Raw genomic sequence first — 72,089 nt, 5'->3', positions numbered from 1 at the left:
TGAAACTTTGAGATAGACAAAGTCACCAATTTCAAATGACAAATCTCTTCTTCTTGTGTCCGCATAGCTTTTCTGTCGGGACTGTGCAACCTTTAGGTTTTGCCTTATTGTTTGCACTTGTTTTTCTGCCAGTTGCAAAACATCTGGTCCAAAGACTTGGCTTTCCCCCGTTTGATTCCAAAACAATGGTGTTCTGCACTTTCTGCCATACAATGCCTCAAACGGTGCCATCTTAAGACTCTTTTGGTAGCTATTATTATAGGAGAATTTGGCATAAGGTAACCTCTTATCCTAACTTGTCCCATACTACAGAGCACAAGCTCTTAGCATATCCTCTAAGATCTAATTTGTCCTCTCGGTCTGTCCATCTGTTTGAGGATGGTAAGCTGAGCTAAAGTTCAACTTTGTATCCATTGACTCATGCAATTTCTGCCAAAAATGTGATGTGAACTATGTACCCCTATCCAAAACAATCTTCTTTGGTACACCATATAAACATACAATCCTTTCCATATATAACTCTGCTAACTTTGCACTCGAATAAGTTACCTTGACCGGAATGAAATGGGCCACTTTTGTCAGACGGTCAACAATCACCCAGATAGAGTCAAATCCTCTCTGTGTACGGGGTAATCCAACTATAAAGTCCATTCCAACTTCTTCCCATTTCCACTCAGGTATCTTCATAGGCTGTAGTAAACCTACTAGCCTCTGATGTTCTGCTCTCACTCTTTGGCACGTATCACATATAGCCACATGTTCAGCTATATCTCTCTTTAGTCCATACCACCAGTATCTCTCTTTAAGATTAAGATACATTTTAGTACTTCCTGGGTGTATGGAATAGGCTGAGTCATGAGCTTCCCTCAAGATAGACTCCCTAATAGATTTTACTTCTGGCACACAAATCCTTTTACCGAACCATACTGTCCCTTGATCATCCATATGGAATCCTGGGGCTTTACCAATCACTATACGCTCTGCAATATCCTTGATCCTCTCATCACCCAACTGTCCTTCACGAATCTCTTGTTCCAGAGTGGATTCCACCTCTAACTCCATGGTGTTGGCCACAATACCCAAATTTAAGTATTTGAACTCCTCACACAACTCTTCAGGTAGTTGAGTTGTATAGGCCATGTTCACATAACTCCTTCTACTCAAGACATCTGCTACAACATTAGCCTTTCCTGGGTGATAGTGGATATCCAAATCATAATCCTTGATTAACTCGAGCCATCTACGCTGCCTCAAATTCAGATCTGACTGCGTGAATATATACTTCAGACTCTTATGGTCCGTATAAATCTCGCACTTATGACCAATCAAGTAGTGCCTCCAAATCTTAAGAGCATGCACCACAGCTACCAATTCCAGATCATGAGTCAGATAATTTAACTCATGTTTTCTCAGCTATCTAGATATGTAGGCAACAACTCTACCTTCTTGCATAAGAACACCTCCTAGACCTTGCCGTGAGGCATCACAATAGATAGAGAAACTTTTGGTGAGATCAGGTAAGATGAGCACTGGAGCAGAAGTCAGTCTCTTCTTCAACTCCTCAAAACTGTCCTGGCATTATTTAGTCCATACAAATTTGGCATTCTTCTCTAAGAACGCAGTCATGGGCTTGGCTAACTTAGAGAATCCCTCGATGAATCTCCTATAATACCCAGCCATACCCAGAAAACTCCGAATCTCACTAACATCTTTAGGTGGCTTCCAACTCAACACATCTCTAACCTTCTTGGGATCTACTGCTACTCCTCCATTAGAGATTATGTGACCAAGGAAAGATACTTCTTTTAGCCAGAACTTACATTTGCTGAACTTGGCATAAAGTTGATGTTCTCTAAGCTTTTGCAACACCAATCTCAAATGTCCTTCATGTTCTTCTTCATTCTTAGAATACACTAGTATGTCATCAATGAACACGATGACAAACTTATCAAGGTACTCCATGAATACTTTGTTCATCAGATACATGAAGTAGGCAGGTGCATTAGTCAGACCAAAAGACATGACTGTGAACTCATATAGTCCATAGTGGGTCACAAAGGCGGTCTTGGGGATGTCAGTACGCCTTATCCTCAACTAATGGTATCCAGATCGAAGATCAATCTTGGAAAACACACAAGCCCCTTTCAATTGGTCAAATAGGTCATCAATTCTATGTAATGGGTACTTATTCTTAATTGTGACATCATTAAGTGACCTGTAGTCTATGCACATCCTTTGTGTACCATCCTTCTTTTCTACAAACAGTACTGGTGCACCCCATGGTGATGAACTAGGTTGAACATAACCCTTATCTAACAATTCCCTTAGTTGTTTCTTAAGTTCTGGTAATTCATTCACTCCCATTCTATAGGGTCTCTTAGCTATGGGTGCAGTTCCAGGTAAAAGTTTAATTATAAACTTGATGTCTCGGTCAGGTGGCATACCTGGCAATTCCTCAGGAAAGACATCCGGGTACTCATTTGCTATCCTTATATCTTCTATGGTTGTGCCTTCCAACTGATTAACCCAGCAGATTTCTGCAGCAGACTGAGTTACCACAAACACCACTTCTTCTCCAGTTGAAGTGATAAGATTCACCGAGCTATTACCACAATTAATAACTGCTTTTTGCAACCTTAGCCAATCCATACCCAAGATGACATCGATACCAGTGGAATTTATGACTACAAGATTTGCTTGAAATTCTACCCCCCCCCCTTATGCTGAGACTAGCAGCTAAGCATATCCACTCTGCTTTCATTACCCCACCAGGTGAGCTTACTAACATGTGTTTCTTCATAACACTTACTAGAATACCATGCTTCTTTATGAATGTATATGTTATGAAGGAATGCGAAGCACCAGAATCAAAAAGTACTGTAGCTGAGTTTGAGTTGATCGGAAACGTACCGATCACCACATCCGGTGCCTCCTGAGCTGTTTTAGCAGTAACATGGTTCACCTTTCCCCAAACGTAGTACTACTGTGAGTTAGTCTTCTTGGGGCATCTATTGGAGTAATGTCCCGGCTCTCCACAATTGAAGCACTTATTGTCATTAACTGCATTTGGCGCTTTTGGTGTGCCATTCCTCTGCGGAGCATTGGGGGCATTATTCCTCACTAGTACATTGTTGGGTTGCTGCTGGCGCTGAGCTGGTGCCTTGTACTGCTATTGCTGCTGCTGTGCACGCTGCTGCTGCTGGTTGCGGTTGGAACCTGTCTGACCTTGATAGCGCTGCTGAGGTTGAGTTTGTTGAGGGTTGGTACGGAAGCGAGAGTTGCTCCCAGATTGCTGTCCTTGAAATTTCCTCTTCTTGTCCTCCATCTGGCGGCGCTTGTTCTCAATCACTAAAGCTTTGTCCACCAGCTGCTGGAAGTTAGCAAAGGTATGGGACAACAGCTGGTACTAGAGACCATCATTCAAGCCCTCCATAAATAGCTCCTGCCTCTTTCCATCCTCGTCTACCTCAGTAGGTGTATACCGTGACAATTGTATAAACTTGTCACGATATTCAGCAACAGTCATGCTCCCCTGCTTGAGAGCCAAGAACTCCTTCTTCTTCAGCTTCATCAGTCCTGCAGGCACGTGGTGAGTGCGAAAGGCACTGTGGAACTCAGCCTAAGTGATGGGATTAGCTTCGGTGCGGCCAAAGCGGAATGAGTCCCACCAATCCTGTGTAGCTCCCTGCAACTGTCCAGAAGCATATAAAACTTTCTCCCTATCATCACATTGGGCAATCTCCAGTTGCCTCTCAATGGCACATAGCCAATCATCAGCTTGGAGTGGATCGGCAGAGTGCTTGAATACAGGTGGGTGTCCTTTCAGAAACTCTCCCCTCATATCTCTGACATGAGGGGGTGCATTCCCATTCTCTTGCCCCATGTTCTGCATGTTCTGGGCCATCTGTTGAAGCAACTAGGTCTGCATCATCATCAGCTGCTCCATGGAGACTGGGGGTGGTGGTGGCATTTCCTCGCCTCCCTGGTTGTTCCTCCTGGTGTTCACCATCTGTAGAGGCATCATATAAGTCTCACATGTCCAAGCATATAACTCTTACAAGATACTGGTGTAACAAGAGTAGGTGTAGACAAGAGATATATGTAGGGTATGCAAGAAGATATTTATTCTGAACTTTTCCAGCGAGTTGGATAACAGCAGTGCTGTAAAATGAGCATATCTCATTCTGTGTTTATCATATGATTGCGTAGCATACCTTTCTGGAAAGCTTATGAAATTCTCTACAACTTTCATTTAGAACACTTTTTTAGATTCCGACGTTTACTTAGTCAAATACAGGCGATAAGAAGTACTGTTCCGAAATCCTGACAGCACAGAAACCTCAACTTACAACAGCTGTATCTCACAATTTATAATAGCGATTGAGGTGATTCCAGAGCCAAAAGAAAGATGTTGAAGTCTACTTATCTCCATAAAAATGTCATGACCTTTGAGTATCTAGATTACGAGATATGAACTGATAAAGACAGACTGTTCCGAATGATACAGAATGGACAGCATGATAAAATGAAACCCAACTATTTATTCATAACATCCTTAAACCTTAACCTTAACTAAATGACCGTGGACATGCCCACAAGTCATCACAATCATATCAAAGATCCAAATCAAATATTATTCATAATGATAAACATCCAACCATGCAACTAACACTTATCCAACCATTAAAAGAAAGAAACTAAATACTCTCTCGCATAGCTACGCGTGCTTATTACATATTTTTAAGACTCTCCTATGGGTACGGGTCGATGGTGGTGCTGGTGCTGGGGTCTCCAGACTCTCCTCTGGTCCTCGGGGGCGACTGAGCGGGTACTCCTGAATCTTCCACATCTGGATCTCCTAGCTGCTGCTTCAGTGTAGCGTTCTCACGAGCCAGCTGCATGTAGGCCCTCCCCATGACATCGAGCTCATCCAGGGCCTGATCCAAGTCAGTGTGGGTCTCGGCCAAGCACAACAGGGTAGGCCTCAGCCTTAGGTTCGCCTCTCCAAGTGGTGTAGCGATGTTGCACGTAGACTGTCCGCTCCGACGGCGGGGAAGATAGCGGTCATCCTCCCAGGCGATGTCGTCAAAGTGACGGTCGCGGTTGACCATCAACGCCTATCGAGCTGCATCCCTGATGACGGTCGCATGTGTGAGCCGTGTAGTGGTGGCGCGGTGGATGTAGCGCACCTGAGTCCCCTCTCGGATGTACACTTCTATCTCCCAGAAGCCGGTGTAGTCGGGGTGGGTCCAATGCTCCGTCCTGTACTGAACAGTGCCTCCGGGGTGGTAGCGATGCACAAGTGCGAGAAGCCTAGGGTGGTAGTAGTCATCACCCTCCAAGTCGTAGTGGATCTCCGCAGTCCATCCCTGAGCCAACGGTGCATTGTGATCATCATCATTGTCATCATCCCCGTCGTCTCCACAGTCTCCATCGTCTCCACCATCTCCATCGTCTCCACCATTACCATCATCACCTCCATCAGCATCAGAATCATCAGAACCATCTCCATCATTGGGGTCACCAGCTCCCTCCTGGCCACCTTGTTCCTGCATTTTCTTGGGATCTTCCTCAGACTCCTCTATCTCAATGGGTCCCTCGAACATGGGTCCCTCCTCTGTTTCTTCATCCATTGGATTCTCCAACAAGTCCTCCAGAGGTTCCCCCATGGGCACCTCCACAGGTGGTTCCTCCTCTTGGTTCCTTAGAGCCTCCACAAGGTGTGCTGGGACATGCTTGCCCAAAGTGAACCTGGTCCTCCTAGTGGGCATCAGGATGGTCCTCTTGCGCGGGGTCTGCTTGGTACGGGCCATCTACAAGAATGAAAAGGTTGAGTATTAGAACAAAATAATTTTGGCAACAGATAAAGAACAGAATATAAGCAAAAATTTTATAGCAAAGTAAAAGTAGTAAAATAAAGATAATGAAATCCTAAAAACGTCCATTTCTATCTAGGTTGTTCGTCCTATAGTCAGTTATAGCTCTGATACCAATTTGTCGCACCCAATTTTGCAAAGCAAAACCAAGTACTCATATATGTACGCCCATGATGTCCAAACACACACATATATCACAAATTGCAATAGTATCAAAGTAAAGTACTTATTACATCGCATATCTCATCATAAAGTTAAATACAAAGTTTGCTCAAAGGCAATATTATTACAAACACAGCGGAATAACTAGCCCAACTGCCATAGGGACTCCAACTGGTGAACGTCTCCCTAGTAGTCCTGGACATCCTCCGGAAACTCTTCATATCCATTATCTGTTACCCATCCGGGATTTTCATTGGATGTAAAGCAAGTGTAAGCTCACCATGCTTAGCAAGTATAACAAAGGGATCTATGAGGCTCCAATAGGCTTGACACTGTTTGACTGTGGTTCGCAATTTTAGTTGATCAATTTTTAGCAACCTGAATTACTACTTTAATGAACAGTCCCAATTCCCAAGTGGTATTAAGGTATCATCAAGCTTTATCTCATAACCCATCCATCCATCATCCACAATAACCACTAATCTCGAAGGATCCAGACCGCTTGTATCCGTGAGCACGGCTGTTATAACAGGTTAATTATTTCTGCAGAAATTGTACATCTTTACCTACCGAGCCGTTATTCCCAAAGTCGGGGTTCACGAGACCCACTACACCTCTTCCTAGGAAGTGTGGCAGAGTTTCACTATGAAACCCTTAGCTAGTTGCACTAACAGATCGTAGCTACAAGGAATGGCACACGTGGGCATCGCAGCACGGTGCACACCCTAACAGAAAAAGGAAAGATACCCTCTTACCCCTTATTGGAGCTACAGACAAGCTAGTACAAACTAGATAATAGGTTAAAGTCAGAGCCATTTGACACTCGGGGTTGTACGGTCCCTCTTGGGTTGCCGCTTCAGGATTAAGTCCTTATGGAGAGGCACTAGAGTACTCAACCCCGTACTCCAGCCCCCTATCTGTTGCTAAAAGGTTCCATTTTATCACATTGCATATAGTCTTTAAATATGTTTAACAATTACTTCATGTTAAGCGCTACAGCATCTATCCAAAATGCCTACCCAATAAACCCAGGTATCAAGGATATGTGGTACAATGAATCATCTAGGTAAAGTCCTTAAAGGCATTTCAAATTAAACATATGCATGAATGTAAGTGGTAGTAGTTCATAGGTAACAAGGGGCCTTTGGTACACTTGCCTTCCTCAAAGTCATCCTAGGAGTACTGCTGATCCTGCTAGGGGTCCTCAGTCACCTCAAATGGCTCACCCTCTAATCGTGATCCAATCATCAATCAAGCATCATTCCAATCATTACATGCATACAAGATAGAACTCTATTAGAACAGTACACCAAATAGTGAAAACATATGTTGAAAGGCTTACAAATCTGTTCTATGCATTTCTACGAACACATGAGCAAAAGAATCACTCAAATCAAACTTAAAACGTGAAAGTTATGCATGAAATAAGATGTAATGGCAATTCTCTAAATAAACTAACCTATTTTTGAATTAAAATAATTAAAAATCTGAATTTAAATGAAATTTGGACCAGGCATACTATTTCTGGAAATGTCAGGGTTCTAAACGAATAAAAACAGGACTGAATAAAAATTAATTTGAACTGGACTGGACTGCGGGTTGATTAGTGGAAAAAGTGGGGGCTTTTCTGCAAAACGTGCTCGGTTGACTGGGGGTTTGATCCGATGATTGACCGGGGCTGCTGACTCATTGACACGTGGCGGCTGTTCACTAGGCGCGGTGCACCACACGGGCGTGGGCGCGCTGACGCGGCACGGTGTGCCAGGTCCACGAGTCTACGGTGGACCGGCCACTTAAATCCAACCGGTATCTAATCCGGGCCATCCATGCTAGATCCAATGGCGTAGGGGTGAAGGCCGAGCGGTGGCTCGCCGGGGAAGAAGGAGAGGCCGGCGGCGCCATGGCCGATGCGACTGGAACTTGGGCTACGGCTTCCCAGGGCGCCAAAGCAAGATCTGAGGGCACGGGAAGATGGAGGGGCTCACCGTGAGTCGTCTGGAGGGGAACGCGGCGTCCGGGAAGGCTCCAAAGCTGGTCGTCGACGGTGGCCGTGAACTAGAGAGAGAAGAGGCGCGCGGGTGAGGATGTAGCCGGGCAAAACAATGCCAAAACGTGAATTGGGGAGTACCTACGGACGCAGGGAAGTCCGGCGGTGCTTTGGGTGGCCTTGGCGTCGGCGTTCGCGCTCGGGAGGGGGGTTTCACCGGCGGCGGTGGCTCACGGCAGTGGGCAAAGGATGGAGAAGGGCAGAGGGGAGGCTCAACCTTTATAGGTGGGCGGCTGCGGCGTGAAAGGAAGGGAAGCAGGGCGGGTTCGGCACCTTCCAAACGGGCACTGGTGGCCTTCCATCGGAGCCGCGCCATTGACGGGCAGAGAAAGGAAGGGTGTCGGGGAAGAAAGGAAGGGGGACGACGCGGCTGATAGGCGGGGCCAGCGTGCAGCGAGGGAGAAAGGAGCGGTGCCTGCGGGCGAAGTTGAGGCAGGCCGCGGCCGAGCTGGGCTGCGCTGGTGGGCGGCAAGCTGGGCCGCGCGGGGAGCGGGCCAATGCGTCAGCGCGGGGCAGCCGCCGGGTGGGCCACGCCAGGCAAAGCAGGCCAGGAAGGGGGAGGAAGAAGGCCAGGCTGGCTGGAGTTGGGCCAGAAGGTGACTTTCTTTTTTTTCCAAATCAAATGTTTATCCAATTCTATTTTCTCCATTTTCATTTTTAAGCCAAATTCAAATAAGTTTTGAATGCAAATTTCAAATCATCTAGCCCTACGCTCAATCAAAACCCATATGATTCGGCATGAATGCAACAAACAAGTTTCTAAACTTATAGTTTATTTTATTTATACAATATTTATTATTTGGCCTATGTTAGAAATACCTAGAAAATGTATAAATAGGGCAAGAATTTAATTGCTAATTGTAGTAGAATTTTGGGTGTTACATCCTTCATCATCACATGTGTGAGCTTTGCAACATCTCTAAGCCATTTTTACCTTCATGGCATATGTTGCTCACACACATGTACCTGTGGACTAATCACCTATGTATCTCACATAAACACAATTAGTCCACCTAGGTTGTCACTCAATTACCAAAACCACACAAGGACCTTTCAGCTATGGAATCTACGACCTCATCAATGCGAGGTAGGTCGAAGGGGTCTTTAGGGCAATGTTTGTTGAGATCATTGTAATCAACGCACATTCTCCATTCTTTATTCCTTTTTCATATAAGAACTGGGTTGGCTAACCACTCCGGATGATACACCTCTTTAATAAAACCTGTAGCTAAGAGCCGGGTTATTTCTACCCTAATGGCCTCTTTTTTGTCCTGCGTGAATCGTCAAAGCTTCTGCTTGATTGGCTTAGCTGTCGTGGAGATGTTTAAGGAGTGCTCGATCAACTCTTGATGGACACTGGGCATGTCCACAGGTTTCCACATGAACACATCGACATGCTCCCTTAGGAAGCTAACGAGCGCATCTTCCTATTTAGGTTCAAGACCGACCCCGATCCAAGCAGTCTTAGACTGGTCACCGAGGACAAGGGCCACTTCCTTCACCTCCTTAGACTTGGTTGATGCTCAGGCGACCTCCATGGTTGGGATCTCTAGGTCCTCTGGAGAGATCTATTGCGAAGTTGCGATGTAGTCCTACATGTGAATGGAGATGTCAGTTGCCTCGGCGAGCGAGAAGCTTTCCTTCTCACAGTTGTAGGCGACTTGGCGCGCAAGGCGAGGGCCCCCTGCTCCATCGGCATCTTCAGCACCAGGTACGTATAGTGTGGTACGGCCATGAACTTGGCAAGAGCTGGTCGGCTGAGGAAGGCATGGTACATTGTGTTGAAGTCGGCGACGAGGAAGTTGACGTAATCGACGAGGAAGTGCTTGGCGGTGCCAAACTGTTGTAACACCCTTGGTGTTACCGCTTAAACAACTTGCTAAACTATGTCATGAGCATCATGTTTATGTGTCAATGCATGTGATAAAGTGTGTAGATCAATTTCTGTAACTCAAAACAATCAAGAAAAATGCTAAACGAAAGTTGATTCAATAGTCATGTTATATCACTTAGAGTTTAAAACTAATTTTTATTAAGCAAAAATGCTATAGAACATGTGTGTGACACTTAAATAAAGTTGGAAGTACAAACTTGGTAGATGACAATAAAACTTTAACTTTTGAAAAATAGATGTTGTTAACTAGTGTTTTGGGAGCTCTAAAATCAAACTTGATGTTAAGGTAAGCTCTTTTTGTTAAGTCGGCAAACACTTGAATTTATGTTTAAAGTACCATTTTGGCGAATTATATTGAGCAAAATAGTTAAATAGTGCTTAAATATCTTGCTCCTATGGGTTGGTATAAAGTATGGACTATTGCGTGAAGTAGGTGTTGGTTAAGATCAATAAAGTTTAGACCTTTTAAAAATCATGACAAGAGTGCTAGTGATTGCTAGTTCTAACCAAGCCTTTAAATTTTCCAAGTCTGAAATGGCCTTAGGCAATGCCATTTTGGCATTTGAATTTCGACGAAAATGGTTAAGCACTAAAATCATGTTCTTGTATCATTGGTTGCTTCTAACCTAGCACTTGGGTGAGGTGTAGGTCATAGTTGAGTTGGATGTCAACTTGAACCCTTAAAATTTTCCCAAAACTCCTTAGAACGTGCAGTGAATCACGTTCTAGTGCCATGTTCGTGAACTAGAGTTCGGTGTGACGAGCCCATGCTAGCATGCTGCCATCTCCTCCTTGAGCTGCTCCTTGACCATGGTGATTGCTTCGCCTGGTAGTTGATACTACTGGCTTTAGATTAGGGAAATTAGTCGAACTGCATCCGGAGTCGTCAGCGGTCTTTGTGACACTTTAAAAAGCGTGTTGTCATCATTTCGGCAACTGGCTTCTATGGCCGCGGTCACCACGCGCACAGGCGCTGTGTGTGTTGGGCTCACGTTGTGGCCAGAGCTGTGGTCATGGGCCGGTCTTGGCTGGTTGTGGCTAGTCCTGTTGATGCATGTGTGCCGTCTCGTTTGACTGGCCGCCTATGCACGGTCGCTGCTGTGGGTGGTGCAGGTGCGCTGCTGGCCGTCGGTCCATGGTGTGGTTGTGGCTGCTGTGCATGGTCGATGTGGGGCTCGCTCTGCCCCTTGTTCTACCTATCACGTAGTCCATGTGTTGGAGCCCTACCGCCATGTCGAATCGGTGGCTCGACCACAGAAGCGATGGGACGCTCTACTACCCTGCCTTGTCTCGCTAGCCGCCATGAAGAGCCCGGCTTGGGTCCAGTCACTCTGAGTTAAGTGCGTCATGCTAATGCCTCATGTTTGCTGGTCACGTGCACGTGCTCATGTCATAGCAGGAGATCTGAGTTGGCCGTCTTAAGCCATCCACCCACGTGAGGGTGCTTCTCCATGACATGGCACGACCAGAGCTTGTCTAGCCGCCCTCCAATCCACTTAAGCTCTGGTCCTCTACAACCTAATTCTTTGAGCTAGTAGGTGGCTCTGGAAGCCCACTAAGAGCTTCATCTTTCCCATCCCTCGCCAAGGGCTATCGATGGCGAATTGAGCATTTTGCTGTCGTGGGCCATGGTCGCCACCGTGACCGGGAACTGGGAAGAGAGGTAGGATTGGAGCAATAGAAGTTCAATTGTTTGAGACCATAAACTCGCATTGACCCCCTCAACTTGGTGCTCATGCTATTTTGTCTAGGAGGCTCATCGTCGGTGCGGTGACGCACGGGTGCCAAGCTTGGCATGTCATCGTGAGGTGTAGGCGCACATGGCCAGTGCTGCGGGGGCCATCTCTGACTTCACCATCACCTCGACCATCTTCGTTGTAAGTTGCTGATGCTCAATCACCGCCCTTTTAGTTTGTTAGTGGCTCTAGCTCGCCAGAATGCTCGCGTTGTAGTGGTGGTTGGTCCGCCGCCATGAGCAGTGCGATAGAAGTTGTCGTTAGGCTCCCAACCATCACCTAGGAATGCGTGCTTAGCGGTAGGCAGAGGTCGGCTCCTTTATCCCCGTCGTAGCGAGCTTCATGTGCTCAACATAGCCGCCCATGCCGTGGGTCACCATGCTAGCGAATGCAGGGTAGAGCAGGGGTCTCCCCATGGTGAAGGTGGCTTTTTCTAGGATCCTTAGTGCAAAGCTCTTCTCTGGTGTAATAGTGTTTCGTAACGTCGCGCGATATTCTATGTAGCTAGGGGGTCTTCTGCAAATGTGCGGGTACGCGCGCGGGTTTCCCATCGTGGGCTGCTTGTTGGGCTGGCCTACTACGCGCACGGCCATTTCTGCACGAGCCGCCTGGGCTGTTGGACCGAATCGGTTGTCGTCGACTCTTTTTATTTCTAATTTAGCTTCTAAGGCAAATTTGTAAATTCAATATAAAATTGTGTAGTTAACCAAAAATTGTAAAACCAATTTTGTTAGGTTCCTAAAATCATGACCTATCAGCTAATGTATTTTGTTCACTTAGTTTCATAGAATTTTCAAGAGTGGCCTAATTAATTTGAAGCACTTAAAATGGGTAAAACATGAACTTGCAGGATTTATTGTGATGAATTGGTAGTAATACTCGCCCTAAAATTTTTACAGTAGATTTCTATCAATATTAGGTGCTCACTGCAATTTTTGTAGCTCCATAGGAATTAGATTGTTAAGGTAACTAAATGAGCCCTAGTATGAAAATATATATTTAATCAATCAAATGGCAAAAAAATAATTGGGGGTTTCAAGAACGAAAATATTTTTTGGAAACGAGCCTCACTTGACCACATGGATACATGGCTTAATATGTTAGTCATTAGGGCTAGCTCGTTAGCTTACGAGACGTAATCATATTTTAGAGTTGCGGTTGCCGTTGATTATTTACGTCCCTGCGTTGCATCAACGTATTTTATGATAGGAGTGATGTTGGATCGCGGAGACATCAGGAGTAGCGGAAGTAGATGGTGACTTGATGATCATGCCACCATGATGAACAACGAACTTGGTTATATTTTACCTAGGCAAGCCCCGGTGCATAACCCCTATTATTCCACACTTTTATCTTATGCTTGTGCATTAAGTTTTAAGGAGTTGAGTGAAAACCACTTGCATATATATCCTTATCCTATGAGTCCTACTAGTATGTTAGGATTATGTAGATTGCTATGCTATAGGATCCAGTAGAAGTTAAGTGATTGCCTGTCACTCGTGAGAGATAGGAAATATATTATTATTACTATTATCATGTTACTATCACATGGAATATATATGAATGATAATTGAAGACCGGGCGGGACCATACTTTGGATTTGGACTTAGACTTGGTTAGGTAATCGAGCGAGGCTCTGGTTGTGTTTGTCCCACCTGTGTGGATTGAGGACCATCCATTGCATTGGATTCTAGTCAAGTTATAGACTTATTATCCTGAGCACATACTTGTTTATGGGGGCGGGAAGGCTCGTTGCTCTCTTGTCATGGGTTCTGGCTCTTTTCGGACCGACTGGTTGGAGACGAGGATGGTGGAGGTCTAAGCACCACACTGAGTCCGGGACTCGGGTGTGGGGGCTTGGAGTCCAAGTTTGGACGGGGACCTAGACCCCTTGATAGGAGAGTGGTGGGTTGGTCCTGCTTGTGCTTAGGGTACAAGCGGGGCATGTTTTTTGGGGTATCCAGCTAGGCTACATTGATTCACGAATCACCGTGTAATACGATACAACTTGTCTACGATCTAGCACCGTAGTAAGAACTGGAACATGAAAGATGGTAAAATAGTTCTGATTGCTTACCGCCTGCTTTAAAGTAGCACATATGCTTACATAGAATGGTTAGTTAATGAACTAATGATGACTGCTAATGATATTGAATATAAGGATGCACGCTTAGTAATGCTTCCTGTAGATGCAATAAACCCACAAGCCAGATGGCCTTACATATCCTTGGAGTCTTTTCTTTCCTCCTGACGAGTAAGTCTTGTGGAGTATAATTGAGTACTTAGGGTTTGTTCTACCCTATTGTAGGTGACCGGAACATGTGGAGCTGACACTTGTGTGTGGAAACCTCCTGGTGGGCTCAGCGAGGATTTCCTTAACGTTGTGGACATAGAGTTTATTTGACACTTCCACCCAAAATGTTTTACAATGAAAAACTTAAAACCTATTATGATGTATATAATGTATCATCATGTTAATGTTTAAGTTTTCATTAAATGATTTTATTTCCGTTGAAACTCTGATAACATGGTTATATTCCGCTGTTATAAACAATAAATATTATACTCTGATGTTGCATGAAAAGTGATGTAAGAAATGGCTAAAATATTATAAGCTTTATTCTTCCATTTATGATCTTGTTGAAAAATGTATATTTTCAGGTTCTCCCATGGGGTGTGCTCGATGGAACTATTGAAATTAGCTCACTCTTGGGGTGTTTAGTATCTAATGGAAGACAAACACATCTAGAAGTGAGTTATTTTAGGCGGTTCTGCCACACTATACCGGCAGTGTAATCTATCCCAAGGGTAGGGACGCCTTCCCAGGAATGATTCCCTAGAATGGAGAGTCCATAGGGGTGAGGTACTCCTTATTGAGCCCTAGCTCCTCTAGAGATCCGGCGAAGAGGATGTTGAGGGCGCTCCCTCTGTTGATGAGGACCTTCTAGAAGCGCACATCCTTGATTATGGGATCTAGGACGAGTGAGAAACACCCTGGGTACAGGATGTTTGACCACTGATCGACCTTGGAAAAGGTGATCGGGTGCTCCGACCAGTCGAGGTACTTGGGATCAGCAACTAGGCCATCATATGTAGCAACCAACATGATGTGTCGGGCTACACGCTTCTGCTCGGCTTGTCTTTGGAGACAGTCTCCCACCAAAGATGGTGGCGACGGTCTTGGTGGGGTCCTGGTATGTGGGGCCTTGTTCTTGCCTTGTTCTCCGCCTTGCCCATCTTTGGTCTCATCATCGTCTCGCCATGGCTTCTTTGATGTTTCACCACCGAGCGTTGTCTTCTAGCCTTTGCATTCTCACATGGTGTGCTTGGCATCCTTGTGGATAGGGCACCGGCCATCCAGCAGCTTGTTGAAGTTAGCATCACAGGTGCGCTTGGCACGTGCGTTGATGGTGTTGATAGAGTTATCAGGCCGGCGACAGCGGCCTTGTCTACCTCTCGAGCTATCTAGGCTGTCGTCATGTTAGGGCTAACGGTCATCTTGGCGGTCGTCGTGGCGGTCCTGGTCATCATGGCGGCGGTCGCGGTCGTCGTAGCACCTATCTTCACGGTAGTCATCGTCGCGGCGTTGATGGTGAGCAGAGCAGGCAGCCCGTTCGACTTCTTCGACGTCGGCATATCCATTTGCTATTTGTATCAGTTCGCTGTTGGTTGTGGGCCTCTTGCGGTATAGCTTGCCACGGAGCTGCTCGTGCTAGAGCCCTTTGGTGAAAGCGACAATGGCCTCGACGTTAGAGATGTTGGGAGCAGAATTTCTTGTCTCCAAGAAGTGCCTAATGAAGTCGCGCAGGGACTCCCTGAGGATTGACGAAGCTTCTCTAGGTAATACTTGGTGCTGGGCTGCTCGCACGTGGCCATGTAATTATCAATGAAGACTTTCTTTAGGTCATTCCAAGATCAGATGGAGTTCTCCCACAGGCTAAGGAGCCAGTTGTTTATAGACTGGTTAAGCATGATGGGGAGATAGTTCACCATGATGTCTTCATCTCTGTCCGAGGCTCTCATGGCGATCTCGTATAGAGTTAGCCACTGAGCGAGGTTGGCCTTTTCATCATAGGTGTTAACACCAATAACCTTGAAACCCACAGGCCACCAGATGACTTAGAGCCTTTTCGTGAAGGGGCGAAGTCTTGATGTGCCGTCAGGGAGTGATGCTTGACGGGCAGCAAATCCCTCAGGTTTGACGTTGAATTACCGGCGACGCTCCATCTCTGCTTTGTAGCATGCGGACCTGCTGTTTTTGATGCGGCCGTGGATATCTACACCGACATTGATGTGGTCACGAAGGTAGCGAGGTAGGGGTTGATTGACCTCCTGGTAGTGGTTGCCACCTTGACCTCCCTAGGGGCGTGGAGGGCAGCTGTTGTGTCGTGAATGAGCTTCATAGTTGCCTCTAGATCCTCTATAGAGGTAGGGACCTCTAGCCTGAGGTTGGGGGCCCTCGGCACCATGATACTAGCCTCCTCTGTCATGGCAAGAGCAGCGGCTATGAGCTAACGCGGTGGAACAAGATGGGGCGTCGTTTTGGAACTCATTGACTTGGACTTGTGAGGCTATGATATGTGCTTGGACCTTCTCGACCTCTAGAGTGTGAGAGAGTTTGTCAAGCTCGTTGAAAGCGATGGCTAGATTGGCGCTTGGAGTCTGGTAGACTGGCTGGTCGCCCACCATATCAAATGCCTCCTCTAGATTATGTTGATGGCAGGGCGGGTCATGACCATCCTCGTTGGCCCTATGGGCTGCTTCTACATCTCGGCGATGTCGACGATTGGCGTTCTTCATTAGATGAGCTTCACGCTCTTCAGCGGTTTCACCATCCTTGGTGACACTATCGTGGCTGACGTGGAAAATCATACCCCCGAACCCTGAAGGGAAAGTAGGGCAGCTTGATACGGTCTTGGTTGAGCCCTTGGAATAACAGTCGGGGCTCTCGTTTAGAACATTGTGGAGAGATTCAGTTGGAGGAGGGGAATCATTCAAGAGCTGGCGAATAGCCACCATGTTGACCACGGGCGCGGGCTGATCAGAGTCAGTCGAGTCAATCATGTAGAGGTCGGTGACGTCGTTACGCTCGACGTGATCGACAAAAAGGTGGTGGATGGCGTTATGGTACGCAAATCCTGCATCCTCCAGCCCGAAGGGATAGGGCTTCGTCGGATTCTCCATCAGGGCCTTGTAGTCTGCCAAGCGTAGGCCGGTGGTGGGAAGTGGTCGGCGCCGCGCCGTGCACCCCTTTAGAGTGGCCATGATCACCAGATCGGAATCTGACCGTCTCGAACGGTGTGGCCAAGTGGGTCGCTCGGTTGGAGCGGCTTGGTGATCTTAGAGTGCAGGAAAATTGTCGCTCGCTCTAGATTGATCTAAAACTGAATCCACGAGGAGCTGACATTCCGCTAAGTGGTCTATGACCAGATCGATGGATGCGATCAGATCATCATTGTTGATAGATCTCCTAACCCAGCGGCGGGGCGTCGGGATCGGAGATGTTGCAGGTGTTGGCGCGATCGGCGCAAGGTGATCCTGCACCGCTTCCACGATCTCCCCATTGCCGTCGGGGCCGATGACCCAGGTCATGGATCCGACCGTGAAGATCTAGCCTGGCTTGAGAAGGGCCATGGAGCTCGGAAAGGTGACCATCTGGTTCGCCATGAATTCGGCACGCATTCCCCCTACTTGGCGCGCCACTGTCAAAGAGATATGGCCGACAGTTTACCGAGGGGTATGCCCATGGTAGTAGATGAATCGGTGGAGGTGCGCGTGAGGGAACAGGACGGTGACACAGAACGCAAGAGACAACGATTAGGCAGGTTCAGGCCGCCGACTTGGCGTAATACCCTACGTCATGTGTCTTTCGGTGGGTTGTATTGCGTATGATCAAATGAAAACGAGGGGGTCCCTACCCGCATTATATAGCCCGGAGGGTAAGGGTACAGATCGATTGTTTCTATCATGATCGATTTACAAGATAGAAAGTTACAGATATTACGAGATATAGCATATCCGAACTGGTTTCGTAGATCTCCGAGGATCATCACACAGTCTTACGAGGCATGCCTACCTGCGCCGCACTTTGCACGACGTCATTTTGTAAGCTGGGCCTCCACTAGTGGTGCGGTCCATGCACAGTCTTATCGGCTGGACATTCCCTAACAGCTCGACCCATGTACAGCCCTGTGGCTATCGGAGTCATACCCCCACAGATACTGGTATGCAATTTCTTAAACACACCGGTTATAATTATAGGGTACAAATACAACGTCACCGAATATTTTTGAGGCTCCAGGATTGTGAAAATGGTATGCAGCCAAGAGAATGATGCCAAAGATATTTTGATACGATGCCACTTGCCACTAGTTATCTCTGACGCTGGGCCTAAAAACAAAATTATTAGTACACCAGAGATTTCTGACCTTGAATCGGTCCCTCCTTGTATCCTTGGCAGAGATGGGCCCAGTGTGACTGTACCCGTACTCCGGTACAGGCAGGCAGGCCCAAATACACACAGGGTTCTTTTCCTCAATTGTGGGCTTATTATGGCCACACAAAGCAGACGCCGAAGATTCACATCATCACATGGATCGCCGCCCCACAAAGGCCTTGCACGGCCCGCTTTGCTAAACAAGAACTCTGAAAAAACAGCATGTGCAGAGAAAAGAAAACCCCCGTGTTCTTCCCTAGTTTCTATGAGCAGAAGAAGAGGAGAGGCCTAGGGCTACTCGTAATCAGCTGCTTTCACCTTCCACGAAGGAGGCAGAGCAAGCATCATCACCAGTCCATGAGTGAGTTCACCATCCTCATGTCGGTATCACAAAGACTTTACTTACAGATTAACTAACGGTAATCACCGCCTGCGCGAGGCCACGAGGTTATCCACCCCCCTCCGCGCACCGCCCCATACGCCGTACCTTCGTTACTGTATTTTACAGCGACCCCTTTTTTTACGCGTGCCCAGTGGCAGCACGCCGCCGTGGCCCGCACTGGGGGCTGCGACTTTGCGCGGGAACCAGCTACCGCTTCCCGCCCAGCACGAGCAGTCTACACGACTGGACGACAAAAAAGGATCTAACTCAGCACACTAGTGGTGCTTCGAGTTGGCGACTCTACTCGTACTTAAACAAATTCTGCAGTAGTGGCATGCCACGGGCGTCCAAGTGCGGCGCAGCTGCGCCGGTGTAACGTGGCAGGCATGCCACGGGCGTGCGCGCATACGTGTAGCTCGCCGGCGGCGTCGCTCGTGCCACGCCCATACCTTTTCGACGCACGCACAACCGCCGTCCACCGCCGCTACAGTTCGTTCGTAGGGGAAAAGAAATGATTTCTGGAAAATATCTGAACCTTAAATAAATATCGCACGAGCCGCTCACGTGCATCCCAGTCAGGGCCCCAGCAGCACGGGCCACGGCGGCACGCCTCGAGAGTGCGGAAAGGAGGGGACTTCGAATAGTCAATTTGGGCGCACCAACCGACAACGACTCCGCCGCGGGCCCCACAGGAGTCTACTGTTATTTCCCGCGCAGCGCCTCGTGTGTCGCGTGACCCGCCGAGCGCGCGCTGCGGCCTGCTGCGGGGTGCGGGTTGGAGCACGGTCTGCGTGGCGGGCGGCCGGCAGGGGACGGACGGGGGACGCGTCCGCACGGGCACGCATCTCGGCGTGCCAGCCGCGCCGCGCAAGGGTCCGTCCAATGCCGGCCGGCGGCCCCCAGCCATGCATTGCGCGTCCAGGCTGTTTCCACGTCGCGTTGCCAAAAGTCCGTCACCCTTTCCCTTTCTGCCCCCGCGAGCTCCATCTTCCCAAGTGCGGTACGAGCAGAGTGCACTGGTGCAGACATGGCGCCCTGGATTCCAAAAGCTCGTATCGTACCGGGAGGAGATGAACTTCAAAAACTGATGTTAACATTTAGGACCGTATTTTCTTTGTGACCAGCAGGTTTTTTTTCCCTAGATAGATGCTCCTATTTATCTTTCCATAAATCCATGATAATGCAGTAATGCTAGGGACGACATAAAAAAAACAGAGAAAGCGTCAAATGCCGAGATACCAGCACAAACTTGTACACGTGTCACATTCGGCACCAAAAAAAACCCAACGGCACCAAATCCCCGAGGCCTTTCGTTTGGCTTCGCTTTTTGGAATGGAAAACAAAATATTCCATTCTGTTTTATCGCTCCTTTTAGTAGCTTGGCCCTCAAGGATGCGTGAAAACTACCCCAGCACGGTCACGTCCACCTCTATCTATATCTAGAGCAGGACAGCTGGACAGGTTAAGCACACCTTTAGCTGGGCTGATGAAATGGAGCCATGCTATTTATCCCCAACTGGAGGGAGTAGTATAATATAATCGCCATTTATTTACCCCCGTAAAATTGGGGCCCCCTAAATGTGGTAATTACTGTATTTACAAACTGATGGTTTTGGTAAATGCTGAGCGGGTCACGCGGGAGGTGTGGGATCTCATTCTCAGCCAGAGGATGGCAAACCTAATCCCCTCCCCTCGACCAACGGAGGGAACGCATCGCCGGTTCCGAAAGTGGTGTGATGCTCGGTCCACGTGGGCCCGATAGTCCGTGGGTCCCAACTGTCAATGAAAGAAGAGGATATGCGTGCGTGGCGTGTAGGCGAAGGTTTCTCATTTCCATTGCCGTCCTCTCGTCGCCCATTCACATCCCATAAACCCCACCAAAACCACACTAGCCACACCATTAGGCTTCTATCCCTATCTCGATGATAGGTGGGGACAAAAAAAACAAAGGCCCACATGTCAGGTAAAGCCCGAGCAAGTTTGGCACGGAATAGTCCTTTACTAGGAAAACCAGCACGTTCCATACTGACTGCGGGGCCAACTGTACCCTGGGTCCACAAGTCACTGTGTGCGTAACAAACAGCATCGGCGCGCATTGCGGCCGTCCTTTTCTCGCCTTTCCGTTAGGCAGATAATCTTCAATGACGCAGGGGTCCAGGAGTGACTTGGGCCCGTTTGGCAGTGTATGGAGCTGGATCCAGACGCGTGACGCGAGGTCTCGCGTGGTGCGGCGGGCACTACGTCGTGGATGAGCAAAGGGGATTAATATCGGCGGAGGAGGCATGGCCAACCCCTTTCGCTCCTCTCGCCGCTTTGGGTTGGGGTTTAAGCGAGTGTGAGGGAGGCCGGAGGCGACGACGACGGGCGCCGGCGTCGGAGAAGAAGCAGCAGCCAACACTCGTATATGTCTTCTTGCCCCTTTTCCGATCTGGTGGTGGTCGTAGCGCTCATCGTCGCCGTCGTCGCCGTCCTCCTCCGCGCCCTCGCCTGCTCTAGCCGATCTATGCGCAAGGGGCTCAACGGCTGGAACAAATCCTCGTCGATGCTCAGGTCCGTGCCCCCTTCTTTGCCCCCCTTTTTCTCACCCGCAAAAGATTCATGTTTTCACCGATCTGGGAGGTTTTGACCGGGTTTTATGGCCCGGTTCGTCCAGATCTGGGGAGTTCTTGGCTGGTACTTCCATGGGGTTTTGACAAAAAATCTGCTCTTGTGATGGTAGGGACGGGTTCGGGGTGAAGTATTCCGGATTCCTCCACATAAGGCCGTGCGGCTTCTGTCGAGGAGACTGACGGATTCGACCGATTTGCGCTCGGCTCCGTCAAATTTTTGCTCCCAGAGAAAGTTTCTTGTTTTTCTTTAGAAGTTTTCCCCCTTAGTTTTGGCAATTTTGGCGACAAGTTTTGGAGTCCTCTCCGGCGGCAGAAGAGATAGAAGAGATGGCTCCCCTGAGCCACCACCAGGCTCTCATCAAGAAGGCCCTGGCGAAGAAGGCCAACAGCACCAAGAGGATGTCCGGGTTTGGCCTTAAACCCTCCGCTGCCCTCCTGAAGTCCCGGCCGCAGCAGCAGCAGCCGGCGCCGGTCCAGCCAAGGCGCCGCGTCCGGGTCCTCTTCGAGGACCCCGACGCCACGGACTCGGACTCCGACGACGAGGAGGCCGGCGCCCCTACGGCCCCTGCAGCAAAGACCAAGCGCTTCTCTTTTGAGGCGTTCATCGGCAAGGCTCCAGCCAAGCCGGTCCTTCCGGCGGCCACTGTCGCCGCGTGCACCAGCGGCGGGGCGCCGGAGAGCTACCGCGGCGTGAGGCTCCGCAAATGGGGCAAGTGGGCTGCGGAGATCCGCAACCCGTTCACCGGCAAGAGGCAGTGGCTTGGCACCTTCGACACCGCCGGTGCGGCCTCCGCGGCCTACCTCTCCGCCTCCCGGAGCTTCGCGGACGAGAAGCGCCGCCGCCGCGGGCAGCCTGTGCCCGCCGCTACCTCACCAGCTACTTCGGCAAGCGCCACCCCGACGGCGTCCTCTTCGTCGTCCACCTCGACCGCTCCATTCGCGCACCCGTCGCCGTCGTCCGTGCTTGAATCCTCCACCAAGGCAGCAGCGCCAAACCGGCAGTCTCCAGAGCTGGTCGCGACACCAACACCGGTCGTCCTGCCGCTGCCGTCTACTGAATCCGCGCAGTTGCCGGACGACCCGGAGTTCTACCAGGACCTTCTGCGCGGCCTGCAGCTGCCCGACATCGACCCGATGGACTTCCGCGCCGGGCTGGACGCCCTGGACGTCTCCGACGCGGCCTTCTGCCTGGACGACGAACAGGACCTCCTGCTTGGGGACTTCGGGGATGAGGAGCTGGAGATTGACCTCGACCTCGACGACATCAACGACGTCTTCCCGGAGATGCCTGGCTGCGACCTCGGCCGCGGCATGGACGACTTCCTGCAAACCGTTGATTTCTGCGTGTGAACTTAATATGTGTTAGGCTTGGTTTGATAAATGGGGCCTCTGAGTTGTGCTTGGAAGGGGGGGTTATCTTGGGTTTTTTCCCCGGGCAATTGAATCTGCTCGTGCCCAGGAGATTTCTTCTTCTCGAACAGCACATTAGCGACCGGAGAGAGGTAATTTTGGTAGTAGGTTACATTACTATAAGTTATAGTGGCTGTGTTCTGTTTCCTTGTGTTATTTGGTAATGCTTGTCAAGACATTACAGTGGTCAAGTCGTTGAGCTGTTACTATTAAGCTATGAAAGAAAAATGAGTAAGTTTCGTCATGGCTGTGCGCATCGCCTCATTTATGTCGTTCCGAGCTTGTGATATACTGATGATAGTGCGATTCCAGAATGGAGGTCTTGCAGCTGAGTGATGTGTTTGACTAATGCCGGTTGGATACTTATGCCGTGATCGTGGTGATAATCAAAGATTCCTTTTTGGGCAGGTCGTGGAACAGTAAACAACAAATTGATAGTCTATAATCTATAGTACTATGCGACTAGATCCGATGTGCCATTGGACTGGTTCTGTTCCTGTTCGTTGTTAGGACTTGTAGTTTCTGTGCGGGAAATCGTTTGTGCACGGGCGTGGGTGTAATTGTGTCAACACACTTATCTGATAGTATGTAACTAATTAAATCCGCTGCATCGTTGGACTTTGCTGGCACTAGTATCTGATTGTGACCGGACAGTGGACACCAAGGCCGCCAGGCAGCAGCACCTGCATTCTGCAGCGAGTCCAGACTACCCCGGCGCGGCGAGGGCTGCGTGACTCGGTGTGGGCTCAGCCGGCCTCAGCGCCACCCATGCCGCGTGCTTGTCGCTTCCGGGGTGTCCTTTCGTTTCGGCCACCGCTGGAGGACCCCGGTGGGCAGGGCAGCCGGCAGCCTGTTGTGTTGCGCTCACGAGTCCCCGCGCTACGCTCAAGATGAAGACCAGCCGGCCACGGCCATTAACCCCACACGACGAGACAGACGAGCGAGCTGAGTAGGCGCGGATACGCACCACCCCCACCCTCCGTCCCTCCGGCTCCGGCTCCGGCTCCGGTTCCGGCCTGCTCCGCTCTCTCTCCACCCAGGACGTATCCGCCCACTCGGCGCGCTTTTGCCGCGCTCTCGTCCTACGGGGGCATGCCATCATCCTTGGCGCGGCGCGCGGGCACGGGGACCGGACCTTTGCCGCTTGCCGGTGCGTGTGTGGCGCGCGCGCGGCGCAGGTGCCTCTCCCGCGCGCACTGGAGATAAGCTTCCCGATGAGGCCGCATCCTGTGGCTCGGTTCGACCCCGGGCCGGGACCCCGCGCAGCCGCCTGCCTTGGCCGCAAGTTGGGGACGGAAAAGGGAGGAGGTGCGTCGTCGATGCCGCCTGCCGTGCCGCGGTGGCGTGGCGCTTTCCGATCGGATCCCATGCATCCCTTCCCCGGCGTGGCACGGCACGACGGGTGAAGTGGCTATCCTATTCTAGGACCAGCCGTGGTACACGCACGGCGGCACGCTGTTGTACGCCACGACGCGGACGTTTAGGCAGGCTTTTGTTTTTTTTTCGGTCGAGCCTGCCGCCGCCGGCCGTGCCTACCACCCCTACCGTTTCTGTTCGGGGCTTTCCGCAAAGCGCTCGCTCACCACCGAATAACGATGCTGCTACGACGACGCTTTGCACACTGCATATTTGCATGCACTACTGGCCTGACTCCTGATTCATGGCGTCCGTGTCTAGGACTGCACGGCTGAGTGCTGACTGGGCTGGAGCCGGGGCCACGCGAGGACGCGAAGGGACAGCTGGTGGGAGTGAACTCGCTGGGAAAGTGAATGCGGCTGCGCGGTTGCGGGTGGGGTGGGTGACGGAGGGGCGGCGAGGTCGGGGCCGTCTATCAATCCGAGCCCTTGGAGCACGCGGTGAGCGTGGCGTCATTGACACGAGTTGTGTGGGTTCTGCTGGTTTGTGCTTTCTTGCAGCGATGTGGCTGCTGTTGCACACACACGAGCCAGCGCTTAGTTAGCATGTGTTTTGTTGGGAGACTAGGATGGATATCACAAAACGTTCATGTTTTCTGGGTTGGGATGGTTCCATTTTGCTTATTGGTTTTAGGGATATGGCCTTCCTATTTTCTTTGTTTGCTTAGAGGAATGGAGAAAAGATGACATATCTTTTGGTGTTGCTAGTAAACTATTTATGGCCCCGTTCGCTGGTTTGAAACTTAGCTGAAACTGGCTGAAAAACACTGTTCCGGCTGAATTGTTGTGAGAGAAAAACACTGTTCCGGCTGAAAAAAGAAGCCGAACAAGCCGAATATGGGGTAAGCCGAACAGGGCCATGTGAGCCCGATATTCCATCATGGTCGCACATGTCATCTACTATGCTTGTCTCCTCCTAGTCCCACCCTCTTCCCTTTGCCCTCGTCTGCTGCCCACCCTGGCACGTATATCTGTTGTCCCAACCGCTGACCTCGCTCGGAGCGGCCACCCTCACTAGCTATGGATGCTTCTAAGCTAGCCACCACCCTTCACTTGCCCTACCCATTGCCTCCGCCACCCTCGCACAATCGCTATTGCCCTCACTTGCCTCCGCGCCGTTATGAAGGCCCCGTTCGCTGGTCTAAAACTTGGCTGAAACTGGCTGAAAAACACTGTTCTGGCTGAATTGTTGTGAGAGAAAAATACTGTTCCGGCTAAAAAACAAGCCGAATATGGGGTAAGCCGAACAAGGCCGAAATCAAACAAAACCAAAAAAAGATGTGTTGTTGGAGGAGTCATTATTGCGGTCACCGAGTTCACTCGCATCGTCGTTAGGGCATGTACAGCGCGTCTTTTATCCCTGTCTCCATTTTGCTGATTTTGCAAAAAGAACCCTCCTTTGGCTTGGAGACGGCCGCGTCGTCGCCTCGCGAGACGACGCTGAGGGCTCGTGCTCCGAGGCCCAGTCGCCGGCTGTAGCGGCACTGTACGAGTCGTCTTCTCAACTCGACGACGCACACGGATCCAGCATGGGCGCACGTTGAATCTTGTATTGGCGCGCGCAGGAGGATGTTGCCCGCCGTGACCGTCGCTAGCCTCGCGGTTGAGCTCCTCTGCGCCGCCGGCTGTACTGCACGACGACCTCCGCCGCGAGCCGCACCACAGGCTGTGCGCGACCTTCGCCCCAGCCTCCACGAGACGCGCGGGTCAGCTCCGCCCCAGTCGCCGTGAGCCACACGGGCGAGCTCCACGCCGGCCGCCGTGAGCCGCGCCAGCGAGGTCTGTCCCGACCGCTACGAGCCGTGCAGGCGAGGTCTACCCTGGCGCTGCGAGCGTGCAGACAAGCAAGCTTCCTCCATGGTAAGTCTTTCATGCGTTCTTGTTCAGATCCAGCATGATTCAGAAAATTGTGAAAACAATTAACCATTTTGTGAATCATAATTTCATAACCTCCTCTTATTTGTTTGTGAGCATGCAGCTCTGGTTAGAAAACAGTGGCCACTGTTGATTTCTCTGATTAAATTGGGTGGGCAAACGAGTTGTTTGAACACTTGATTCAGACAGTGCTTGTTTTAGGTGGTTGCTGCTAGTGCTAGTGCATCAGCCATCTCTGAGAGAGATGGGAGCACTACAGGATCTGAGAGACTCTTTTTTTTCTCTATTGATCATCCTGAGTATTTTCAGATTGCATGAGAAGTGATGCATTGGTCACTCAATTTGTGTTCAACTATCTGTAATTTGTTGTGATGCAAATAATTACCTGTCTACCACATTGATTTTCAGGAAGAGGCTTTTGTTATAAGTCTGTTGCTGAATTTCAGACCTATAACTCTTTCAGTTACACTGAAGTTTCATAATTTTCAGTTAAGCGTGAATCTCATCCCTATGTGTTATATGCATGGCTGAGCAAGTTGAAACCATGGTATGAACTCATATCCGCTATTATGAATCTCATCCCTATGTGTTATAGTGCGCATTTGGTGTGCTGTAATCACGCTTTGATATTGTTCGCCGACCAGCAAGGTTATGGAAGCAGGTGAAAGCTCTAGTTTGGTTTTGGTTAATTGATGAAACCCTAAGTGCTAACCTAGTTTATCAAAGTGATTATGAGATATGTAGCACTACTCCAAGTGATAAAGCAATGACGAAGATCATGACAATGGTGATAGCATGGTGATGATCAAATGCTTGAACTTGGAAAAGAAGAAAGAGAAAAACAAAAGGCTCAAGGCAAAGGTATAAAATGTAGGAGCCATTTTGTTTTAGTGATCAAGACACTTAGTGAGTGTGATCACATTTAGGATAGATAGCCGTACTATTAAGAGGAGTGAAACTCGTATCGGAATGCGGTTATCAAAGTGCCACTAGATGCTCTAACTCATTGCATATGCATTTAGGATCTAGTGGAGTGCTAACACCCTTGAAAATATTTGTGAAAAAAGGCTAACACATGTGCGCAAGGTGTTTGCAGGGTTGAGATGGGTTTGGGTCCCTCTCTCCCTCCCGCCGAGCTTGCGAGGCGGGATTCGGCGCTTTCGGGAAAATGAAATGTCTATTTTCTATTGCGCCGGATGCAAAATTCTTGGTGGTTGGCACACTTGAGAAAGGGTGAAGAAGTTAGAGTTGAAATGAAGTTGGTCGAAATGATGCTGGCGTCGGTCTACTGACCGGACGCTGGGTCACTCAGCGACCGGACGCTGAAAGGCTGCGTCCGGTCGAGCTGGCAGAGAGGTCGCCAGTTTCGGTGTTACACCGGACGCTGGACCTGAGATGCACCGGACGCTGGTTTCTGCGTCCGGTCAAGCTGTCAGACAGCACAGTCGCTAGGGTTGAGCACCGGACGCTGGTCTGCGTCCGGTCGAAAAAACATGCCTCGGGGAGCTTACTGGAAACGACCGGACGCTGGGGCTTCAGCGTCCGGTCAGTTTTGACCGGAGCGTCCGGTCAACTTCGTAGCCGTTGAAATCTGACGAACAGCGTTTAAAGCTGGTGACGCGTGGCGTCCATCGAGCGACCGGACGCTGAGGGCCAGCGTCCGGTCGGTATGATCGGAGCGTCCGGTCAGAGCGCGTTTTTGCCAATGAAGGGGTATAACGGCTCTATTTGATGGGGGCTCTATTTATAGCCCCATGGCCGGCTCAAAGGATAACTCTTGCACATTTTCATTGACATAGCATCCTTGTGAGCTTAGCCAAAGCCCTCCCACTCATCTCCATCATTGATCCATCATCATTGTGAGATTGGGAGAGAATCCAAGTGCATTGCTTGAGTGATTGCATCTAGAGGCACTTGGTATTCGTGTTGCGCTGCGGATTTCGCTTGTTTCTCTTGGTGGTTGCCACCACCTAGATGGTTGGAGCAGCGGTGGAGGATCGGCACGAGTTGGTGATTGTTCGTGGCCGTCTCCGGTGATTGTAAGGGGAGTTGTACCTTCCCCGGCGGAGTGCCGAAAGGTAACTCTAGTAAATTGCTCGTGTCATTGAGTTACCTCACTTGTGGGTCGGTTCTTGTGGTGTCCAATCGTGTGGATGAGGTTTGTGAAACACCTCTTAGCCGCCGAACCACCAAGTGTTGGTCGACACAACGGGGACGTAGCGTGTTGGCAAGCACGTGAACCTCGGGAGAAAATCGATTGTCTCACTTCTTTGGCATTCTCCCGGTGATTGGCTATATATTCATCTTGTGATTGGTTCATCCCCTACACGTCGGTATAATCACTCTACCCACTCAATTACATTCTTACAAACTAGTTGATACAAGCTCTTTAGTGTAATTAGAATTGAGAGCTTGCTTTATTATTTACATTCATCTAGTTGAGCTCTTTAGAGTAGCAAGGTTGAGAGCTCTTAGTGAGTAATTACATAGCAAGTTTGTGTGCCTAAGTATTCATTGCAACTAGAATTGTTGGATAGGTGGCTTGCAACCCTTGTAGAGCTAGAGCAAGTTTGCATTACGCTATTTGTCATACTAATCAAATTGCTCTAGTTGATTTGTAGATTTTTAAATAGGCTATTCACCCCCCCTCTAGCCATATTAGGACCTTTCAGCAGGGGGACGTTATCAACATAATGCAAGCTTGTGTTATCCTTCACAATATGATAGTGGAAGATGAGAAGGATTTAATTAGAGAAGTCTTGGATTTGAATGAGAATCCAAGTGCGACGATAGTGCTCCCACCTGAAGTGCGTACAAGTGACAACCCTAATCCTACCTTCGCAGAGGTACTTCGTAGAAATTCCACTATCAAAGTTCGGCCAACATATAGGAAACTCAAAAAGGATCTAATCGAGCACATATGGCAACGCTATGGAAACAAAGAAAATTAGATAAAAGACGTTGCATCTATATGAAATATAATTATTATATTGATGGTTTTTAAAAATATTGTAATCATGTTGCTCTTATTTATCATTGATACATTTTCTATCAAATAGCCACATAATGGTATACAAAAATTTATTTATAGTTGATCCTAACTACATACAAAGCATTAAACAGTTTAGAGACCGATCCTTATCTGTGGGTTGTATAACCTATCTTTATACCTGTCTGTATGATAGATTCGAGACGTTTAGAGACGAACACCTGTTGTACACGCCCTTATCATGCGCACATACAACGAGATATGGCAACTTCAAAAGAGGACATGCATGTTCGCACGTTTTCAGGGGATAGGGTCCCCTCCATTTGAGGGTATATTCCTGATATATTTTCTTGACCTAGCTTTACCAGAAACCGTACTCAGTTACTCATGTGGAAATGGGATGGACCTAGCCATCCCTCGTTGGTACCTAAACCAAACACATATTTGGGTTTGTCAAGCATAGCTCCCGCTCTTGCTTCAACAACATATTCAATGGAGAGACCATAAAAAAACACCTCAAAAGGAGCCATTTTTTATTAGTAAGGGGAGCCGTAGCTTTAATTTGTAGCTCCTTCGGAGGAGCACCTTAAGGAGGAGCCGTCCCCAAACAGGCACGTGCAACTATAGACGTATCACTGCAAATAGCGCCTCTGTTCATGAATGGTCTATGTGCTCAAGCACTAGGGCCTCGTTTAGATTATGAAAAATTTTCAACCCGATGAATAGTAACACTTTCGTCTTATTTGACAAATATTGTTCAATCGTGGACTAACTAGGCTCAAAAGATTCATCTCGTGATTTCAAACTAAACTGTACAATTAGTTATTTTTTTACCTATATTTAATACTCCATGCAAGCGGCTAAAAATTGATGTGATGGAGAGAGAGTGAAAAAACTTGAAATTTAGATGGCATCTAAACAAGGCCTAGTTGTGCGTGCGCGTACCATTGGCCAGAGGTTAGGGCCAAGTTATTCCTTACTCGCTCAACTAGAAAGGAGAAAGCAAACCCAGACGAGTATTATACAAACAAGAGTCAAAGTCTAACAAACAATAAACATAAAAAATAACCCAAGGGGAAAAAGTGTCGTTGGAGACATGAATGGTATTTTGCTCCCGGCTACAATTCAAAGACCCCACGTAATATTTGATTTTCTGCGGAGCTCACGAGTTTGTCGCTTCTCCTTTTCCATATCTCTCACGTAATTACGATGACTAATTATGGAAGCCCCCTTATGTGCCATTGATTTCGATATCTTTGCCGGTGATCTTCGCGAGCGGCGTCTATTACGGTTACGGAGCACCCAGGTCCCAGGGGCATCGCAGCAGTACTATAGTCCAGTGCTGCTCTAAAACTCGAAGCTTAGAAGAAGGCTGAAAAGGATCCGGAGGAAATTGCAGTTGAAATTTGGGATTTCGGACACCAGTCTAGATTTTGAGTTGAAGAATATCGGACCTGTCCTTTCGAATGTTCGTGGATGGAGTTGAACATTGAACCTGAGTTGAAAACGTGTGTTTTTTAGTCAGAGGAAAGTGAGGCTGGCTGTGAGCTGCGACTTCGTCTCAAACAATCGGAATATTATTTTTTTCTCACAACTGAAACAATATTTTTTCTCTTATAATAAATTAGCCAGAATAATATTTCGACTTATTTTTTCAACGAGGTGAACGGGGCCATTATGCGACGACTCCGACAATGACCTGGCCACTGGCCAGTTTGCATTGTGCAAACCACAGTCCGAATTCGTCATATCGGTTGAAAACGACATGGCAGGCTTCTCTGAACGTTCGGATACGGAATCCAGCCAGCAGCACGTTTCCAGCTCTGATGAATCAGGAGGGACGAATCCTCGTGAATATCTACCAGGCGAATTTATCTCCCGTATCGCCATCTTGTTTGTACACACATACGGGAGTACGCTCCGTGGCCGTCGCTTTGCTCGGTCGGCGCCTCACACCACTGGAGCCTGAAATGAATGGATGGATGGCCGAAAAACAGTTGGCGGCGGCGGCGGGTCGCGTGTTTGACGAGTAATTGCCGGCTGCCGGTCCGTTGAATCCTCCGCCCCAGCCCCTATTTGCCGATGGCGATCCGAGGCCCCAGCGTCGCAGGCCCAGGAACGCGCGCGATGCACTCGCACCCGCACCCGCACCGCGCCGCGCCGAACGGGCGATCGACATGCTTTGCTTCCTATATCACTGCTCGGTCCCGCCGAGCACAACAGAACCGGCCGGCAGCGTGACACGCGGCACAGCGACAGCGAGGACTGAGCAAAAGGAGGCAGTAGCAGTACGTTCCTGCACGTCACAGCTCACAACAACAGGCTCTGATGAACGGGCGCGGAACCTTGAATCCGATTTGAAGGGATCCAATGCGATGACTCGTGTCCCCGGCAAGTAGACAGTCCCCATCGCCGGTGACATCCCAGTCACGTATCGAACCGTACAAAATTTCCACACAAAGTCGTGGCGTCTTCGATCTTCCAAGCTCTTTTCCACCTGTTCGGAGGTTTTTTCGGACGAGTTGTGAGGTGTGATGGACGACGGATCTTGGGCCGGCAAAGTCGACTCTAAACTATTGCCAATTTCAAAGCGGTTTTGAGGGGTAAACTATGGAGTAGTTACTACTACTAGCTGATAGTACATACTATATGACGAAGACAGGAAGGTATCGAAATCACAAGCGTGCGCTATGCTACAAATGAGGAAAGGATCAAGGAGAGAAGCTCCAAAGGCGTGGATCCAGGTACATCGCCTCAAGTCCAGCTCGTGCGAGCCGGGACAAAGATGTTTTTCTTCGACGACAGGCGACAGCGTCTGACTCGGCAGCTGGCGGACATGGTGAACTCCGCCCGGTTTCTCAGCGTTTTCCCGGGGAGGCCGCTACCTGCAGCGCCGGGCTCAGTGCCGGTCGCTCTCGCCCACGCAACCACGTGGGCAGCTGAGCGGATCGACTGAGCAGAGCAGCGTGAGCACTGACCACCTCGCTCGCTGTCGCTGAGACGCTGACGCTGTGACCCCGACCCCGGGGTCAAAAGACCGGAGGCCCGCCCGTGGCCAGCCAAGTTGGACGATGATGGGTGGGAGGACGGGACGACGAGAGGCGGCCTGCCTGCAGCCTGCATTATTGGCGTTATTTTACGGCATGTGCGTTGTGCTTGTGGAGTTGTGGTGTGGAATCAATCATTCATGGCTGTCTGGTTCCGTCATGAATCTCCTCCGTCTTTGACCCGCTGTGCCTGTCAGGTGTAGTAGGTGGTTGCTTTGCTTTCACTCCTGTGATAAGCTTCTGAAAAGATCAGCACTAACGCTGCCACGCTGCACTATCGGTGATATTTCTCGATGTTTATCCCCTCTTTTTTGCAGCTTTGGGAGGGAGGGAGATATTAATGAGGAGGATGGATCGATCTTCTTCCTTCTTGGAGTTTTTTTTTTTTTTGAGGGGGATGGATTCCGATTTGACAAAAGAGTACGTTTGCCGGATTTAGGGCATCGAGACGGTCTCCAGCGAGAAACCATGGATATCTAAATTTAAAATATATAGTAAAAGATTTAAAATCAGCCTTCAACATAGTATCTATATAGGAGACCTATTTTAGGTTGTCTGAGAGACATAATTTAAATATGGGCATCCTCTCTCCTAAAAATCCATTTGCAGAAAGGATTCTCTTTTGAGTCTTGTTGTTGAAAAAGATACCGAATAGGTATTGAACCTTTTACCTATAACGTTATAAAAAAATGAATAAGTCTTATATTTTAGATGTCGTTGTCGGAGATAGAGAAGAGATTCTGTTGTGCTACTGAAGATGTTGAGGCCCGTCTGCCATGGTCCGTCCCGTATGGACTCGGAAAGAAAAAAGATGTGCATCAGATGGCCGGCATATGGCCTAGCCCTAGGCCATAGTGCGATAGGGAAATTTCCCGTTGGAGCACGGCGCAATGTTCTCGACACCAGGGCGACTTTTTTAGCTTGATTTCCACGAATGCGTTGACATTTGATAGGGTACATGTAAACAAGGAGACAGGAGATGCAGAATTCTATCGGAGAGCTGACTTTTTAATATGGCACTGTACTATAAGACAGTACTTCAGTTTTCATGTCGCATCACATCACAAGGACCACTCGCAAGTCACCGAGACCACTCCCGTTCCCAGGCCCCCAACATCTTGGGAATGCCATCGCAGAAGACCATTTCAGAAGATCGGGAAGGGAAATCAACGTATCAACTCCTATTCGCCTCATGCAGTCATGCTACAAAACTGGCCCCTCATCGTTCAATTTCATTCTTTGTTTTTACTATTTACTACTCCATCCGTTCCAAATTATAAGTTACTTTGACTTTTTTTTGTTATCAATTTTTGCTATATATTTAGATATAATAGTATGTTTTGATGCATAGCAAAATGAATGTATTAAAAAAATCAAAGCGACTTATAATTTAGAACGGATGTCAGGTCGGATCTTCACATAAGAAAATTTAAGGGATGTCAGGTTGGATCTTCACAGCTCAGGAACTGCAGATTCAGAATTCGCCATTCGCTGATTAAGATGAGGAGCTTGGTGTACAAACAATTTTGCACGAAATCAACGAATTTTGCGTTTTATATGAAGAGTTGGCCGTACTCCAGTAGGAGCTTACACGGGTAATGCGTACTCCGTGCTTTACAACGGCAGTTGTAGAACCGCTGTACATCACAACCCTTGGCCAGCCATCGATTTCCAATCGAACGGTTGCCAGAGCTCACACACTGATACGTGTGGCGTCATCACGCCATAAACAGCCCCAGATAAAAATTCGAGGAAAAACATTAATAAACATAATAATAGTTTGGAAAAGGTGGGTCGAAAGCGATGCACAGTTGGACGCAGCGCCTGTTGGCCGCGGCGACAACGGCCGGCGTCCTCCTGGGCTCCTGGCCGCTGCTTGCTCGGCCGCCTCCGCGCTCGTCGCCTTCCACGCCCCCGCCGTCCAAGCCCAAGCCCATGTATCGATCTCATCCTCTCCTCGCTTGTTTAACAGTTCCGAACTTGGTGCGGGTTTTGCGACTCAAACCCTTTCGGCGAAGGGTTTCGAGGGTGTTTCGGGCGATTAGTGTGGTAAACTGCTTAGCACTCATGGATTCTAGGATATTCGTTGGAACTATCGACTTATTTATATGCTACTATAGCCTGGATTCTGCAATTGTTAGCTAGATCAAGTATCTAGAGTTCTAGACACTGATTTCAGTAGACAACTTTTGCGAGCGAATATGATTCTGACAGTTGCAGAAATTGTAAAGCTATTCTCGCAGTATCATTTACACCAATGTAGCTATGCTCACACACGAATCTCCTTTTTTTGGGTCGCAATTCTGCATTGACGACATAGAGAAACATGGTTCAATCAACATGCTTGCTTATTGTGTTATCAGTGTTCTTATGTAACTTATCTTTTAGGTTACAAAGATCAACCGGTTCCACAAACAGATCAATGGCAATGACAAGGTTTGTGCCTGGTGCAGATGTAATTCCAACCACATTTCTCATCTAGGAAGATTATGATCGAAGCATGATTCTTTCATTAATTAACGGGTTAGGTTTACAGATATCCAATCTACTGGTTAAGAGCGATCTCATATGATAAAATAGCATACAAGCATGTTCTATGTTGTTGGAATCTATTTGTTGTTTGCCAAATTGTTCCATACTTATGCTGCAAGGTTTATCCCTCTTCTCATTGTGCAGAAATCTTGTTTAAGAGAATTAGCTTGATTATATTTCAGTTTTATGGGATAAGTTGCACACTACAAGCTTAAGCCAAGCAATTCCCTTCAATTTTCCACACTGATAATTAATGGGCTTTTCGAGTTCAACAAACTTAAGCAAAGCTTACTTTTTCCTTTTCATGTAAACCTGTATTAAACTTTCTACTACAAAGACTACATGATGCCTTTTCTTACTGAATGTGAGCCATTTTTTAGTTGCTCCAGTAACCTATTGAACAAATTTGTCAAGTACTAACTCCATGAATTCTACTGCATATCCTATAAAACAATAACTTTTCAAAACCATCATTTTTTCTCCAAGAAATCAACAATTCATATCTCAAATGGAGTCGTCCATACCATTACAGGGATATATTTCCCTTACACATGCTGCAATCAGATGCATCTCATACAGATTTCATTCCACTACGAATGACAAACCTGTATATTTGTCTTTCAGGTGACATTTACTTTCAATGTATCTGCAAATTTGGAGTCATTATTCACTTGGAACACAAAACAGGTGATACTTTCGTTGTGGTGCAGCATGGAGTAGCAAGCTATCTCGTGAATGTTTTATAAGCTCAAAATTGAGCACTTTGGCTGCGGGTCCACTAAAAAATTATGTGTGTGTGTCACCAATGAAAATTGCTTGTGTGCATATGATATATTTAGAACGATTTTAACAGTGAATAAAATAGATGCATGTCAAATCCAAATGCTGTTCAAGTGGCAAGATTGTTTATATGCGTGAGTTACTACTTGTGCTGCTACATCAGTGCTACCAATTTCTCATGTAATATCTGTATTACACGGCAGACTATATTCATAATTTTTTTTTCCAATTACATTAAGATACTGTGAAACTCAGCATCAGTAGATCAAAGTGCTGGTATGATGGAGGGAGCATCATATAAGAAACATCTTGTTGTGGTCTTCCCATACTGTTGTATGCCATATAAGCCCCTTTTATCTTTTCAATTCAGCATCAAATAATGATTTATAAAATGTATTGGTGATATCTTTAATATCAAAATTGCTGTGTCCAATCATGCATAATAGAATGTGCCCATGTAAGTGAACAGATGAGGTATATTTGAGGCAGTTAATAAAACATATTTACTGAACTTTATGTTGCAATGCTCATTCAGAAACACTGCCAAGCCACATATTCATTGCGACAATCACTACATGCTGCCACGAGTCGTGATTATTGCCTTACTGAAACCAACTGGTACGATTGTTGCTTAGATGGTCGCTGGTGAACTACTGAATGTCAACATTGACAATATTTATAATGGGTAATTCCATTGTTGTACTATCCTCTACAGACAGACGATAATTGAATTGTTTTCTTGATACAGGTCTTTGTCTTTCTGACAGCTGAGTATGAAAATGCGAAAAATTCACTGAACCAGGTAAGCTGCTGTTCATGACTTACCATTGTCAACAAGCATCCTGTCTGTATAAGTGTATTTTAGAACAGAGAACTGATCGGAATCAATGATTGCTTGAATCTTGAAATCTTCCTTAGTCACCTTAGGATAAATCAATAACTTGTACGTGGGCGTCCATCTTCGTTTGTAGTAAAAAAGTAGTAGCATCTAAGCGTCACTAAATTGTATCACTTAATTAACTAATGTACGGGTCTTTCTTAGATGCTACTGGCATTTTTGTGAACATATGTTCTTGCTATCCAAGTCGGATAAAGTTCATTCAGTAAATCTCCTTGCCATGAATGACTAGCGACAGTAATGTCTATATGCATGGTACCTCATGGCCACAGGACATGAAAAGCTCTAGTTATTGCTTGTCTTGATATGGTGGTGGGTGATTTGTGGGTGGATGATAACATAGACTTTAGCTGTGCGACTATCTGGATGTCAGGATGTGGTCCTGGACTGAGGCTGTGGCTTGGGGTGCCAGCAATGGCACACTGCGACCTGGAGGCAGGAACAACATGAGGGAGAAGATAGATTGCACACAATCACCCGGATCCAGCAAACTTCCTAACAACCAATAGTTTATTTATCTAAACTGAAACTAACTCAATCTCCTCATGACCAACTAATCCTAACTCTGAACGACCTGCCCTTGCTCTGAACTTCTCTCACGAGCCGAACACCAGAATTGCTCAGAGTCTGTCCTGCTTATGTGCTTCAGCAACTTCCCTGTGCTGCTTCCTGGTCTGGGTCTAGGTCCAGGTCCAGCACAGGTTTGCGATCCTTCTTCTTGTTGCACCTTTCATATTTGCATCCCCACATAACAGTCTGGACACTAGTTCCATCTTTGGTCTATACTTTAGGAGGATCTCTTTAGCCCTGTCACTAATGTTTTCATTTTTGTGGAGATTGCCCTGTTCTTGGCTATATTTTTTTTTAATCAAGGATCTCCCCATTTCCATTATGAAATAACAGAAATACACCATTCTTAGAACGTCAGGAAAGAAACGGAAGGCGAAAAGTGACACCCGTCCGACAGATCAACAAACGGAAATACCCGCCTTATTTCTAGATTTCCATGTAGCCCAAAATATTGCTGCAATGCCAATGGTAAAGAGCTTCTCCTCCTTTAGTAACCATTTGTTGATCCAAGACCAATATTAGGTCATATTGGTTGGAATGTCAGACACACCAATGACTTTAGCCACCACAGCCCAAACAATTTTTAGAGATGATAAAAGTGAAGAACAGATGATCCATAGTTTCATTCAATTCACAGAAACAACATTTAGGATCTCCAGACCACTGTCTTCTAATCAAATTATCTTTAGTAAGCACAACATTATTTTTCATCAACCACAGAAAAATTTTGATTTTTGCAGGGATTTTGCCTTTCCATATCAACTTATGATTAGTGCCAGAATCATTGGACAACATAGCATCGTACACCGATTTAACCGTGAACATCTTATTTTTGTTAACTTTCACACTACCTCATCTTCATTGTCTACAAACTCAAAATCTATAGCTTGCGATTGGATATGCTGCCAAGTAGACTAAAGGTCCCAAGGTAGTCATCTTCTAAAGCTTAACTGGAACACCATTTCTCTCACCTGTGCTACAGAGATATCTTGTTGTTCACAAAGACAGAACAAAAGAGGGAACTTATGTAGCAACGTGGTTTCAGTCACCCAAGGATCTCTCCAGAATAAAGTGTTCTTGTCATTTCTAGTAAAAAATCTTTCTTCCTTCTAGATAATTAGGTTTGACTTTAAGGAGATCTGTCCAAACAGGTGAGTCATCATGCTTCTTTGTAATTAAGCTTATGGATTGGCCTTAATATATTTGACTTTTATGATACTTCAAGGAGATCTGTTCTTTTTTGAGCTCAACCTGGCCCTCATGGCCTTTCATTGTAAACGCGACAAGATCGCGACTTACCAGATTATTTACAAACTCCGGGAGGGGGTCGTACCACACATAGGATTGACCTGGGTCCCAACTTAAAGCTACTTTGGCTATCTCGTGCGGAGACGAGTTGCAAGAGCGAGGAATGTTTACAATCTTATTACAATGAAAATTATCAGCTAAGAGTTCCCGGATGCTATGAAACAGACCGCCACCAGCTGCCAAGTCTCTAACCTGGGACGTGATCGCTTCCCAGAGTTGGCTGCAGTCCGTCTCCAGTTCGATCCGGGAGATGCCAGCCCGCCGATTCCAGCGCAAATAGACAGGATACAGTTTCTGCCGACAACGCATCCAGGGTTGGGCTGAAGTTTGCTGCGCCAGCCGGCTCACCCAAGTGGTTCCGGATAATGAAGCCACAAGCCCCCGCTTTGTCCTCCTTCCTGAAGCTTCCATCGAAGTTGATTTTCAGAAAGTCACAATGTGGCGGTGTCCAGGTCCTATGGTGTTGAGGTGACTGAGCTGTCAGACACACGTCCTCCTTGATCTCTCTGAACATGGAATTCACCGCACACACTACCTCCAGACAAGAAGGAATCTGATCCCCGGCGTTGGCCTTGTTTCTAGCATCCCACCATTTCCACAACAAAATGCAGATACGCAGGCATTGATCAGTTTTCAACCCAAGAATACTCTGAACAAATTACTTTGATGTCTGCACATTCAGCAGTGATCTTCGAACTCCTTCCAGCAGCAGTTCCTGCCAGCAGTGCCGAACTTGTTTACATTTCAAGAAGCAATGGCCTCCATCTTCATCTAGTCGCAGGCAAACAGGACACCTCGTATCAAGATCAATGTAGCGCCTCTTGATATTCATTTTCATAGCCAAGCTATTGTGTGCGACTCGCCATACAAACTGCTTGATTTTTGAAGGACAAGATAGCCTCCAGATTTTCGGCCATATTTCATCATGTGGATAATTAGCATCACGGGATGAAGACTCTCCTTGCTGTACCTGTCTTCCCTGCTCCTCCAAGTTTTCGAGCACATGGTATGCCGATTAAGGAGATCTGTTCTTGGTTATATGCCAGACAGTTACACACTAATATGAGCATGTGGCTGAACTCTTGTGATAGTGGCACATGCATCTAGTTTGCAGTGACTCTTTTGCTAAACAGTAAAACTTTCCATTGAATTATTTTGGCAAGTCATTTCTAAAGTTATAGTTTTTTTAGGTCATTCTGAGGCTACTTAGTTGAATATTAGATGAAGTCCTCTGGTTTGTATCAAGTGGCTGGTTGATCGATGCTTCAAATTATTCTGTTTCGCAGGTTTCGTTGTGGGACCATATTATACCTGAAAAGGAACTTGCAAAGCTGCAACTAGAGGTGAAGAGCAAGTATCCCCTGATAGACCAGGTAAAGTTTTTTTTTCGTCTTGCTTTTCATTGGCTAATTGCATATGCCGATATGCGCCCTGAGCTGAGTTTTTCTTGACAATACTTCAGGGTAGTAGTCTGCGCGGGAAGACGGTTCAGTTTGTTCTGCACTGGCATGTTATGCCCAATGCTGGCGCCATGATCAGAGATCGGATGCCGCTTTCGGAGTTCAGACTGCCTGACACCTATACCTCTTGAAAGAAAAGCTTATTGATCTGGGAAGAATCCTCTAATTAACCCTTTTCTAATCCGGCATCCACAATTGGTCGCCATACGAACGCAGGTCTGATTCATAGTAAGCGCTGACAGTAGCATATGAAATATTTTGGATATTCGATCAAGCGCTGAAGCATTGAACATCAGAGGACAGATTGGAGTTATAGATGACGATTATTTTTATTCACCCATGCTCGATTGAGCAGGGACGCACATACATAGATGATAGATGGATGGAAGCCGCGGCGGCTTATTGATGGCGTGTAACGTGGAATACATTTGCGTGAGGTGAGCTAGCTCAGGAGGCCGTGCCGAGCTAGTTCTTCTTGCACGGTGGGCCGCACATGCCGAGGAAGGTGTCGGTGCACGAACTGCTTGACGGGGTACTTCTTGACGACGGTGCAGACCTTGCAGACGGGGTCGCACTTGCTGACGATGTCGTCGCAGGTGTAGAGGCCGGAGAAGGAGAAGTTGCACTTGGTGCTGCAGCCGAGCTTGCCACCGTTGGTCTCGGTGTTGCCCTTGCTCTCACCGACGGCAGCTGCATCAACGCGTTTGAGTTCACATCAGTTTAAATCTCGCTCATGCATGACAATCGTTCTCTACCTGCCCGCCCCCCCCCCCCCCCCCCCCCCCCCCTTTTTTTATCGTAGCTGCACCTAGCAAATATGCGGCGAACAGGGATAGATGTTTGGTGATCTGTTTTGTTTTTAGTGGTGCCTGGTGCGGATTGCCATCTACAATCAGGTTCAGGCTGACACGTTGGATCCAATCATGCTATAGCCTGGGTTTGTTCGCGCATAGCAAGTGGAATGGCAGTGACAGTGAGTGGTCCACCCCAATATGGCAAGATCTACAAGTCTATCTGCCTGATGGGGACTCGAGAAAATCTGATGACCTTGCCGCCTAAGAGAAAAAAATGGTGAGGATATAATCCTCTCATTGTTCATCCCTTGAGCTCTAGTGAATTGCATCAGTGCAGAAAAATAGCGTACTGAGGACTGAGGTGACAATGCGCCATGGGTTATTTTTGTGGTTCTGTCTGGTATAGTTAAAGAGCGAGTTACCAAATCCAATTTCCGGAATTTGTATGGTTATGATTCCAATGCGAATTTAGCAGAACTAATCTAACTGATGCCCAAAACATCTGATTCTACTTTTTCGTTGTTTCCATAGACACATTGTTAAAACGCACGAAACTACAGACAATTGGCCTCTCGCTCTCAGAAAAAAGAAACGAGCGAACTAACTGGTACAGTAATCTCGGTGAAAACTTTCAGCATCTAAGACTAAGAGTACGCATACCGTTTTCTTTAGCCACAGCTGCAAAGACTCCCATGACCAGAACTGCCTGGAGAACCAGGATCACAAACATCGTGCTGCTCTTCAGCTTCACTAGTTGTACGCAAGACGTTTTGCCCACAGCTCTCTGACTTTGTTGCCTCTACTTGTAGAATGTTTTGTGTTGCTACTGCTGGCCAGAGCACGGTAGAGCAGCTCCATATATAGGCATCCAGATGGGAAAATGGCATATCACCATACCTCTGATCGAATATCTTTCCGGAAATATCAGTTAGGCGACTGTTTGACTAGTTGTGGAAGGCATGCATCTGTATCATTTAATTAATGCTGGCCCTACCGTCCTCATCAGCATGGTCCAAGCCAAGCGCACAGCAGAGTGAGCCAGCGATACCGAAAGATTATCGTCGTCACACGCATGATAGACTATTTTAAGGGGTGTTTAACTTAACTGAAATGAACTTGTTCGTCGTTACCTAAAGTGAGTCCTGTCCGAGTCCCCTCACATCGGTGTAGGAGTTGCAGTGGCACCGGCGACTATGTTGGAGGTGAGGTGTAGCGGTGGTGGCACATCCCGCTGCTGGCAGCACCATCTCTCTGATAGGTTAGCGTTAGGGTTTCTCTGTAGCAGGGTTGCGGCAGGACAGGTCAACCTCGTTACTCATGCCCCGGCCCCAACTTCCCTTTTATGGTGCTGTGCGACGGGGGCCCACCAACCATGGGGTGGTTGGACGTTCCCGATCAGGACGTTGATTCAAGGGCTGGGCCAATTGGTGGAGATCAAACTAACATTCCCCCCCTTGATCTCACCTTATTCCTTAAACTTAACTTACTTTATCTTGTTCCTATTCCATCACAGATCAGTGCATAGAGCGTGCCTCATCATCACGGTCTGTTGCCATTAGATTAAACAGCTACAGCGCACCTCTCTGTTTTGAAACAGATACTCAACTAGGCCCTTAGTATCTAGAAATCATAGGCTTTTCCATAAACCATGTCGACTATGTGTTCTCTGAACGCACTGGGTGGTTAGCCTTTGGTGAGTGGATCTGCAAGTACTTACTCGGTACTTATGTACTCAATGCTTTCAAAATGATTCTGAATTTTATCCTTTACAACATATACCTTAGTGTCAATGTGTTTGATAGCACAGTTATTTGTCTTAGGAGTTAACTTACTTTAAATGATTATTGCTGTTGCCTAACATTGTTAAATCCGGGTACAAATTTCCTTAACCTCCTTTTGCCTGTTCCTTAAGCCTTATGACAAGCTATACTATGGTATGCATCACTAACAACACCACGACTGTTTCTTTGGAGCCTTTCCACAATAATACTCCAACTGCGAGTGTTAGCAACTGCTGTGGATTTCACTACACATCTCGCCAAGACTTAACTTTTTGTACCCTCAACTATTTGAGAGTACTTATTCTTTCTTACTCAGCATGAGGCCTATTATACTTTGCAGAATTGCAAGACATTGTCAACTCAATTCCAGTGATCTATATCTGAACTGGACTTCTGCCAAAATATCCCAGATATATAAACTATGTCAGGATAAGTTCTTACTTGTATCTGTACACACATCAAGCTTTCAACAGCTAAAGCATATGGAACCATATTCTTTTGATCGATCTCATATCGGTTCCTGGAACACTTGAAGTTCCCAAATCTATTACCATTGACTATAGCAGCAGGCGTAGGTTTACTCACATGCATACTTTACTTCTTTAGAATATTTTCTAAGTATGCCTTTGCGATAGTCCTAATACCCCATTTTCTTCTATCTCGGTGATTTTTAATTTCTAGAACCAATGACGTTTCACCAAGATCATTCACATTGAAACTTGAGGACAAAACTACTTCTTCTCCAATGACAGATTAGCATCACTACTATTGAGTAGAATGTCATCTATTCACAGGACGTGGGAAATGAATTTTCCATTCTTGAACTTCACATAAACCCTATTGTCCTTCTCATTTTTCTTAAAACCCAAACTTTCTCATTGTTTCATCAACTTCAAATACTACTATTTAGAGACTTACTTTTAACCCATAAATGGATTTCTACAGGCGGCATCCCATATGTTCTTTTCTTTCATGACAAAACCTTTTGGGTTGTGCCATGTACTCATTTTCATATAAATCATCGTTGAGGAATGCCGTCTTTACATCCATCTGATATAACTCTAAATCGTAATGTGCCATTAACACCATTATGATTCTAAAAGAATCCTTACATAAGACTAGAGAGAAAACTCTCATTGTAATCTATTCATCCCCTTTGCTTAAAGCATATTGCTACAAGTCGTGCTTTATATCTTTCTACGTTCCCTTTGGAGTCACATTTTATCTTGTAGACCCATTAACAACTTACTCTTTTGGCTTCATTAGAAATTTCTTTCAAGTCCCAAAACATCGTTGGTATTCATCGAATTCATTTCAACTTTATATCTTCTTGCCATTTAAACGAGTAAACGCTTCTCATGGCTTCTTCAAATGAGGTGGGATCACCCTCTATTTGAATTTTTTTACTAACATAGACTTTATAGTCATTGAAAAAACTGGTTTACTAATTATTTGAAACCTTCTAGGGCCTCATCTACTGGCACTTTCATATGGGGCTATTGTTGTTCTTCATTACCAAGAGACAATTGATTCTACAGGTTTCTGTATAACAAGATCCTTATTTACATTATTCATATTCTTCGAAGAGCTAACAACAGGTGTTGTATTGGTCATACAACATCAACAGGTATTGAGAAACTTGTTGCTCCTGAGTCACTAGAGTGGGCACACAGTCTCGCTTCTCTTCAAGTCTTAGGTCTCTACATACACTCTACATACCATGCTCCTCCAGATCTTCTCATCTTTTCTAAAGATAGTGTATCTTCAAATATCTTATTTTGGGTTTAATCTATTAAATCCTCATATGGCGCTTTAAGCACCACCTTAACATCTTGAGACTGACTATGCTATCTTCCTGTCGGAACTTTAAAAGGTCCAGAAATTTAGCTATTTCTCTGCTTAGGGCATCATTGTTGTAACCATTGTACTCCTCCAACGGTCGCATTTATCTTAATTAATCTTTATCTCACTCTTAATGAATAGTATTTTTCTTAATTAATATTTATTTCACTCTTAATGAAGAGTATCTTTCTTAATTAATCTTAATATTTCCTCCCTCGAAATATGGCATGAACTTTACTACCATAATTTCGATAACTATTCAGAAAGTCTGTAAACGAGGAGACACTTATAACTTACTTCATTCACATGATTGTGTCATGTAAACAAAGTTATTTCTTAATTCGTTTAGGAGTACACTTTCCTTAATTTACTTTAAAAACTCAACAAGATCTTTCATTAGCAGTACTTTTGCAAGTCACGCTTGCATCTGTTCTTATCGTTTGGTTAGTATTGACCATGATGATGCATTTTTATTGTGCCACAGTCAATGCTCGGATAGCATAAGAGCTACCCAAACTTCTCTCGCTATGCGGGATACAAAACATGTGAATCATCACAAAACTTCTCCTGTCATGTAGGATTGACTAGCATAAATACTATGCCAAAACTTCTCCCCATGTGGAATAGATCTATACGAAAACTTAGTCATGACAACTAAAACTTCACTTATACTTTATTTTCTAATTAAATCTTCCTGTTGGTTCTAATTTAATCAGAAAATTAATAAACTAATAAAAAACTGTCCTGAACTAGCTTGACTCAAGCCTTTCCATTCACATACCCCCAACATTGCAGCCCGTTGGCATATAGCTAAGTGATCTCGATTAATATAAAACATATAATATGCTTCTGTATTAATTCTACATCACCGTTGGGTAGAAAATAGAATTAATGCATAAAAACCCATAAATCAACTTGAAATTCATATAATTGCTCTTCAAAATTAAATTCTTCCATTGGTTCGAATTTAATTGGAAGATAATCATCTTCATTAAAGCGGAAACATGTTGATAAAATATATTCTATTAGTTCAGGATTATTTCTTGGTCCTTATGTACTCTCTAAAAAATTGACCATGTTGGTGTGAAATTTATTAGAGATTTAAACCTCAAACTTAAACTCATTATAATATTGTTATCATCAACGTTGGTCAAAAAATAATAATACCTTAATTTAACATAAACAAAAACGAACTACTCCTCTAAATAAATTTTTCTGTTGGTTCCAATTTAATTATAGGATCAACATAATTATAATTTACTAAATACAACTGCTCTTCAAATTTAATTCTCCCGTTGATTTGAATTTAATTGGAAGATAATAAACATTAAACTTTATAGCGGAAACTTAAACTTAATTTGTGAATTTTACCCACAGAAAATTCTCTTTACTAATTTTCTTTGACCATTAATCATTTTTCAGGAAATAACGATTTACTAGAAAAAGAAAAGGAAAAATGGACTCAAATCAATACTGTTTCTTCAGCCCGACCAAGAAAGCGGCCCGACCTGCCTTGCGCGCGCACGTGCGGCTCCCTCCCAGGCCGCAACCTAGGCCTGGGCCGGCCTCCGACCCGTGGCTTCTGCACCGTCGATGCAGATCGGACGGCTGAGCGCGCGCTTTGGAGGATCAAAATCACGACGGCGCCATCCCCCGAAAAACCCTAGCCATTTCTTCTCTTGCCCTCTCTCTCTCTCGCGTGCCGTGCAGGCATCAGCGCCGGCGGTCACGGTGGCTATCGGCGCTGGTGAGGAAGACTGCCACCGGACCAAATCCGACTCCCTTTCCTCCTCTTCCATTCTCTTCCCTTTCCCCTTCGCTTCCTCAGCGCCGCAGTCAGAGACAACCACGACGTGACGGCAGCCCATGGCGGCCAGAGAGAAGGAAGGTGGCGGCGCCGCTGCGGGGCCCCTCATCGGCGCGTGCGCTCGCCCAAGGCTGAGCGCGTCGCTGTCGATCGGCCTTGTGGCTGTGCCCTTGACCCCAAAGCCCGAGGTGTAGGCCGCACGGTGGCGTGACCTTCTGGCCGACGGCTTGGGTGGTTCTTCCCATGCAACATCGAGACGACGACCGACGGTAATGGCAAGGTAAAATCCCGCCGTCTCTAATCTAGGGTTAGGGTTAGGATTTGGGGAATTTGAAAACCTGTTCATCTCCTTCTAAATTCGTTCTTCTTTTCTACCCCAAGACTTAGATCTACACCCTAGCGTGGCTCTTGATACCATTGATAGACTATTTTAAGGATCTCTAGGTGTAAATCCAGTGGGTGTTTAACTTAACTGAAATGAACTTGCTCGTCGTTACCTAGAGTGAGTCTTGTCCGAGTCCCCTCGTGTCGATGTAGGAGTTGTAGTGGCACCAGCGACGATGTTGGAGGCGAGGTGCAGCGGTGGTGGCACTTCCCGCCGCTGACAGCACCGTCTCTCTAATCGGTTAGCGTTAGGGTTTCTCTGTAGCAGGGTTGCGGCGGGATAGGTCAACCTTGTTACTCGTGCCTCGGCCCTAACTTCCCTTTTATAGTGCTGTGCGACGGGGGTCCACCAACCATGGGGTGGTTGGACGCCTCCGATTAGGGCGTTGATCAAAGGGCCCAATTAGCCGTTGGGCCAATTTGTGGAGATCAAACTAACAATGCATCCTTTCTGTTAACAGTAACTTAACACGGCTGGCGGGAATGGATGCAGAGTCGGTGTGATAACTTTATTTTGAGATACTGGTTATGGAGCTGTGAAATTGAAGGGTTATGGTGGCTACCAGTAGTGAGCATCACGTATGAGATTGAGGAAGAGATGTCCAGATTTCGTTGAAGCCTTCCATGACAGGGCAGTAAGGTCCTGTTTGCGTGCCCTTAAACCTGGCTTGATCCGTTTCTTTTTTCATCCGGAACAGTGTTTTTCTTTCACAAATTTCTCTAAATTCATCTATATTCCTTCAAAATTCCTTCAAGCGAATAGGGCCTAATCCCCGGCTTGGCGGCTTGCCATAAGTGTCTATGGTACCGTGCCGGTGCCTATCCCCATTTCGCTACCTTGAAAGGAAACCAAAACTTAACCCGAAGCTCGGAAGCTGTTAGGTTACTATGCAGTGGCCAACACATGTGCGAGGGAGTCAAACATATGAAATACAAAAATACATACTGTACGTCATACGAGAAAGTAGTTTGCCGTTTCCGTATCAAGTATGAACACAGAGATTAGCGGTTAATTTTCATAAAAAAAACACAGAGATAAGGAGGCGCGACTAGGAAGTAGGAAGGGCAGGCGGATCGGAGCTGGAAAGGACGCAAGAGCACACTCTGAAAATGTACGTAGCACCAATTGCAATTTCACAAGAAAATAACCCGGCCGGGGTAGGCTACCAGTACTGCAGTAGCAGATCTTTTTGCAAGGTGCAGTTGGGGATGGCGTTACCACTAGAGGGCCACGGTAAGTCGGTAATGGCGTTACCACTTACCAATCCCATCCCATCCCATTCCCATATTTCATGTACTGTGAATATTATTTCACTTCTCCTATATTTAGACGTCTGAATTTTAACATGATTTCAGACAATACTCTTATACAACTAACTAGTACAAATAAATTATTATTTTTATGATTTGCTATTTGTCTTTGTATCAGAACCGAAAATTGTAAATTATATCTACATAAAATTACAACGAACTAAAGCTATGACCGTACTAATCAGCGGACGTTCACTCAAAATGAATCGAGCGATCGATCAGACATAGCTCCGCATGGTCCAGCGGTCAATCCCACCATCCCCGCGAGTTCCCCTTTTGGATAAAAAATATTTTCACAACTTTTATTTTTTAAGAAAGTTATAAAGTTATACTCATAACTTTATGTGTAGCTTTTTGTGGATAGAACTTATCACCATATTTTTTTTAGAAAGTTGCAAAGTTATACACATAACTTTTACATATAAATATTTTGCAAACATAACTTATCAGCACAATTTCATAGAAAGTTACAAAATTATACACATAACTTTTATGTATAACATCTGCGAAACAAAACTTGTCATCACAATTTTTATATAATTTATTTGGTATAGTTTTTTATATAATAAATTTCACAAATAGCATAACTTATACACATAAGTTTTTATTATCTAACATTTTTTTACTTAACTTATTCTCGACAAACTTTACATAGTAAAATTATACGAATAACATAACTTCACACATAAGTTTTTGTCCAACATCTTTCAAAAAAATGCACACAACTTATTCTACACATTTTTCTATGTAATTTATTCAGAGTAAATTTCTCAGCATGGTATATAAGAAAAATAGATAGATTAAGAAAAAAATAGATAGGTACCCAGCAATCATCAACATCGATCCTCCACGTGAACGTTCGTCGCACATCATATGTATTATTATTCGTTCCTTGTCCGATGCACATCATATATGCATGTACTGTATTGACCAATGATCATTCGGGATTAGCTAGCAGGAAAATGAGCTTATTGCGAATAACTTTATTGCAAACAACGGCTTATTGTTGGCGTGCAACGTCGTCGAGAACAAGAATCGATTGAACACACAAACCCACAAGCACAATGACACAGTAAACCATGCACCGGCGAAGAGTGAAGCGTTCTTCATTTCTTCTAGCACTTGGGGCCGCACATGCCGAGGAAGGTGTCGGTGCACTTGAACGACGTCTTGCTCGAGTAGGTCTGCACGGCGACGCACTTCTTGCAGACGGGGACGCAGTCCTTGTTGACGTCGTCGCAGGTGTAGAGCCCCGAGAAGGAGAAGTTGCAGTTGGTGCAGCACTTGAGCTGCCCCGGGTTGATGTCGATGGCCTTGCTCTCGCCCACGGCTGCACGCACGCATCAATTCATCAATCCATGAGTCATAATCATCGTATGTAACATCAAGACCGGTTCAGATCAGTCAACCTGTATATGGCGATTAGAATCATAAGATCGTCGATCAAGGAAAGTACCATTTTCTTTAGCCACAGCGGCGAAGATCCCCATGACCAGAGCGGCCTGCAGGCACAGGATCACCAGGAGCGTGCTGCTCTTCATGGTCTCGATCGGCGTCGTCTTCAGACCAGCTGTTTGCTCTCTATCCACCACTTCTCGTAGAAGCTCTCGTTGTGTTTGCTGGTGCCAGCAGCGCAGTGGAGAAGCTTTATAGGCGTCGAGATTTGAACATGGCATTGCCGCCGTAGTCCTGCAATCGCAGGGGATGCTTCCAACTCGTGCATTTTGGTAGGCGAAACTTTGACTCATGGCTGCGAGTCGTATGGTATAATGATAACCCATTTCCTTCTCATGATCATGTCCAATCATCCTCATCAGCATAATATATATATGGAAATTATTTCCTACTCCCAGAGGGAGTAGTTACTCCCATGTGTATATCTCTAGATTTAGGACGTATATAGCCCGATAAAGTGTATGTAGATGGAGTATATCATCATACTAGACCATCTAAGATACTATGTATGACAAGTATGTATATATACTTAGAGTATATGATTATACTTATTTTATATGCTACTATCATAGTATTATATAATATATTAAAAAATATGTGCTATCGGTACAGAAAGTGACCAACAAGTAAATATTTGTAGTTTTACCATACGTTGTGATCGGAGGTGGCCTAGCACACAATGACATAAGGTTTATACTGGTTCAGGCAACGTGCCCTACGTTCAGTTTGAGTCGGTCGGTGACTTTATTCCTGAACCCAGGTGCTCGAAGTTTGCAGTGGGGTTACAAACGAAAAGGAGAAAGATGGAGGAACAAGAGCTCCGGCTAGGCTCCGATCGGAAGGGCCGAGAGCGGCAGGAGCTCCGCTATGAGGCTTGAGGTTCGAACCTGGCGGTTCTGTGGTTGTGAACTAGTGAACTTGATCGATCTAATGAATCTGGATTAACCTTTCTAAACTGGCTTAACCTGAATGTTGGGAGAGAGCACATCTCCTTTTATAGGTGAATAGGATGGCCTTACAAGTGAGAGAGAGAGAGAGTACGTATACTTCTAAGTCTTCTTGCCCACACCGACGGGTACGGGATGATGGTAGGCGCCCATAACACTGTTGGATGTCGGATGCATATGGGAGGCTTCGTCGTTTTGTTTGGGTATGGCAGATGTCGGTACATGCTATACTGTTGATGCCTAGAGGCATATGAAGAGTTTCACCATGTTCACTCGGTACAGTAAATGCCGGCGCCCACAATACTGTAGAGGAAAATATCGGCGCCTACAACACTGTTTGTGTCAGAGAGGTTGTAGAATAGTGTTTCTGTAGGTGTACAAGGTACGGTCCCTGGTATTGGGTTTGACTTGTGCGCCTTGCCTTGTCTTCTCCGTTCGTTCCCTGGTCTTTTCCGAGCGGGTGTCCCCGGTCGATAGGTCCCAGCCGGCTCTGGTTGCGCCAGTCGGAGAAGAGCAGTGAGCAGGGCCTTTGCATACCCCGGTTGGAGACGTGGGGTCAGAGTCGGAGGTAGTGCTTTGCTAGGCCTTCCGGTCGGAGAGACCGTCCGGAGGCGTGCTGGAGACCGAAGCGAGCGCTCCGGTCGGAGAGGTGGGCCAGAGTTGGAAGGCGGGTGTCGTTCCTCGTTGGCCAGACCGTTCGGTCGGTGATTAGATTGCCCTTCTGGCCTATCGTTCAGATACTTGGGTCGGCCCATGAGTTACGTGTTTGTCTGCTTGGGCCGAGCCTTTGTTGGGAAGCCGGTCTGCGAGGGACCCCGGGTTTATGAACCCGACAGGAGCCCCCGAGCCCCTGGGCGATTCGGGCAGAATCGTCTGGGGGATTTTTGTCTCGACGACGGGTGTAGCCCCCGAGCCCCTGGGCGAATCAGGCAGAATCGTCTAGGGGGTGTTTGTTAGCGGGAGTGTGTGCGTGTTTTTCAGTCGAGACGGTGTTTGTCAACCAAGGTGTCGTTGCGTGGCCGAGGCGGTTAGTTTTGGGATTAGGCGAGGTGGAGCTCGTGGATCCTGGCGTTGGTGCGTGCCGTGGGATAGGACGAGTCGGAGTCGTGGATCCTAGCCTCGGTGCAGTCTGTGTAGCTAAGGTAGTTAGTTAGTTAGTTTAGGGATCAGTTGTGACGGAGCTCGTTGATCCTGGCGTCGGTGCGCGCCGTGGGATCGGGTGTGTCAGAGTCATGGATCCTGATGGGACGAGTTCGAGGTCACAGACCCAGGTATTTTTGGTGTGCAGTCGAAGCGTAGCCAGATGAGGCAAGTTTGGGGTCACAGACCCATGTGTTTTTGGTGTGCAGTCAAAGCATAGCCGGATGGGGCGAGTTTGGGGTCATAGACCCAGGTAGTTTTTGGAGTGCAGTCGAAGCGTAGCTGGATGGGGCGAGTTTGGGGTCACAGACCTAGGTAGTTTTTGGAGTGCAGTCGAAGCATAGCTGGATGGGGCGAGTTCGGGGTCACGGACCCATGCGTTTTGTGTCTTGAGCCCCTAAGCCCCGTTGGGCTTTAGTAGGGGTCAGTTTGAGTTCTGTGTATTACCCTGTCCTCGGTTCCTCACAACCGGAGGGGCTGAGTTTTGTTGCTTGTCCCAATCGCTTGGGCTCGAGTGACGCGCTTGGTGAGTTCGCTAACAGGTATGATCGAGTGAAATCCGGGTTCGTTGTTCATGATGGGGTCGGCATAGCCCTCTTGTGACATTCCACTGCTCCTTTATCTGCAACCTAGCAGATGCCTAGGTCGTTCCGAAGACCAACCCAGGTGGCCTAATGGCCTCCTCTCGATGAAGATTCTGTGGGCTTGGTAGAGGTTTAGGATCGAACGAGAAGGTTGAGATGACCCTATCTGTCAGACTGGGCGAGGGCCACACGGGGCTCATCTGCATTTTTCTTCCCTGGCTCTGTTTGACGTGGGGCAGCCTCGAGCCTTTTGCGGGCTAGACTTTGAACCTCAGTCGGTCGTTGCTCATATTGAATGAGGCAACTGCCGCTTCATGACGCAACACGGAGTGTTGTGATGCATTTCGCTGCATGTGCGATGCTTAGTTCCCGAGCCCCTGGGCAATTCAGGGCCTGAATCGTCCGAGGGGCACGGGCGTATGGAATGAATGCGCGTATGGATATATGAAATAAGTTATAAAGAAATAGAGGGGGTCGGTAGTGTTACCTTGATGACTCGAGTGATGGGGTTTGGAGAGTTTCTGTTGGAAATGTCTGACCAGGACCCGGGCTCGTCGTTCATGACAGAGTTGGCATGGCCTACATGGGGCGTCCCTTCGCTCCCTACCTATCTCTCGATGTGTTTTTCTGAGCCGTTCGATCGACTTAGGAAGCCCGATGGTCTCTCCCAGTGGAGATCCTATTTTGGGTTTTTTTCTAAGTCCCGCCTAGGGATGCAGAGAGCCGCCTGTGTGCGGTGGCGCTTTAGTTCTTGTGCTCAGCGTGCGGTAGTGGTGGGCCATACCCAGGCCACGTCTCGTCTAATTAGGAGCCATTCTGTCGGGTAGGGCACGTCTTATCGGTCAGGGCGCGTCTCATCTGCATTAAATGGGAAAGAGAGAGGGTTTTTCGCTCTGCCGTTTCGTCTTTCCTGATCGGCACGCCCTCCCCTAACTGCTGTACCCTTTTCCTTAAGTAGGAGAAGGGAGAAGGTTTTTGCCCTATTCTTTCGCCTATTCCTCATCTGTCGCCTCCTTTCCTTTTCCTTCTTGCCGTGAGCGTTCTTGAGAGCCACGGCGGTTTCTAGGAAAGAAAAGGGAGAGAGTGAGGGAGAAGAGAAAAACTCACCAATCCTTCTACGATCCCGGAGCAAAATGTCAGACTGGAGGTCATCCACTGTGAGAGACTCGGTGTTGAAGGCCTTCGTCGCTAAGGGGTTTCTGCTACCAAAGGAGGTGGTGCACTGGAGGGCTCCTGGGAGGGAGGAGTTCCCGCAACCTCGGGCTAACGAGGTGGTTTCCTTTCTCACCTTCCATGAGCGCGGGTTAGGATACCCTACGCACTGGTTCCTGCGTGGGCTCCTCAATGAGTGGGGTCTAAAGCTGCAGCACCTTAATCTGATGGGGGTGCTACACATCATCGGCTTCATCACTGTCCGCGAGGCTTTCCTCAGGATGGAGCCGCACGTGGACTTCTTCCGGTGTCTGTTCTCTAGGAGAGCTTTGACGGTGGGGAATCCGGCTGAGGTCGCACTAGTGGGGGGTTTTGCCCTGTAGAGGAAACTGAGTGTGGGAGGCTCATATCCCACGTATATCCCCTACGACTCCAACCGGGGGTGGCATGGGGAGTGGTTTTATATCAGGAATCCAGCGGAGGCGCTGTTCTCGACGTTCACCGGTAGGAGGCCGAAGAAGCAGGACAATTAGTCTTGGGGTTGTGCCCGTAAGGAGGAGAAGAAGGTGGAGATCATCGAGGAGGAGCTTCGGAAGATCGTGCGGCATGGCCTTGATGGGGTGTGGGTGTTCCACACCCTTTACCGCCATCGGGTTGTGCCGTTGGCAGAGAGGACGTAGCCGATGTGGAAGTATAGCGGCCCATCGGATTCGGACCGTGCGTCGCTAGAGGAGCTGCCGGATGATGAGGTCTAGAGTCACCTTGGCCGGGTGCTGTAGCTAAAGCCCAAAGAGAGGGTTGATGGGAAGCCTGCACCTTTCAACTCCACGATCGTGTCCAGACTAGTATGCTCCCTTCTTTTTAGTCCATGCTTCTTCCTCTGCTTTCCTCTTTTTTGATTTCGAGCCACCCGTTCCGTAGGGGCATGGAGTTTACAAGTCCTAGCCACACCTTCCCAAGGGACCGGAGGGCGTGGCCTGGTAGGTCACCCAGAAGGAGGCGGCGGATGCCAGGAAGAAGAAGAGAACCTGGTAGGTTCGACGGAAGCAAGAGATTGCCTGGCGCATGAAGGCCAAGGAACGTAGGAGTGACATTGAGTCAGAGCTCGTGTCAGAGGATCCCACAGATGTGGATGACATGATTTTCTCTGAGGAGGAGGAAAGTTGGGAGGTTGCTGTGACCTCAGCAAAGCATCGCGACCCTATGGCAACGTCCGCTGGTGATGAGAAGGAGGCAGAGAGGCGCGTGGTGGTTCCCATGCCAAGGAAGCATGCGGTGAGCGTGGACACCATCGATGAACAGGAGGCAAAGCAGACACGATCACCATGCCCCTTGGTGGCATCGCTGGTCTCGTCACCGCCTGCCACGGATGCAGTCGAGCAAGCTGGGCGGTCTAAGGAGTGGACTAGCACCCATGCATCACTGGGACCAGCACCAGCGCATGACTCATAGCCAGAGGAAGCCAAGCGGTCTGAGGAGTGGACTGGCACCCATGCGTCACGCGACTCATAGCCAGAGGATGCCCCACCCGCTGCTCTGGTTGGGGAATCCTGAGCTGAGGGTCGTGGCGACCCGTAGGTTGGGCAGGAGCCGGTTGGGACAACTCCGCCCCTGGCTAAAGTGAGGGGGTGCGGGTTGTAGCCTAGGAGCGGTCCTTACCCTGTAGGCCTGTTGACGTCAGGTCTTGCCTTCAGAGTCATATCGCTCTCCTCCTGGTACATTTTTGGAGTGTGACTTACCTGCACTTTTTGTTAGTGGCCGGGCGATGATGGGGTTGAGCATCGCCCCAACTCCCATGTAGGAGACTTGGTGGCCCACCCTATAGCGTGTCGCGATAAGCGATAGGGGGAACAGGGTGGCGGCAGTGGTGTTAGCATTGGTGGCAATCCCGGTGCTGATGGCGGAGGTTGCGTTAGAGGTAACTCTCATGGCCCCTCCTCCACTAGCTACAACGGAAGAGGAGAGGGAGACCGAGCTCCCTGCCTCACCGGGTGGAGGGCTGCATGGCTCACCCTCGTGGTCGAAGCTAAAGGCACCAAGGGAAGACAAGGCCGAGATGGAGTAGGAACGTCCGGCGGTGGCCTGTGCAACCAAGATGGTGGATATCCCATCCGACGATAAGGCAATGACATGGTGGAGCTGCCGGTGTCATCGCGGGACTTGGTAGTGGTTCAGTCAAAGGCTGGGCCCTCCTACGGGCTACCGAAGGGTGACCTAGAGTGGCCCTGCCCTGAGGACCCCACAAAGGTGTGGTCGTCCTTTGGGATTCCCATGAATGTCAGCTCTGGGACATCCTTGGGGGGAAAGGACTCGCCATGGTGTCTAAACTTGCCAACCTATCCGTGAAGCTCAGGGATGCCTAGGAGCGGGTTGAGTCCACCCAGCAGTTTATCGAGGTTGACCTACAGCTCGCCGCGGAGGTGAGTTTCCTGTATTTGTCCTTGACCTCTGAATCTCTTGTTGGTTGCCTCAGCATGCTTGTTTTTCGTAGGGTCTAAAGGAGATGTCATCCCATAAGTCATGCTTCCTTCGAATGGAGCATGCCTAGGTGGTTGAGCTTGAGCGTCAGCTAGAGTCCACTCGCTGTGAGTCCTAGGACCGGGCGGCCGAGGTGACCGCAGCGCGGGTGGAGGGGTAGCGTGCAACAAAGTGGGCGACTGCCGCCGAGCTAGGGCTTGAGGCGTCAAAGGCCCGCCAGGCGGAGACCAAGGTGTGGTTGTGAACATCCCTGGTGGACACTGAGGTGGCACTCTAGAAATCCTTAGAGACCCTTGAGTCAGAGTAGAGCGCCTTGGTGTCGGAGTGGAACGCCCTAGAGTTGGCGAGGAAGGCCCTGGAGGCGGAGCAGAAGGCTCGGTCGGGGGCGGACCGAGAAGTGCTCATGCTTTAGGGCCGAGTGATGGGGACGGAGGAGGCGAACACCCGACTGCGTGAGCAGGTGGCACGGCAGGCGGAGGAATTCTCCACCCTTGAGAACTTCCACGTCGGTACATACCTTTTCTATTTTTTGTTGTGTTGGTTTCTTCCTTCAACCTGTTTCTAAGCTTGTCACCCTTCTTTCAGAGCTAGGCGGAAGGGTGAAGTCGCTAGAGCGAGGCCTAGAGACGGTCAAGGTGACTTTTAGCCAGAATGCAGAGGAGCTGGCCAAGACCCATGAAGAGCGATGTGCTCTCATGGGGGAACTTGTCTAGATCCACAACATCACCCAGCTTGTCATTTCGAAGGTCTTTGGGTTGGTGCCAAGCACTAGCGCTCCCGCCGTCTAGCTAGCGGAGGTCCCAGATGCGGTCCAGGATCTTATCACAAGTGAGCTATTCTATGGAGCATCGGGGGTGTTGACCTCGGTAGTGACATACCACCCAAACCTAGACTTCACCACTATCTGCAGCGGGTACACTGATGGCTTGAGCATAGAGGACATCCAAACACTCGGAGAGAACTTGCTGTCGCATGCAAGGTTGGTGGTAGAGCAAGTCTCTGTGCAGTGGGTGATGGACGTCCACCGTGAAGACATGGCCAGAAGCGCATGTCGAGAGGACATTGCCCAACCTACAGATGGCATGGGGCCTAGGTCAGAGGTGGACATCGCCCTGGCTTTGACCAAGCCGAATGTTGTCCCGCCGGGGAGCGAGCAGCCCGAGCTTTCGTCGGCCGCACCGACAGCAGATGCCACCGAGCCACCCCAATAGCTTGTAAAGTATAAGTAGTTTGGTAGATGTAAAAAGTTTAAGTTTGTGGGGGAGCCCCCGTGTAAATGTTCACGTGTACTTAATGACTACAATCGGTTTTGTTTTTTTGTGATGGAGTCACTCCGTTTGGGGAAGTTTGTCCCTTTCGTTCCTTAGTTTTCTCTTAGCATAATTTTGTTTTTTATTCTTTCTTTCTCATACTTGCCCATTCATCCTATAGGCTGCAACCTTGGGAGCCTGGGGAGTGGCCCACGAGGCTCAGCTGCTCATAACCATAGGAAAAGGTAGGGTGCGATCGGTCGGAATGTTTTAAAGCAAAGCTACGTAAGGAAAATTAAAGGAATTAACTACCCTTTTGTTTGGGTAAGAAGGAGTGTCGGGGACCTAATACCAAGGTACCCAGTGAGGTGGAACTAATAACCATCGAACGTTGACACTTCCAGTCAGACAAGAACGCTACTATGCTTCTTGCCTAAACAACAGAAGATTGGTCCCGCCTCGCTCGACCCCCGAGGGCTAGACTCCACCTCACCCGATGGCTAAGGGCTGTCTCCGCCTCGCTTGACCCCCAAGGGCTAGACTCTATCTCGCCCGATGGCTAGGGGTAGGCTCTGGCTCGCTTGACATCTAGGGGCAGGCTCTGCCTTGCCCGATGGCTAAGGGCTAGACTTTGCCTCGCCCAACGCCCAATGGTGGGCTCTGCTTCACCCGATAGCTGTGGGCTAGCTCCGCCTTGCCCAACGACTGCACCCTGATCCTTCATAAAGGCAAGCATAGGATACCACAAGACATTCAAGTCAACTATAGTATCGAGGGCCATGCCCTGTACGCCTATAGGAAGGCACCATCAGGATACGATAGGACAGACGCTTTAAGCCCTTTCTGACCTAACAGTGCCCGAATAGTGTTGTAGGCGTCGACTTTTGTCCCATAGTGTTGTAGGCGCCACCATCAGCCCTCGGACGCGTATACTAACACAAGCATGCGACAACCACTATGATCCAAGATAGAATTCACATCACCTATAGTGATAGACGTAGGGTCACTTTCCTGTCTACTCCCCGAAGGATCGCAGCTTGGCCCTCTAACACACCGCACCATCCGCCGGCGTAGGATGGGACACACCCACTTGCTGATAGAGGCTAGGGCATGACCCTATAAGGATCAGCGAACACGCCATCCCTGACATGGTCTGCCATGTTGGCAGGGTAGGCACATGGGAAAAGGAAGATCCAGCTGCCCTGAGGGACCTTCTCCACCTTTGGTTTTTTTCTCTTTCTCCCATCTGTAACCCCTGCTCCCCCTTGGTCTATAAAAGGGAGGGCAGGGCACCCCACTAAGGGGACCGACTTTTGATTAATCATTTTTGACACACAACACACAGCCAAGCAGCAACCGAGCTCTTGGCGTCCTTTCGACCTTTCCATTAGAGACTTGGGACCTATCCCTCTCTCGACCATTTGTACCCCCTACTATGAACCTTTTTTGGTACTAATAACATGAGCAGCAGCAGACTAGATGTAGGGACGTTCTGCCCAAACCAGTATAAACCTTGTGTCCTTTAGTACACCATCCGAGCCTAACACGCAAAAATTATAAATTTACTAGCCGGTGCTTGTTCAAAACACCGACAGTTGGCACGCTAGGTAGGGGCCTTTGTGTGTTCCAAATTAGGCCTTAGATGGCTAGCCATGCAATCAGCTAGGTCCTAGGCCCACACGTGTGTTTCGGTGACCTGGACTTCATCGTCACGGTGGGAGAAGAGTTGGCGTGGGCCCACATCACCATCCAATCTCTTCCCTCCACCGACTTCACCTATGGGAGGCTTGAGCACCAGCCCGGTGTCCCCCTCGGACCCTAGCCATCCAGGGAGGACCTGCATTGCCTCACCCTCTCTTCAGAACACTCCACACAGAGCGCCTTGACAACGCTTCCATTCGGTCTTCGTAACGCTGCAGCGACCATAAGCCACCTTGTGGCACAGCGTGCGATCCCGTCTCCCATGAAGAGCGAGTCCATGGGGATGATTAGGGTGTAGTCATAGAATCCCTCCATGGCCTCCTCATGGAGGGGTTGGGGTTGGACTCTACCTCTGACTCTAGCAGGGGGGCCATCACCCCTCCTGGGAATGTTTCATGGCGGAAACACCCGAGGGACATGTTGAAAGCATCTCCACAGAGGAGACTACTCTGGTAGGCAACCTCAGCGATGGAACTAGGGGGGGGGGGACAGCGGCCCCTCCTCACATAGGGGTGGAGTAGCTAAGAGCCCAAAAGCGGGAGATAGACGAAGCTAGACAATAGCTAGTTCGGGAGTATGTGGAGGTCGATCAAGAGATCAAACGCCACAGAAACGGTGGGCATGCACACACCGTGGCCCGTGACATAAACCGAAGGATCATCACTAACAATGAAACCCTTCCTCACTTTGCTTACGCAAGCTAGAACATCACCGCCACAATGGCTTAGCTCCATGGTCTTCCAGAGGCCGCAACGCCCGAGGATCATCGGGCCCACCATGAAATTCACACGCTACTCGAGCGTGCGGCGGCGCAGTAGGCGGAAAGCTCATTGTCCTAGTGATGCGAGCTCAACACCAGCCAGCGTAGGCCCTCGGTGCATCCCACCAGGGACGCATCAGTCCACCAAGCACCACAAGGCGCCAGACAGCGCGCTGCGATCCCATTACATCAATGTCTCGGCCATAACTGTGACTCACGTAGCACCATCGATGCCCACAGATGCACCTACAATGACCCAAGGGAAGGAGCCCACTACGGCTATCAACCTCAACATGGCGGATGCTATGATAGCAGTGAGGACTGGAGCCTAAGCCCTAGCCTCCTAGGGCCTCAGGCCTTTAGCCAGCACATCCTCAACGCTGCATTCCCGCCAAGGTATCGACCGCCTACCAATATCCCTAAATACTCTAGGGAGACACACCCCAGACTTTGGCTTGAAGACTATCAGCTTGCCTATTAAGCTAGTGGTGCAGATAATGACGACTTCATTATCTGCAATCTCCCATTGTTCTTGGTCGATTCAGCATGAGCATGGTTGGAACACCTGTCGTCCAACGCAATCTAGAGTTAGGCGGATTTGAAGGAGATCTTTGTGGGAAACTTCTAGAGCACGTACAAACACCTTAGGAATCCATGGGACCTCAAGAACAACCATCAAAAGGCTAGTTAGACCCTCCATGGGTACATCCGATGCTTCTCCTGATAGTGCAATGAGGTCCCTAACGTCGCTGACGTCGATGTGATAGGAGCCTTTCTGTCTAGGACTACCTACGAGTCTTTGGTTCATAAGCTAGGATGCAAGGGCCCGCGAACCACCAAGGAACTTCTAGACAACACCACCAGCCATGCCTTAGGAGAGGAGGTGGTCGGAGCGATCTTTGATCACCTCGAAGGCAAGGCAAGGCGGGACAAGGGTGCCGACGAAGGCACCTCCAATCATTCCACCAAAAGAAAGAATAAGAAGCAATGACACGAGGACTCGCTCGTGGCCGCTACTAACTGCAAGGGTGGTCAAAAGCCTGTAGAGGGCGCTCTGAACCACTTCAAAAAAAATGCTCGAGGGGCCGTGCCCGAACCACACCTTTCCCATAAAAGCATCTACTCAAGGACTACAACCTCATGCGGAAGTTCTTGTCCGGAAGCTCCAACAAAGGGGAGCAGGGGAAGGAACTTGCCCCCACTATGGATGATGTCAAGGAGAAGGATGATGACTTTCCAACACCAGACAACTGCCTCATGATCTTCGGAGGATCAGCGGCCTACGACTCCAAACATTGCCAGAAGGTCGCATGCCGCCAAGTCTACATGGCCCAACTGGCCACACCTCCCTTCCTCCGGTGGTCGAAGTCTACCATAATCTTTGATCAGACTGACCATCTAGATGTTGTCCCACACCTAGGAAGGTATCCACTTGTGGTCGACCTGATCATTGGTCCAAAGCGACTCACCAAAGTACTGATGGACGGAGGCAACGGCCTCAACATCATGTACACCAAGACGCTCGACGTGATGGGCGTTGACCAGACGCGCCTCCGCCCAACTTGAGCGCCTTTTCATAGCATCGTGCCTGGGAAGCAGGCCATGCCACTTGGGTAGATCGATCTATCTATTACCTTTGGGGATCAGTTCAATTACATGACTGAGACTCTCACCTTCGAGGTGGTTGGGTTTCTCGGAACCCTCCATGCGATCCTAGGATGACCATGCTACCCGAAGTTCATGGCCATCCCCAACTATACATACCTCAAGCTAAAGATGTCAGGCCCTCATGGGGTCATCACTATTGGCACCTCCTTCTAGCATGCCTACGAGTGCGAGGTCGAGTGCTGTGGTGACGCCACGACAATCATCACCTCCGGGGAACTCGCCACTCTTAAGGAGGAGGTCTTTGAAGAAGCGCCCAACGCGAAGAAGTCGATCAGGTCATTAGAATCAGCAGAGGGCTCCAAGGGGGTCCTCATAGATCCTAGCAGCTTCGAGGGTAAAACGGTATGCATTGGTACCACACTTTCCTCCAAATAGGAAAGCGCGCTCGTCGACTTCCTCCGCAGCAACAAAGACATATTTATGTGGAAACCCTAGGATATGCCAGGCATTTCGAGGGAGGTTGCTGAGCATACCTTGAAAATCCATCTAGGCTCCAAGCCGGTGAAGCAACGCCTGCGTCGCTTCGATGAGGAAAAGCACAGGGACATCGGTGAAGAGATAGCAAAACTATCGGCCATCGGATTCATCAGGGAAGTACAAAACCTTGAGTGGTTGGTCAATCCTGTTCTTGTATGAAAGAAGAGCGAGAAATGGAGGATGTGTGTTGACTATATGGGCCTCAACAAAGCGTGCCCAAAGGATTCATTTCTTTTGTCGTGCATAGACCAAATAGTCGACTCTACCTTAGGGTGCGAAACCCTCTGCTTCCTTGATACGTACTCTGGCTACCATCAAATCGCAATGAAAGAATCCGACCAGCTCATGACATCTTTCATCACCCCCTTTGGATCATTCTGCTATGTCTTAATGCCATTCGGTCTGAAGAATGCTAGGGCCACATACCAGCGCTGTATGCTCAAATGCTTCAGGGACCTCATCGGCCGGACCGTTGAGTCCTACGTTGACGACATCATGGTTAAGTCCAAGCGGGGTGACCACCTTGTTGTCGATCTTGGGCAAACCTTTGTGAAACTCTGAGCAAATGGCATCAAACTCAATCCTGAATAATGTGTTTTTGGGGTCCTAAGGGGCATGCTACTCGGCTTCATTGTCTCTGAGTGTGGCATCGAAGCCAACCCAAAGAAGATTTCCGCTATCACAAGGATGGGCCCGATTCAGAACATAAAGGGGGTTGAGCGAATAATAGGGTGCCTCGCCACCCTCAGCCGATTCATCTCATGCCTCGGCAAACAAGGTCTCCCGCTTTATCAACTCCTAAAGAAAGTCGACCGCTTTGAGTGGATGCCCGAGGCCGAGGAGGCACTTGACATGGTCAAACTGCTTCTGACAAGGCCCCTGATCCTAGTTCCTCCAAGCGACAGAGAATCCCTCTTGCTATACATAGCGGCCACCACGCAGGTGGTCAGCGCCATCCTAGTAGTAGAGTGGGAGGAAGAGGGGCACACCCTCAAGATGCAGCGCCCTGTGTTCTTCATTAGCGAGGTACTATCCGACTCCAAGACCCACTACTCCCAAATCCAAAAGCTCCTGTACACCATCCTCATCACCAAGGGGAAGCTACGCCACTACTTTGAGTCACACCCCATGATGGTCGTGACATCATTCCCCCTCGGTGAGGTCGTCCAGAGCTAGGACACCATGGGAAGAACCATGAAGTGGGCACTCGAGTTGATGGATCAAGGCATCACGTATGCTCCCCGAATGGTGATCAAGTCCCAGGTGTTGGCTGACTTCATCATAGAATGGATCAAGGTCCAAACACCACCAGCGGTTGTCGATCAAGAGTACTAGATGATGTACTTCGATGGATCACTGATGAAGAAGGGTGCCGACGTGGGGCTGGTCTTCGTATCACCCCTCGGGGTCCACATGAGTTACATGGTTTGGCTCCATTTTCCCTCATCAAATAATGTGGCTGAGTACAAAGCGCTCATCAATGACCTATGAATCGCCATCGAGTTAGGCATCTGATGCCTCGACATCCAAGATGATTCCTAGCTGGTTGTCAACCAAGTCATGAAGGAGTCCAGCTGCCACGATGCCAAGATGGCTGCGTACTGCTAGGAGGTCCAACGGCTAGAGGATAAATTTGATGGCCTCAAACTTAATCACATCCCAAGGCGCCTTAATGAGGCGGCCAATGCACTTGCAAAAGCGGTGTTTGGTTGAGAGCTAGTGCCAATGGGTGTCTTCGCTAGTGACCAACATAAGCCCTCGGTATGCTATGAAGGATCAGAGTGAACCGACGATGGCCCGTCTAATCTAGCCCCGGGGGCTGACCAATCGATGGCTCCCTCCGTCCCCATGGTCATGGAGCTTAAAGAGAAACCAACGATAGAGCCCGACCCCCTAGACGACTGGAGAACACTCTACCTCAACTACCTCCTCTATGATGTGCTGTCGACAAACAAGATAGAGGCTCAATGGCTCACGTGCCGTGCCAAGTCCTTCGTTCTTGTAGAAGGCGAACTCTACAAACAGAGCCACACCGGGATCCTACAGCTCTATATCCCCATCGAATAGGGGAAGCTTCTACTGAGCAACATCCACGGTTGGGTCTGCGGTCACCACGCGACACCTAGAACCTTGGTTGGGAACACATTCCAACAGGGCTTCTACTGGCCTACTGCAGTAGCCGACGCTGAGCAAATCGTATGCACCTATGAAGGGTGCCAGTACTACGCTCGGCAAACTCACCTCCTGGCCCAGGCACTCTAGATGATCCCCATCACATGGCCCTTCATGGTTTGGGGGCTTGATCTGGTTGGGCCTCTCAAAAAGGCGCCCGGGGGCTACACCCACTTGCTTGTCACCGTAGACAAGTTAACAAAATGGATCAAAGCTCGGCCGATCTCCATCATCAAGTCCAAGCAAGCTATGCTGTTCTTTCTCGACATCATCCATCGCTTCAAAGTATCGAACTCCATCATCATAGACAATGGCACATAGTTCACCGGCAAGAAATTCATTTGATTCTACGATCAACAAGACATCCGAGTCGATTGGGTTGCCGTCGCGCACCCCCAAACAAACGGGTAGGTCAAGCGCGCAAATGGTATGCTCCTATAGGGCCTCAAGCCTAGAATCTTCAACCGGTTGAACAAGATCGCCGCGCACTGGCTTGCCGAGCTCCCTGTGGTGCTATGGAGCCTAAGGACAACTCCTAGCTAGGCCATCGGCTACACGCCTTTCTTCATGGTCTATGGTTGCAAGGCCATCCTCCCAACTGACCTTAACTATGGAGCGCCAAGAATCAGAGCATACGACGAATAGGGAGCCAAGGCATTCCACCAAGACGCCATGGACCAGCTAGACAAAGCTCGCAATATCACCCTCCTCCGTTCGGCCAAGTACCAGCAGGCGCTGCGTCGGTACCACAGCCGACGGGTGTGGGACTGAGCCTTCAACGTCGGGACTTGGTTCTCTACCTTGTACATAGCAACAAGGATTGTCACAAGCTCTCCCTGCCCTAGGAGGGGCCCTACATCATCACGGAAGTACTCTGGCCAGGCGCCTACAAGTTGAAAACCGTCGACGGCGAGGTCTTCACCAATGCCTAGAACATTGAGCAGCTACATCATTTTTACCCTTAAATAAACACATACTCATTCTTATAAGTTTTGTCTCCAAAAATCCCCAATCTTTAGTAACTTTTGACCCCTGCAAAGAGCGAGGGGTCAGACCTCACTCGGGGGCTGATATAAGTACATTTATCTTGCAAACACTCTCTATGTTACCTTTGCAAACATTCTCTAAGTTTTCCCTCTTTTCTCATAGCGAGTCCTGAGGGCTAGGATTTCGGGGACAAAATATGAGTATAACTGGTAGGACTACGGGAAACCCACGCCCCGGTGGCTATGGCCTCCTTGCTCACCAGCGTGATCAGAATTGGCTCACCCACACTCTGAGTTTTTACAACCTTAACTATGGGAAGGGTTGAAAGGCACCAAGCCTCTTTTACAAAAAGAGGGAGAAAAGCCAAAAAGTTGTTTGCCATAACGAAAGTTGAAAACTTATTCATTTTTTGCACAAATTCATCGCTTGCAAATTTCTGACCAGTTCTACTATGAGTATTACTACAATCACCGTGCCATGCTCTCCATCGGCGACGTCCTACCACTCCATGGGATCCTCAAGGGTGCCATCATCTACAATGTTGAGCACCACATCGACAACTATGGCACCTCCACTGGGGCGTCCAAGGACCGTGCCATTGTCATTAGCCGCAACCCTAACAACAACACCTCCACCAGGGCATCTAGGGACTACGCCAATGTCATCAGCCACAACCCTGACAACGGCATGACTGTCAGGGTATCAAGGGATCGTGCCATCGTGATCAGCTGCAACCCCGATAATGGCACCTCCGCCGGAGCATCCAGGGACTACACCATCATGATCAGCCACTACCCTGACAACAGCGTCTACATGGGGGACGTTCCCCGCTGAAGAAAGGCTGCCACGAACGATGGCGAAACCAACAACGCTCAGCACCCTCCAGTGCACCTCCTCCTTTGGCAGAAGCGACCCCTTCTCGACAAAGGCAGCAGACACCATCTCATCAACATTGGATGACCTCCAGCTTGACATCACGCTCCAGATTCACAAACGGATCTATGAGTTTTTCTCTCCCTGGCATTACCCTCTCTCACTTAGGAACCGCTGCGACACATGAACGCATTCGGTAGAAAGGAAGGAGAAGAGATAGCAGCTCAGAAGTAGGCTAAGGAATGGGACGAGAACTCCCCTCTTCCTCCCTATTTAAGGAAGAGACGCAGCAGCAGAGGAAAGGCAAAAGGTTGGGACAAAAAACTCTCTTCCTTCCCCTATTCAATGCAGATGGGAAATCAATGTCGACGGGAATCCGAGGGGATGCGCCTAGACCGATGGGACGTGCCCTGGTTGATGAGATGCCGCCTAGTCAAACAGGACGTTGCCTGGGCATGGCCCACCACCACCATGAACCAGGTGCGAGAATCAGGGCGCACCCACATGCAGGCGACTCTCCACTTCCCAGGCAGGATCACGGAATGACCCGACGACGGAACCCCCATCCATAGGGGCGCAACGGGCCTCCTGGGTTGATTAGACGGCCTAGGTAAAACAACGAACGAACAATCGCTAAAAGATAAGCACCTCTGTTACTTACTTTGCGTGTTAACTTCATTACCAAGCATCTGACCCTAGCAATGGCAGGGGCACAGACATTGCTCGGGGGCTGCCAAGGGTGTCTACTTGTTTAGACATCCCATTGCCTAACCCCTCCTTACGTTTAAAAACTAGACACGTGGGGTGTGGGTGTATAACTTTGAGTAAAATAGGACGAACCGCTAGACCCTACGCCCCGACGGCTATGATGTTTTTTGTTCACCAGCTTAATCGAATTCACAGTTCCCCGTACCCGAAGTTCTAGTATCCACCTTCTCAAGAAGGGTTCGGAGGGGTCTGCCTATAGAATCTACTTTAAGGAGAAGCTGTTAGGTCGCTTAAAGTCAATCAAACGGCTCAAATCGCCACCAAGAGACGAAAACAAAAAATCGCAATGCCCGTGCAGGTCACGTCGGCCCCATCGCAAATGTCGGACTCGAACCCCGCACGGACATGTCCGATAAGAGCCTCTCGTTGCCCATACCACTGAGGTAACCTTACCGACCCCTGCTCTCATTTCAATTAAGTCATGCATTAATCCCATCATCCACACGTTGCATATGCGATCGTCGCATCTCAACACTTCGTGTCACGCCACGAAGCAGCGCCCACCTCATTCGATATGAGCGGCAACCAAACGAGGTTTGAAGGCCAGCCCGTGAAGGGCTCAAGGCTGCCTCATGTCGAATAGAGCTAGGTTAGAAAAACTGTGATGAGCCCCAGCGGCCTTGCCCGACCCCGCTCAAAAGCGGACAGGGACATCTCGACCTTTCTCGTTCGATTCTAACCTCGAGCCAAACCCATAGACTCTCCATCAAGGAGAGGCCAATGGGCCACCTGAGCCTACTAAACGGCTCGGGCATCTGCCGGGAGGCGGGTTCAGAAGTAGCAGAATGCCACATGAGGGCTCTGCCAACCCCGTCAATGAATGATGGACCTAGATTCCACATGAACATACCCATTAGTGAGCTCATTGAGTGCGACACTCAAGCCATTGAAGCAAATGTCATCAACTTAGCCCCTCTGGTTGCAGAAACCAAGGACGGGGTGACGCGCGAAACACGGCCGACCCCTATCAAACCCTAAGGGGCTTGGGAGCTCGAGCCGCTCGATCCAAGATATAGAGACCGAGGTTTAAAGGCTGACCCATGAAGGGTCTAAGGCCGCCTCGTGTACAACAAGGGCCACGGGAGAAAACACAAATGAGCCTCAGCGGCCTTTGCCCAACCCGCATTGAGGTGGGAAGGGTTATCTCAACCTTCTAAGTTCAATCCAGCCTCTTACCGAGCCCATAGAGTCCCCATTAAGGGGGAATCTATTGGAAGGCAGGTCAAGGAGCAACAGAACACTGCCCGAGAGCTTTGCTGACCCTATCACAAAGCAATAGGATCGGATTCTGTTTGAATATCCCCGTTAGCGAGCTCATTAGGCACGTCACTCGAGCCATCAAGGCAAGTGACATTGCCTCAACCCCTCTAGTTGTGAAAAATCATGGATGGGGCGATAGTCACAAAATGAGCCGATAGTTGACCGAATCCCCACCATGCATGGGGGCTCAGGGAAGGCCAGGCCAGCGATAAGACCAAATGCACGGTCACAGAACCATCGCCAAAATCCAAAGTAAGGGGTACGTGCGAATACAAGAGCAAGTTTGCTACCCTCATTTCGGTCTCCAATAACATCTAGCCCCAACAGCCACAAAGGGTCGGATCTTACCCGGGGGCAGACAAAGGTATAAATACCTCCTCTTTTTCAAAACATTCGTTGCATCAGACCTTTTCCTCGCACTAAGATTGGCAGCAAGGTTTGTGGGAATAGATAAACAAGTAGGCCTGGTAAGACAACAAAAAGCCCATGCCCCGACGATTATGGTAACTTTGCTCACCAGCATAATCAAAATTTCCTCCTTATACACCTCGGGCCCTATGGTCTTAACAAACGGAAGGGTCAGATCGCATAAACCTTTTTTCTCGATCGCAAAAGGTAAGAAAGTAAGATCAAAATGAATGAAACAAAACTATTTTCAGACACAAAAGTACCGACACTTGTCCACATATTACAGATAAATGTTTGGCAAACTTATCCAACTAACTACTTCCTGAAAGGGAGAACCATGTCTTTTAGCCTGTTCGCCAGGTTCCACGCAATGGGAGTCTCCGCCTTCTCATTCTCATCCAGCTTAGAGTTTTCGTAGCCAGGCGTGAAGCCGAGGCTCATTACCTCCAAGTTGATTTCCTGATCATAGTGAGAGCGGGCAACAATAAAGGCTTAGATGATCCCAGCGTGAAAGGCGTCCTCCTCAAGCTGGCCCACCTGCACCGTGATACCCGTGGCACGGGCCGCAAGTGAGCTGGTTCCCTCTGACTGTGCCACCCCTATGTCATTGAAGACCACCCCGACAGCGGCACGCAGGAGATTGTGCTCATCACTCTTAGCCTAAAGAATCCCCAACACCTCAGCGAGCTCCGTACCTAGCCCGGTAGAGACGTTCTCGGCCTCCAGCCTTTGGGTCACTGTGACTCCAAGATCTACCTGAAGGGAGTTGACCACCTGATGTGCCTCATTGCGCTCCTCGCAGACCGAGCCACGCTTTGATCAGAGTCTTTCTGTGGTCTGGCATAGCTTGTCTCACTCCCTGCACAGCTGGGTGATCTCCCCGGTGTCCAGATTCGCCCTCTACTGTAGGGCCACGGACCTTTCCTTGGCCCTCAGCTTGAGATCCTGCTTCGTCTCTAGCTGACTGGCCTCAGCATCCTTCTGGAGTAGCTCATCCCGCTCCTTTCGGACCCTAGAGGTCGCTTCCTCGTCCCGTTGCACCCTCACCGACAGATCCTGGAACATCCCGTGGACCTCCTCTATGTCCCGATGTGCCTTGGCTTCCCGCTGTTTGGCGACAGCAAGCTAGGCGCTCACGTCTCTGCGCAGCCGAGCCTCCTTAGTAAGGTGGTCCCATTTTACCTTCTACTCATGGAGGAACTGGGATTTCCCCCGGCTATGAGCAATAAGGGACTGAAAAGAAGACCAATATCAAAAATACAAAAATACAAGAATACATGAAGAAAAGAAGAAAGTGGGAGGGAAGATCAAGCACATACCCGGACAGTGGAAATGATGACATCACGTAGGACGCCCCTGGCCTGGCTCAAGGCATCCATCATGGTCGAGAACCCAATGTTGAGACTCTCCTACTCAATGCTCTCGGAAGCAACGTCAAGCGAGAAGAGAGTCGACGTTGGGTCCTTAGGCGCCATCCATCGGAGCGGTGGCTCACCCCGCGTGGGCGACCCCCCGCTGATCCTCTCCACCACTGCCACTATGCTTGGGGACCCTCCAGCCATGTCCTACTCCATCTAGCCCACCTTGGGCGTCACCGCAGGGCCGCCGGTGGCACAGATTGCGCCGCTCCCTTGGACACCACCGAGGCTATGTCCGGCTGCTCCTGACTTGGTGTGGTTGTGGCCACCTCTGCTTGCGATGCTGGAGGCTCGACTTGTGATGCTGCGTCCACCATAGAAGGCACCACAAGTGTGGGTGGTTCCTTAGCCTCGGCACCCACCTGACCCGCCAAGGGCATGGGCACCACTACTGGCGGCGCCTGACCGATAGACGAGGCCATAACATCGGCTCTACTCCTAACCAAAACAGGAGCGACGTCAGGCGATGACACCCGTTCTGCCTAAAGAGCAACACTCTTCTTGGGTGCTAGCACCAAGGAATGGCCTCATCGTAAGAGTCTACATAAAGTTAAAAGGCATAAGGTCACAACAAAAAATAGAGAAACAGGAAAAATAGAGGAATCGGTGACTTACTCCGGTGCTGTTGGGCAGTAGGAACATTTTGGGGACGAACCCCTAGATTCTTGCTCTAACTTGTCCGGGCGGGACCACTTCGAATCTACCCCCTGCTCTCGGGCAGAGGGTCTAGCCTCCCTTATCTCCAAGGGCGCAGCGGCGGAGCCACCCCTCTCTATCGGTACCTCAGGCACGGTGGCAGGGCTACCCGCCCCCATCAGCTCATGGGGCACGGCATCAGAGCCACCTCCCTTCATCAGCACCTCAGGTGCAGCGGTAGATCCACCTCCCCCCATCCACTGATCCTCCGTTGGCACCCTAGGTGTGGTGGCAGATCCACTGGCTCCCACTGGACCCAAGGACGGGCCTGGCTCCGCTGGCCTCACAGACTCACTTCCCCCCATGTGGAACGGGAATGGTCCCTACGTGGACAATTGGGTGCCTGTCAGCGAATCCTCACCCTCTAGGACATCCCAATCCATGTCGGCTACTACCTCGTCAAACTCCTCATCATCATCATATCATCGCTGTCTGTCTCCTCTCCTCGATCTCGTGCTTGCTGCTTTCATAGCATCTTCTTCTTCTTGAGCTCCCTTATCCTCCTATCCCACTCAGCCATGGTGTAATTCATTGTCGCTAGGATCCAGTCCTTCAGTAGTGGAGCTAGGTGAAAGGTCCTAATGGCTAGAGGGGGGGTGAATAGCCTAATAAAAATTTCTACAACACCACTTAACCAAATGGTTAGACAATTATGAGGCGAAGTGAGTGTTGCGCTAGCCTACTCAAAATGCAAGCCACCTACCACAATTCTAGTTTAGATAGTGTCAATTCACACAAGAGCAATGACACTACCCTATGTTAGTGTGCTCTCAAAGGCTAACTAAAGAGCCACACCAACCAAGCATGCAAGCTCTCACAACTAGCTACACTAAAGAGCTTGTCAACTAGTTTGCGGTAAAGTAAAGAGAGTGATTAAGAGGGTTATACCGCCGTGTAGATGAATGAACCAATCAATCACGAAGATGAATAACAATGATGACCAATCACCTCGGAATCAATGATGAAGACAATGATTTTTTACCGAGGTTCACTTGCTTGCCGGCAAGCTAGTCCTCGTTGTGGCGATTCACTCACTTGGAGGTTCACGCGCTAATTGGCTTCACACGCCAAACCCTCAATAGGGTGCCGCACAACCAACACAAGATGAGGATCACACAAGCCACGAGCAATCCACTAGAGTACCTTTTGGCGCTCCGCCGGGGAAAGGTCAAGAACCCCTCACAATCACCACGATCGGAGCCGGAGACAATCACCACCTCCGCTCGACGATCCTCGCTGCTCCAAGCCGTCTAGGTGGCGGCAACCACCAAAAGTAACAAGAGAAATCCACAGCAAAACACGAACACCAAGTGCCTCTAGATGCAATCACTCAAGCAATGCACTTGGATCACTCCCAATCTCACTATGATGATGAATCAATGATGTAGATGAGTGGGAGTCCTTTGGCTAGGCTCACAAGGTTGCTATGTCAATGAAAATGTGCAAGAGCTATCCCTTGAGCCGGCCATGGGGCTATAAATAGAGCCCCCATCAAATAGAGCCGTTATACCCCTTCACTGGGCAAAACGCGTTCTGACCGGACGCTCCAGTCGTGTTGACCGGACGCTGGACCCCAGCGTCCGGTCGCTCGCAGACGACCACGTGTCCTGATTCCAACGGTCACTTGACCTGACCGGACGCTCCGGTATAAACTGACCGGACGCTGAAGCCCCAGCGTCCGGTCGTTTCCAGTAAGCTCCCGAGCATGACCGGACGCGTCCGGTCGAATGGGATCGGACGCAGCCAGCGTCCGGTCACATTCCAGCTACTGTGTCACCGTACGTCAGCGCGACCGGACGCAGCCTGCCAGCGTCCGGTGCATTCAGATCTAGCGTCCGGTCAGTTGACCGATGCTGGCATCTTTGCGACCAACTCGTTTTCACTTCTAACTTCTTCACCCTTGCTCCAATGAGCCAATCACCAAGAATTTTGCATCCGGCGCAATAGAAAATAGACATTTCATTTTTCCAAAAGCGCCGTGTTAGCATATTTTCACAAATGTTATCAAGGGTGTTAGCACTCCACTAGATCCTAAATGCATATGCAATAGGTTAGAGCATCTAGTGGCACTTTGATAACCGCATTCCGATACGAGTTTCACCCCTCTTAATAGTACGGCTATCAAACCTAAATGTGATCACACTCTCTAAGTGTCTTGATCACCAAAACAAAATAGCTCCTATGGTTTATACCTTTGCCTTGAGCTTTTTGTTTTTCTCTTTCTTCATTTTAAGTTTAAGCCCTTGATCATCGCCATGCCATCACCATTGTCATGTTATGATCTTCATTAGCTTCTTCTACTTGAAGTGTGCTACCTATGTCATGATCACTTGATAAACTAGGTTAGCACTTAGGGTTTCATCAATTCACCAAAACCAAACTAGAGCTTTCACTAGGCTATCCCCGAGGATGAGTCTCTTTGGCTGGTCTCGCTATCCCGAGGTCAGCATCAAGGGGTTAGAAATTCAAGTGACGAGGAGGCACAGGAAAAGAGAACTTACAAAATCGATGAACACCGGTTCTGGCCACATCGGGGGATACCCCGGCATC

The 72,089-nt window shown here is 48.6% G+C and overlaps 2 protein-coding genes and 2 pseudogenes across 2 annotated transcripts; 2 read left to right on the top strand and 2 right to left on the bottom strand.

Annotated features, from left to right (window-relative positions):
• Window positions 1–21,336: 21,336 nt before the first annotated feature.
• LOC136461858 (ethylene-responsive transcription factor 4-like) lies at window positions 21,337–22,796 on the top strand. The gene has a single exon (XM_066461187.1). It carries the CDS (start codon window positions 21,470–21,472, stop codon window positions 22,490–22,492), a length of 1,023 nt encoding a protein of 340 aa, XP_066317284.1. The 5' UTR covers window positions 21,337–21,469; the 3' UTR covers window positions 22,493–22,796.
• A 10,885-nt stretch (window positions 22,797–33,681) lies between these two features.
• LOC136461856 (signal peptidase complex subunit 3-like) lies at window positions 33,682–39,762 on the top strand (annotated as a pseudogene).
• A 111-nt stretch (window positions 39,763–39,873) lies between these two features.
• On the bottom strand, window positions 39,874–41,014 carry LOC136461857 (Bowman-Birk type wound-induced proteinase inhibitor WIP1-like; annotated as a pseudogene).
• Window positions 41,015–48,460: 7,446 nt separating this feature from the next.
• On the bottom strand, window positions 48,461–48,886 carry LOC136457829 (Bowman-Birk type wound-induced proteinase inhibitor WIP1-like). The gene is made up of 2 exons (XM_066457835.1): window positions 48,802–48,886; window positions 48,461–48,675 (listed from the first exon to the last, which is right to left on the bottom strand). Exons 1-2 carry the CDS (start codon window positions 48,884–48,886, stop codon window positions 48,461–48,463), a joined length of 300 nt encoding a protein of 99 aa, XP_066313932.1.
• Window positions 48,887–72,089: the final 23,203 nt, after the last annotated feature.

Source organism: Miscanthus floridulus, chromosome 6 (genome assembly GCF_019320115.1).
Source record: "Miscanthus floridulus cultivar M001 chromosome 6, ASM1932011v1, whole genome shotgun sequence".
Classification (NCBI taxonomy): Eukaryota; Viridiplantae; Streptophyta; class Magnoliopsida; order Poales; family Poaceae; genus Miscanthus; species Miscanthus floridulus.
This window is presented reverse-complemented; position numbering and strand designations above follow the sequence as displayed.

What these genes read in the sequence shown, in the direction of transcription:
- LOC136461858 (XM_066461187.1), top strand. Translation starts at nt 21,470, where the DNA reads ATGGCTCCCCTGAGCCACCACCAGGCTCTCATCAAGAAGGCCCTGGCG.
- LOC136457829 (XM_066457835.1), bottom strand. Translation starts at nt 48,886, where the DNA reads ATGAAGAGCAGCACGCTCCTGGTGATCCTGTGCCTGCAGGCCGCTCTG. An exon ending in CGCTGTGGCTAAAGAAAATG is followed by an intron (nt 48,676 to 48,801) that starts GTACTTTCCTTG and finishes GCGTGCGTGCAG; the next exon opens with CCGTGGGCGAGAGCAAGGCC.